This window comes from Polypterus senegalus, chromosome 2 (assembly GCF_016835505.1).
Source record: "Polypterus senegalus isolate Bchr_013 chromosome 2, ASM1683550v1, whole genome shotgun sequence".
Classification (NCBI taxonomy): domain Eukaryota; kingdom Metazoa; phylum Chordata; class Cladistia; order Polypteriformes; family Polypteridae; genus Polypterus; species Polypterus senegalus.
In genome coordinates this window covers 155,598,328-155,670,416 of record NC_053155.1, presented here as the reverse complement: position 1 = coordinate 155,670,416, position 72,089 = coordinate 155,598,328, and positions in this window count along the sequence as shown.

Here is a 72,089-nt window from a genome sequence, read left to right as displayed (position 1 = left end):
AGATTAAGAATAGAATATATGCAAAACATAACAGTATTAGAAAAAAATAGTAGGAAAACAGTAACAACAGAAAACATTAGCATTTATAGTCTTTCAGTATCTTGTATGACCACTTCTTGTAGCCAAAACTGCATGACACCTGTACAACTTATAGTCAGTGATCCTCTAAATCTGTGGTTGTCGGGTGCAGTACAGCCCTGTAGAAGGACCTGAACATTTTGCTGGTCATTGGTTGGCAGAGTCCATGACTTCACATGTCATGAATCAGGGCATCCCAAAGGTACAATTATATTATTTTTTTTTTGTATGAAGCTGATTGGTGAATACTTTTTCAATTATTTTAGAGGGAAAGGATAAATTTGAAATGGGTCTATAATTATTATATGGGTCTAGGTCTGTGTTTTTTTAAATAATGGATCAATGACTGAAATTTTTAGTGCATCAGGTACTGCACCATGCAATAGTGTGCTCTTGATAATTCTAAGATTAGGTGCTACAAGCACATCAATTTCACATTTTTTACTAGTTTTGTTGGTACTGGATCTAGGAAACAAGCAGTAGGTTAAATTTTAAAAATTAAGGATAAAACTTCCTGTTCTGTTACAGGATTAAAATTTCTAAAGTGTTGAATGAAAGGAGAGAACAGGGTTTGCCAGGCTAATATACAGTTTGCACTGTGATGCTGAGATCTTATATTTTTAATTTTCTCATTGAAGAAGTACATAAAGTCTCAACTGCTAATATCTATTGGTATTTTGCACTGTAGTTGTGAATTCACATTTGTTAAATTGACCACTGTTCTAAACAGTATACAAGGATCATTATTGTTGTTATCTGTTATTTTAGAATAGTAGTCTGAACAAGCTATGGAAGTAAACTCGGGAGAAAGCACAGGCCAAGACAGTAACTGTGCAACAGAACTCTTCAGGACAGTTGTGACCACTGATGGTGTGTGTGGCAAAGCAGTATTCTGCTGTAAAGTCAGATGTCTAAGAGATGTGACCAGAGGGCTTTGATCTTAAACCAGCAGCACAGACCCTGTCCCTCACTGTCCAGTCACTGATGTGGGCACTGGGTCTGCAAGCAGTTTCAGCAGCACTACAAATGTCAAATCAAAAATGATCAAACAAGAATGACCACTCATTCATTCTTTTGTGCTATAGCCTTACCAGCAGACGGGACACAGCTGAGCAGCTTTAATCTATTGTGATTGGCAGTGCTGGCACCTGACATACCTTCTTACTTTCACTCTCCATTCCTGTGGTTTCATTCAATGTATTGTGGAATGCACAGTACACTGATTTAGCATGGCTTTTGTCTTCCTGTGCCGCAAGCTTTAAATAAAGGCTACTTTCAAGGGGGTCTGATCAGGCATTGCTCCCCCTGAACCTTGTGGGGTAAAAAGGAATAGCATACCTTTCTAGAAACAAAAAGAAAAGATGGCAGGGTGTCACAAAAATGGCATTTCTCCAAGGCCTATTAAATAATAAACCAAAGTTATTACTAATTATTATAAACACAACTATTAATACAAAATAAATAAAATAATGTTAAAAAAATAAAACCCAAAATATACAAAAAGTTAAAAGAATAACCATTAACTTTGGGGAAGGTTGAAAACCTGACTTAATCCCTACAGCATCCACCATGCTTCTAGCAGCTTAACAGAGAAACCTGGTGCATGCGGTCTGTGGGGTGTAACATTAATTAGCGCCTGTACTATAACATGCAATCAGTTTGTTAATAACTGTATTTGAGAACTTATTTTGGAGTTCATAAGTTCAAATTCAAAAGACAGATTACACTTTGCTATAAGGACATCCTCAAGACATGCTGGAAACTATAGTCCTATAGAGCAGTCTTGTCGGGTTCCGCTGCATCGATCCATCGTCCTTACTTTGTGGAACTTCCATTTGACTCTGAATCACTTCCAACAGGCTATGTCCTAGCACCAGAAATACCTCTGGGTCTAAGAGAAAAGAAGTCTCTCAATCTCATCCAGGCAAGTCTGAGTCAGGTGGAAGATGGACAAACATTCACTGAAGGATTGGAAGGTAAAGGATAAAAGAGAAGAATAGAGTTGTGCTGTGTTTTAATTAATCTAGTAGTATACTGGTTTTAATATAATTAATTAATTAATTACTTAATTAATTAATTAATTAATATAAAATTATAAAATATAAATATAAAAACTTACCTGAGTAACCTGGCTTCGTTATAAGTAATATGAAGTACTTACGATTATAAAGTTCAACAATAGAGCAGTGAATGTGAAGTTAAGGTAATCATTTTCGCAACTGCGGATTCAGCTACTGGAGAAATAGTTATGGTGTGAGTTCTGCTTACCAAAACTACAAACTGTTAAACAATACGGTATTTAACTGCATCTGAATCTTCATCCAATTTTTGGAAATTACCATAATCTCTGAAGCTGGTATGATCACATCAAGAACATAAGAGCTCTTCAACAAAGGACATCTTACGCAGGGAACTAAAAAGGGTTTAAATGCTGTGAGTCAGAAATGGTGTACTACCTTAAGTGATAATGGATCTTTCTTCCTGGTGGAACTGTATGTAATAGAAAAAATCTCTTTTGTAAAAGAGTAGACAAGAGAGGCATGAAAAGGCCTGGGGTTCCTCCGCGTATACTTGAAATTATGCTTTGCCAAAAGAAAGAAAAATTAGTAACAAAGAATAGTCTCTGAGGATGGTGCCCAATAAGGGACTGTTGGAGAGAGGGATCTGATGGGCTTTTATATGGTGGAGGGAGGAAGAGGCGTGTCTTTGGAGGTTGCCGGAAATGATGTCAGGGGAGGTAATGAAGTATGTGAAGGAAACAGACTAGGGTTAGAGTGGTTTCACTTCTGTGGATCTGTAGGGGAAGGATAAAGAATTTTAGTGCATCCCGTGAACCCCTGTCTCAGCATACAAAATTCAGTTAAGCCCTTTTACTGCCTTCCATGTACACGTGTGTGACACATTCTTAGACAAATTTCATCATTCACACTTACAAGAAGACATTGTACAGGATGTCCCACAATGAATCATATATCTCTGCCAGATTTTACCATATTTGATAATTGCTTGCCAATAGTCTCTACTCACATTTACTATAGTCCTTTCAGTCAATTTGAGCTGCTGTTTGTTTGACATCTGTGATAACTATTAGATATCCTCTGGGAAGTACAGGAGAATAGTGATTGACCTAAAAGAAGTATGATCTCTTATTACATGTCAGTGCAGAAAAATTGTGATGGGCATGTCACAGCTTGTAAAGGAGAATCTGGTAGGAGGAGAGAAGACAGCCAAAAGCCTGTTGACAGCAAAGGTCCAGGGATTTCACAGTAAGATGAAAAATGTTGGATTTTTATGAGCTAAACAGTTTGTAACAGATGTAGGCCTGATGAGGAAGAGCCAACTGCATAGAATAAAGGGAAAGCAGCAAGTTGCTTTTGTGACAAAGGTGGTAAAGATATTCAGATCTAGTGCCATTAGAGAATTAAGTGCCATAGCTCTAAAATCTCAAGGCTTAATCTTTCTTTTAATAAGTGTTAATAAAATACAAGAAGTGTTATTTATTATAAAATACAAGCTAGATAAATATGTGCAGAGTCATATGAATCATGAATCATAGTATGTAGGTAAATGTTTTAAAAGTTAAGAAAAGACTAGGATATATGCGCGGAAGTGTTTGTAAAATCTTCATCAAAGTAAAATAGACTCATTTTAAGAGTAATAATTTACTGATATAAATGGGGCAAAAGCAATACATACACATGAAACACAATCAGTCGCAGTACTAGTGACGGTTTATAAGAATCAATATTTATTACACAGTCAATAATGTGATAGAAATTTTAAAATTAAAATTCCCTTCATTGCCATTAGGATGGATTTATTAAGCTTGCTGTAAATGTAGTATGTTATGGAGCACTAGCACGGTATGAGGTTGAACCACTGACATGCGATGAGAAGCAATGAAGAGGACCCTTCATCGTTACAAAGTTGTCTTGTAAATATTCAGCAAGTTCCACCATGTAAGTCAAATACTGAAATATACCAATTGATGCATTAATAATGGCCTTTTCTCAAACCTGCACCCTGAAGGCCAAAATCTATGCTGTTAGTCTAGTCCTGCAGAGCCAGTTTAAAATGACTTATTAACTTAATAACCATGTCTTAATATTAATCGTAAACCAAAGTAGCTGAGAAAAACTCAAGGAGACACAGAGAGAAAGTGGAAACTCCACACAGACAGATAATGTTAATGATTATGGCTACCCATATGGCAATGCCTTTATTTCTGGTAGGAAAAAATAAGAAATGGAATGACTTGTGAATAACAAATAAGGTAGGGAGACATAGAAATGCACAAAAATCAAAATGAAAATAAAAATACCTCTTGTAGATCAATACGTGTAGTTTATGTAGGATTCATATTTGTCACTTAAATGTATTTCTTCCTTATAAAGTAAAATTGATTTAGAGTTAGGCAATCACACAAGCAAAGATGGAAACACATCATCAGTATGACATTTATGGAAAATCATTAAATATTTGAGTTAAAAAATGTCCAGGGCTTGATCTTTCCTTAAAAAAAGAAAAAATAAATAAATAACACTATTTTAATTTATGGAAGTGACATTTATTTAAAATGTTTATGGTGTTACATACAAAGTAACTTCCTATATGAGAGTATATTTTAAAGAAATGATGAGATGCAGTTTTATTTTTCCCTAATTTTTATAATTCCTAAATTGCAATGGCACACTAAAAAATCCTGGAAATATCATGCGTCACAGGGCACACATTGGTCTCGCCTTGCCCACAATGCTGCCTGCATTGGTTCTGACTCCACCAACCCTGATCAGACAGGAGAAGGGTTTAATAAATTCATTGTATGAATAATATGTGGCAGATGTTAAAGACCTGAACTTATCATTCAGCACTGAAAAGGGTTGGTCACACTTTAGTTTAGGTATCCTTTATAAACAACTATCATATTATGATCAGTCAGTTATTATCTGTCTATAAACATTTTATTAACTATATTTGAAGCAATAGTCATGGGAGTAATTCGATTTATCATTTGTCTGCGCCTTTACAAGCCTAACCAATGTAGAGAAGAGCCAACAAAATGACACCTTTTATTGGCTAACTGAAAAGATTACAATATGCAAGCTTTCGAGGCAACTCAGGCCCCTTCTTCAGGCAAGATGAAAGCTTGCATATTGTAATCTTTTTAGTTAGCCAATAAAAGGTGTCATTTTGCTTGGCTCTTCTCTACATTTATAATGACTAACACGGTACAACACCCTAGTACCACAAGCCTAACCAAGTAAATCTTAAGTAGGTTTAATGACAGGAGAAGACCATTTACATTTATTTGCTTAGCAGATGCTTTTATCCAAAGTGATATAAAAACAGAGGTAAACATAACCTAGTAACATTAGGTTAGGGCCTTTTTGTTCAACAAGTGTGATAGGACAGGTAACAAACGTTGATTGCCTCAAGTGAAAAGATGTAATAACTAATAATTTATAATCATAGATTATAAATAATACTGCAATTAAATTTAAATGACAAATTAACAAACAATATAAAGGATCACAGAGCATAGTTTCCTTTTCTTCAATCAAGTAGACAGATATTCACAGAACAGATGGGTCTTTAATTGCTTAAATATATTGAGAGAGTCAGCAGTACAGATGGAGATGGGTAGCCCATTCCACCAACTGGGAACTGCACAGGAAAAGAGTTTGAATTGAGACTTGATACCACACAGAGGTGACATCACCAGATGCTGATCCTCAGCAGACCTGAGTGGGTGAGAAGGAGCATAGCACCTCATCAGTGTCTCCATATGCACAGGTGCTGACCCACTGACTACTCTGTAGACAAGCATCAGGGATTTGAGTTTAATGTGTGCTGCTACAGGTAACAAATGTAGTGACCTGTAGAAAGGAGTGACATGTGCCCATTTTGGCTGGTTAAAATACAAGATAGGCTGCTGCATTCTGGATCATCTGCAGTGCCTTAATAGCACATGTGGTGGGTACTTCTGCCAGAAGAGAGTTGCAGTACTCAAGTTGTAACAAGACCAGAGCCTGGAGCAGAAATTGTGCTGCATACTGTCAGATAAGGTATATTGTACAGAGTGAATTTGCATGAACAAGAGACAGTAGAAATGTGGTAAGAAAAAAATAGCTACTCGTCAGTCACAACCCCAAGGTTGCGTATGGACTTGGCGGGTGTTAGTGACAGTGAGCCAAGCTGTACAGAGATGAGGGGGTTGAACAAACTGCTGATCGGGATCACAAGAAGCTCATTTTTTGCTAGGTTGAGCTATTGATGGTGGTTCCTCATCCAGGTTGAGATATTACTAAGTCATTCAGAGACTACAGCTGATACCGCATTGTCATCAGCATAGCACTGATAACAGAACCCATGGGATTGGATGATGGAGCCCTGCAAGGTGTACCGAGAGAAAAGTAGAGGACCCAGCACTGATCCTTGGGGTACACCTGTGCATGTCTGGTGTGACTTTGACAACTCCCCTCACCAGGACATGCTGTAGGATCTGCCTGAGATGTAGGACTGAAACCATCTCAGAGCATTACCAGTGATGCCAGTGTCAATGAAGGTGACAAGAAGGATGTCATGTTTGACTGTGTCAAAAGCAGAAGAGAGATTTAGCAGGATTTAGTAGCTCTAGCAATTCATTGTTGGTTGACCAATGTTAGTAGAGCCATCTCAGTTGAGTGGTTCCTCTTGAAGCCAGGCTTGTTTGTATCAAGCAATCCATTCCATAAAAGGAAATGAGACCTGGTTAGAAACAGCACACTCAAATGTTTTGGAAAGAAATGAAAATAGAGAAACAAGCCTGCAATTGTTAACTTGGAATGGATGGAGTGTTTTTTGAGAAGTGGGGTTATAAAAGCATGTTAGAAGGTGGTAGGAAATGTGCCTGAGCTGAGTGCGGTGTTAATGATATGTGTATTTGCAGGAATGAGTGAGGGGGAGATGGCCTGAAGGAGATGTGAGGCTCAAGTGTACAGGGTGATTTTTAGAAGAGGTCAGAAATGTCAGTGGTAGAGAGTGGAGAGAATGTGAAGAATGTTGGGTGATGTTTGGAAGGAATCAGAGTGGGTGGCTGCATGGATGATAAATGATTACTGATGACAGCCACCCAATCCTGAAGAAAGAAACAGGAAACATGCCTTAGCAGTAAGGTGAGGAGTCTAGGCAGAAAAAAATGTTAAATACAGTAGTGGCATGAATGGCTAGCCAGCAGTTTTTGTGGAAAAGAAGAGGCAAAGCTGTAAACAGATATAAAAAAATACAGCCTACCTTATTACAGGTAAAAGTGGAATCCTCTAGGAGTTTTGACCACTTGGAAGAAAACTCATAAGCCTGAGTAAACCCTACCAATAGGATGAGCGTTTTTTCAATTCTTTGTTATCTGAACAAATATTATCCATCCACATAGTCAATTCCTCTATTGCTTTTTTAATAATTTGTTTTATTTGAAGACTTTCTGGGTTTTTTTCTAATCAATTTCCATTATTTCATTAAGGACTGTTTATTTTTTAATTGTGTTTATTTTTGTGGTCTTTATATATGTTTAGTATTGGGGAGGGTATTGTTTGGGGTTCTTTATTATATTGTCTGTTATTTAACTTTCATTCATTCGACTCAAATATATAGATCTAACTTTTGTGGTATGGTCTGTACTGTGTGAGGTCAGTAGGGAAGTAGTGTTGCTTACCTGTTCTCTTTATTATGTTTTTATGTAATATTGTTTTGATATTGGTTATAACAATGATACATTTTCATTAAGAACACAAAGATTCTTTTAATATGTTACTGTCATTTTTGATTGTTTATATCATGTTAAAAAGAGTTCTAGTATGTTTTATAATATGCAGACTGTTAATACCTACTCATAATGGATAGCTAAATGAAAATGCTATTCATCACACTTTTGTTGTGCATTTACATAACCACAATATCCTCTTAGCTCTGTTCAATTTGAATGTTCTGTTGAGATATGGATTAATGAGAAACTGTGTTTAATATACCTTCAGTAAGTTTTTAAGAACTAAAACTCAAATGTCAAGAGCATGATATTCTAAAACAGATTAAGAAAATGCCTCAAGACCCAAAACAAGAGTGAATATTAAATATGTTCCATATGTTCCTTGGTGACATGGCATTATTCTTAATACAACTGGCACTGTACATTTCACTGAAATTCAATGATTAATTTAGAATATGCTAAAGACAATCTTATCATGGGCCTCAGAATGATACAGTGGATTGTTCTGTTACTAGAAGCAAAATGCAATGCTATCAGCAATTGATTCACTTACATATTAGTAAATTTACCAGATGCTAAGGAATCACTTCTTGGTATCTGTAATATTATTGTAAGAGCCTATCTTAGAAAGTTTTAGAATCTTAGAAAGTTTGAGCTGTGCTTGGACATCTTTATAACAGCACGAGTCTCTGACAAAACGTTTCCAGGCAAACCGCTTATTAGTAACATCTACATCACAATCAAGATGCTCCACCAACACAGACAAGTTAGGCTTTCTTAACTCAGGCAAAGCACAAGCAATCATCCATGATGCCTTATATTCTATCACAGTCTCTTAAAGCTTCTCAAATTCAGTTACGGCGACTTTGCTTTCATTTACAAACATGCATAGATAGAACAGAAGAGCACAGTACCTCACAGTAGCTCAGTTCTTTTTCTTTCATTGATGAGTTTTGGAACACAAGTGTCCTCAGATGGTAGTTTCCATTTCTAGTTCAATGCCTTCAGATGACAGCCTCTTTTAAGTGTGCAGAAAGGGGGACAGTATTGCTCAGGTGAAAGGCTACTTTATAATTCAAGAGAGGTGGACACAGCCAAACAATTGGTGAGAGGCATTAAATTTGCAACTTTATTGCTAGTGTGGAGGACTGCCGGCTTCCCATGCCGGTCCGCACCCCCAGGCCGCCAGGAGGAGCTCTCCCGACAGCAAGATCGTGCCCCGAGTTCCATCAGGGCCTTATGGACTATGTAGTGTTTTTACACAGCCCTGCTGGATACCTTGCGGACCACCGGGAGTCGCTGTAGGGGGGCTCATGGGCTCTTGTGTGCCCTATAACCCGGGAGTACGTGACGGTCATGTGACAGGAAGGAACGACGTGCTCCCGGGTTGAAGAAAAGGACTGTTTGCCCTGCCCTGGAAGGAATAAGGAACTGTGGACTGTTGGGACAGGAACACCTCCGGGTCAGGGGCTATAAAAGGACGGTGCCTCAGTCTAGACACTGAGCTGTGCTGGGAGGTGGAGGAGCAAAGTGTCTGGGCGAGGAGGAGAGTTTATTAGTAGTGGATTGTTTAAAAGAGTTTATTGTATGAGTAGTGTGGAGGGTGCTTGGTGCACATTTGTGTTTAAGGAAAATAAAAGGTCTTGGACTTTTACCTGGTGTTTGGAGTCATCCCTGAGGGTTCAAGGGAGCACTAGCGCCCCCTACTGCCACACTAGTGATTTGAAAACAATAGTGTAAAAATATAGTTTGTGGCTTTTACTGAAGTAAAATATAGTAATTTTTTTCTACTCCTACAGAAACAATTAAGGGACAGAAATGTAAGTTAAAGTTAAAGCTTTAAGTTAAATTTATATTAGTGTATGCTTAAGTAGAATAGAATATAATTTTTTTCATGGCAATAGAATATGGCATAGCCTTTACCCCATGTAGTCAGCATGAGACAGAACTTTCTTAGCTGTATCTGTAATACAGTATGTTAATTAAGTCAGTGTGTGTTTTGGAATAGGCTAATAGCTAGCATGGACTGAAAGACCCATTTGCAATTTGTAAATGGGATAGGCATACAGTTTTCTGACCATTTAGAAATGGTTTAACTGTATGAGTAAACTTAAAGAATGAAACAAGATATATCCGGGATTCCCCGGAAGAGCTAGAAGAAGTGGCAGAGGAGAGGGAAGTCTGGGCATCTCTGCTCAAGCTGCTGCCCCTGCGACCCAATCTCGGATAAGCAGAAGAGGATGGATGGATGAAATAGAAATAAAATCTATACTAATAAAAGGCAAAGCCTTCACTCACTCACTCACTCACTGACTCATCACTAATTCTCCAACTTCCCGTGTAGGTAGAAGGCTGAAATTTGGCAGGCTCATTCCTTACAGCTTACTTACAAAAGTTGGGCAGGTTTCATTTCGAAATTCTACGCCTAATGGTCATAACTGGAAGGTATTTTTCTCCATTAACTGTAATGGAGTTGAGCTGCAATGACGTGGGGGAGTTCGTGTGACATCATTTCGCCTCCCACGTAATCACGTTAACTGACTGTCAACGCAGTGCGTAGAAAACCAGGAAGACCTCCAAAAAGCGCTTAAGAAAACATGCATTATATAATTGAGAAGGCAGCGAAACAATAAGAAGCGAGCGAGTGACATATAATACTATATTCATGAGTGCTGCTACCTCGGAAAGAAAGCACGGTGTAAACTTAAAGTTTAAATTAAGTTCATAGACAGGCTACGCTGGCGGTTCACATGCCCACAGGTAATGCGGGATACAAGTTTAATGAGAGGGCGCGGGATATAAGCGAGAGTTTTGATCACTTTGTAACTAAGTTAAAATTGTAGGTGAAGGGTGGTGCTTATGCAAATTCGAGACTGTGTTTGTGGGGATTGACAGTTAAGGCGGGTGGGGAGTCACGTCATCATCTCCCCGCCCATTCATCCCATTTCACTCTGAGCTGAGCTCTGCAGCTAACGCCGTCTTCCGAAGCAACTTCGTCAGACTGCCACCAAATACTCACAGAAAAATCCACAAGTAAATACACATGCTCTCTCTAGAGTTTCTCCACACTGAATCCTCCAGGCACTACTTACAAAAGGTTACATTGACAATCGTGTTACGTTATTTTTAAAATCTTTCCTTTTCTTAGCACAAGCACAGCTGAGAAGCTTGATGCATGTGCTCCATAAGCGTTAAAAATAATGCATTTAATCACACTTTGCATTACAAGCAAAGGGAGCTTTTGTCAATGCATGATTTCCTGGTACACCGATTACATTGATCAGCGCATCCGATTCATTTTACCCTCGCACCACCTTAGTTTGAGAAGAAGTATGAAAAATATGAGGTTAACACAGAAAAACAGATCACCAATTCAAGCTTTATGAATAATCGATTCGCCATCAATAATTGTTTTGGTAAAGCCATCCTCCTTCCATTTTATAATTTTTCCGCCATTAGCCATGATTAAATGAGCGGTAAATAAAGTAAGAGCAAAGCGAGGGTGACTTATTTAGGCAGGCATATATATGACAGCAACACTCATGACAATGTCAATCATGTTACATTATTATTAAAATGTTTCCTTTTCTTTTCATTACTTCTTTAACACACTACTTCTCCGCTGGTAGCGGGTATTTTGCTATATATATAATATATGAATTACCTCCAAAAGGCTGAGACTTTTGATATCATGAGCGTGTGTACAAAAGGGGTCTCCTGCCCAGCAAAAGTCGAGCAGCCAGTGCGCGTGCATAGCTGTGCCGGCCTTTGAGACGCTGACTGCGCTTCTGCCTTAAGTCAAAGTGAGCACTTTTAATTTTTTTCATCCGCCCCCTTAGCTATAGCCCAGACAAGTGCAAACACAGGACCCCTTTTCTACACCATGGCAAAATAATATTAAGGCGATTCACACTTTCTTTTGCACGTATACGATTATGACGTCCTAAACACGGATTATGAATTCACGCACACGAGTGGAGGACTGACAGTGCCATCACAGCCGATTAATGGCGGGGCGTCTCACCAGTCTACACAAGACCCACGCGACTGTCCCCAAAAGGCGATCATAACGTCAGCGAACACATCTCTCTATACTATATAAAAGAAAAAGGCAACTTTCCTTTCTTTACACCTTTTTTCCTTTTATCCCAAACCAAAGCCTTTCTCTCTTAACACTGCAGAGGACACAAAACTAATTTTCTTTAAATGCGGTAAGGCACATTACCAGAGGCACAAATTTGAGCGTTCACATAGAAAATGTAATTTCTATACCACAGCCGTCGTGTAGCGCCTTTCAAAAGGGATCTACTACCGAGAGATGATCCATATACATTTTAGCTGCTGTTAGTTACTTACCTGTTGTGTTACACAGTCTTTAAAATGTAGTTTACCCACAACCACTCCAGTAGTGCTCAATGTACCTGTACTTCTTAAACGTTAATGTTTTACTGTTTAATAACTTATAGACTATATTTTATTATTTTTCCCTTGCACTCAGTGACCAAAGCTATACACACACATATAGACACATACAAACATACACACAAGTATATGTATGTGTATATATATGTATGTATGTGTATATATATATATATATATATATATATATATACACACACACCCCTATCTACATTATATATATATATATATATATATATATATATATATATATATATATATATATATATATATATATACACACACACACACACACACACACATACATACATACATACATATATATAATTTGTGTGTGTGTATGTATGTATGTGTATATATGATGTAGATAGGTATGTATATATATATATATATATATATGTGTATGTAGATATGTATATAGATATGTAGATATGAAGATATGTATGTGTATATATATATATATGTATGTATGTACAGTATGTATGTATGTATGTATGTATGTATGTGTGTGTGTGTGTGTGTGTGTGTGTGTATATATATATGACAGCAGCAATCCAAGCTGTGAGAAAACAGTAAAAAGGAGGCATGTCAGACGTCGTGGTACATTTTCTGATGCAGCTAGACGAAAATAACTTTGTGACGCTGCCACCAAATACACAAAACAATTACTTTGACAATCATGTTACATTGTATTTAAAACGTTTCCTTTTCTTTTCATAACTTCTTTAACACATGACATCGCTGAAGCTGGTATTTTGCTATATATATATATCACAGCGACACTCATAACAGTGACAAAACAATTACATTAACAATCATGTTACGTTATTTTAAAAATTTTTCCTTTTCTTTTTCATACCTTCTTTAACACACTACTTCTCCGCTGCAAAGCGCGGGTATTCTGCTAAAAAATAATAAATAGAAGTAAGATTACATAATCACAATGAGGAAACCATCAGTATTAATGAAGGTCACAGAAAGCAAGTGAATAGAAATGAGTGTTTAATCTTGTTTTGAACAGTTCAATTGTAGATGACTCCTTTATGTAATGTGGTAAACAGTTCCACAGGCGAGGAGCAGCAGCTGCAAAAGCCCTGTCCCCCTTAGTTTTACACTTGGTACGAGTGACAACAAGAGACAACTGACCAGAAGATCTAAGCACTCTAGATAGCTGGTGTAAAGCACACAATTCAGATAAATAGGCAGGAGCAAGCCCATGTAACATTCAAGCTATAGCGCTTTATGTGGTCCAAATAAATAACATTCAAACTATAGCACATCTTTATGTGATCCAAATAAATAACATGCAAGCTATAGCACGTCTTTATGTGATCCAAATAAATAACATGCAAGCTACAGCGCGTCTTTATGTGATCCAAGTAAATAACATTCAAGCTATAGCGCGTCTTTATATGATCCAAATAAATGACATTCGAGCTATAGTGCGTCTTTATGTGAAAACAGCAGTGTCAGATGGGGGGGGGGGATGGATCATGAACATGACTGAGAGAATGAAACAATAAAATGCTAACCTTTACAATTATCATACATTTACAGACTGACTGAAATCAAATGCATGTTTTTATTCTAAAATAGTAAAAATAAAAGCAGCTCAGTTCTCAAAACGGACTCGCCAGGAATGAAACCTGTGAAGTTTTGATTACCGGTCAACAGCTGACACCGTTGCACCACTGAAGCAGTCATAATAAATGGATGTCAATGTTGCACTCTGACGTGTGTTTTTTTTTCTGCAGTTATATTTTTGAATAGAAGCGCACTTGTTCTGTTATATTTGTACCTTTTGTGAAAGTGTATATTTGATATTTGGAAATCAAGCTTAACGCATTATACGCTTCATGTCTACATTTTGTCAGTTATTACTAAAACATGAAAAACATTTCTGTTTTAATGATGTGTTTCCTGTACATAGGTTGTTGTAGACACGGAAAACACATGAAATGCATGTGTTCCAAATAACAATGTAGTATTTATAAAAGGTGTCATTTTGCTTGACTTCTCACTCTATACAACTCCAAGCAACTGACACGCAGGTAAACAGACTTGAGCTGAGAAAACTGTGCACCAGTGGGGGATGTGAGAGCAGACTGCTTCTTGTTTGCTGCTTATCAACACATTTAAAGGACAAAAGACGCTGACGGAAAGGTGAGAAGTGATTTAAGGTGGGATGGATCTACGAGTTTTTTCGTAGGCTCTGATAATTTTAGTGTTAAATATCGGCACCAGTACACTTCTTCTCCACTCCTTAGGCACCCTCTCACTTTCCAAGATTCCATTAAAGAATCTGGTTAAAAACGCCACTGCCATCTCTCCTAAACACATGCTTCCAAAGGTATGGCATCTTTCCATTTTTCATCCTCTTCATAGCTGTCCTTACTTCCTCCTTTCTAATCCGTTTCACTTCCTGATTCACTATTTCCACATCATCTAACCACTTTTCTCTCTCGTTCTCTTCATTCATCAGCCTCTCAAAGTACTCTGTCCATCTGCTCAACACACTCTTCTCACCTTGTGAGTATGTTTCCATCTTTATCCTTTATCACACTAACCTGCTGCACATCTTTCCCAGCTCAGTCCCTCTGTCAGAGGCGTAACCATGGGGAGGCTGGGGTGGGCACTGCCCCCAGAGACAAGCCGTGCCCCCCCAGAGACAAGCTGCTCTACCCTGCAAAATGCTCTGTCTGTCCAATGAAAACTCTGGAGAAAAATAACATTTGATTTTCAAAACTGAGTTGCTTTCCAATTAGACAGGCACCGTGCTGCTTACAGTTCACTTCACCGTACATTTTGCAGCATGCTTTGAAACTGATGACCGCATTCTTTAATTAAAATAGCGTATACGTACCATTCTTCTTTTATTTTCTGGTTGGTAACACCAAAGGCTATGCATAGGTGGCTTATTAAAAAGCAGACATCTTCAACCTCTGTCCCTCCGCAAGCTGCTGGCTCCACGGAGCCCAGCACCGCTGCTACCAACACGGAGTACAGCGCACCCACATCAGGAAATGACACTCCAAAAGATGTAGATAAGCCTATACAATCCTCCAGCTCTGCGCCCGTGTCGGGTACTCCAAACCTCTGCCTTCAACAAAATATACTGTCCGGTCTGCCTGACTTAAATATAGATAGCCCATCCCAGCCCATTTTAATTAATTATTCCAAGCGTGCATTCGGAAAGACACTCAGATGTTTTAGTGCAAGCTGGTATCAGTATCGACCATGGCTTGAATATTTTGTTGTCCGTGATGCTTTGCCTGCCACAAATTTAGTGTTTCCAGTTCGGACCACTAGGACATATTCACTAAACACGGCTACACTAAATGGAAAAAAGCTCTAGAAAAAGATGGTGGCGGCATCCACAAATACGTGTCTAGTATCCCGCACGTCAGAGCCATGTCTGCATGTGTGGCTGAGTTAGTTTATTATGTGTTATATTTTTGTGAACATTCTCAAAACTATTTTTTTCTATACTGAAATTCTTCTGTTTTATACAGTATATTGTGAATTTTGTTTAATGTGAATGCAATCATTGTATCTTTTATATATAGTTCCTGTTTGCCTGTTGTAGCCGGGGTTTGGGGGTTTAATTAATGTAATACCCATAGGACGCACATGCAGTGTAAAGCAGACTCCTGGCAAAAGTTTGATGACACTTTTGCAGGTAAGGTAAGGCGCTTCTCAATACTCTCCGTCTCTTGTGTAAGCTGACAAGTTTTGAATTAGTGTTTTCTGTCTGAAACTTCATGGAAACATCACGTAATATGGTTATTAATGTATTTTGATGTTCTGTCGTCACTTTTGGTCGGCAGAAATGGATTTTAAAAGTGTTTGGTTTAACGGAGATCCAGTCTCATTAGCATATTGTTTGGCTTGCTATAGGAGACTGAGAAAGCTCCTGGCGCTGCGTTTGCTGACTGTGCCCCTTACTGCTTGTTTTGTAGAATAAATGGCAGAATCCGAATATTGGTGTGTCTGTCTTCCCATAAAGCAAGCAAGTTCAACTACTGGGTCCAGCCCAGATAGAAAAGAATAGATATTATGTGAAAAACATTGGGGAGGCCGTCCAGTTCCTTGCAGTCAATGTCAAGTACTCTTGTCTACTTTCTGCATCTCTCTGATTATCCCACTTCTTCTTTGCCATTCTCTTCCTCTGTATACTCTCCTGTATTTCCTCATTCCACCACCAGGTTTCCTTTTCCTCCTTCCTCTTTCCAGATGTCACGCTAAGCACCCTTCTTGCTGTCACCCTTACTACATCTGCTGTAGTTTCCCAGCTGTCTGATAACTCTTCACTGCCACCCAGAGCCTGTCTCACCTACTGCCTAAACTCAACCTTTCAGTCTTCCTTTTTCAACTTCCACCATTTGATCCTTGGCTCTGCCCTGACTCTCTTCCTCTTCTTTATCTCCAACGTCATCCTACAGACCACCATCCTGTGCTGCTTAACTATACTTTCCCCTGCCACCACTTTGCAGTCTTCAATCTCCTTCAGATCAACTCTTCTGCATAGGATGTAATCTACCTGTGTGCATCTTCCTCCACTCTTGTACATAACCCTATGTTCTTCCCTCTTCTTAAAATACGTATTCACCACAGCCATGTTCATCCTTTTGGCAAAATCCACTATCCTCTGACCTTCTTCATTCCTCTCCTTGACGCCATACCTACCCATCACCTCCTCGTCTCCACTGTCCCCTTCACCAACTTGCCCATTCAAATCCGCTCCAATCACCACTTTCTGTTCATTGGGTACACTATTCATCACATTATGTAACTCACTCCAAAAATCTTCATTCTCACCCATTGCACACCCAACTTGCAGTACATATGCACTAACAACATTCATCATCACACTTTCAGTTTCCAGCTTCATAATCATTACTCTGTCAGACACTCTTTTCACCTTGAAAACACTCTTGACATACTGTTCCTTCAGAATAACCCCAACTCCATTTCTCATCCTATCCACACCATGATAGAACAATTTGAATCCACCTCCGATCCACCTGGCCTTACTCCCCTTCCATTTAGTCTCTTGCATGCACAATATATCAACCTTCCTTCTCTCCATCATATCTGCTATAACTCTCTCCTCTTACCAGTCATACTGCCAACATTCAAAGTTAATACCCTCAGTTCCACTCTCTTTACTTTCCTCCTCTTGATTGATATAATCTTGATTATATGTCTTTGGTAAGCAGTACATATCCCGATTTTATTAAAGTCACTAAACAGTAATGTTTTAGATGAACAGACTTCTTTTTTATACTGTAAGTAAATGACAGCTACAAGGTACTGACCCTGAACTGAATGGATGGAAGGTTATGTTAATTATACTTGTACCTTTACACAAACATGTAAACGACATGTATACACACACTGTGAAAGCAAAATTCCAAATAAATGACATTACTTTCCTCAAAATCACAGTAGCATGATTGCATGGCTTTTGGTTATCTACTGTATGTACTGTAGGTACAGGTTGCCCATTTTTACAGCACCTAGTGAATGCAGCATTGCCCACCTGATGTTGGCAGGATAGGCACTGGTCTTCTCAGATCACAAAGAATAGTAATAAAGATTACTTAGAGATGCCACAGTTTTATTAAACACAATGCTTCTTAAGATATCCTTACAAAATTTTGAATTTTCTTTCCATCATTTGTTTTTGTGCACTATCCATTGAAATTTAAGAATTGTGATTAACCAATACAAGACCTCTCTAGTAAAATTCTGATAAATGTTTTCTAATGTTATTATTCTTACATTCAAAGGAATGTTACATACTGTACAATTTCATGTTTTGAATCATTTGTAAACACAGTTCTGTATTTTAAAATATGCAAGTAAACAAGTAGCTTATCTTTTTAAGCCAAATATGATAATTAGTGTAAGATACAATATAGTCTTGACATATTGTAAAAGAACCATGTGAAATATAAAGTAAAACTGTAACTTTCTAAACTTTGAAACTATAAATTGCTGAGAAGTGGTTTAATTTTTATAAACTAGTAGTGAGCAGATTCATTCCTGAAGATTTGCTGTGGCTATATGTTTTGTTTTAGCCAATCAAACATTTACTATAAAAAGTATCCTCATTTTACTTATTCAGCTGCTTTCTTTAAGGCATAGTAATTATTTTGTTTGTCTTCAAACAAATATTTATGCACAGTACTTCAGTTTTACTGTTGAGATTGCTGCTCTGCTTTTGGCGATCTTACTTTATATCTGACCATGTCTTTTTAAATGGTTCCTAAATAGCAGCCTACACTGGTGTGAATAATTAAGTTTTATTTGGCACCTGTCAATCCTACAGCAGGTGTTACCTCATCACAAAAAGCCCTCATAGCAAATAAATCACAATACTAAAAGTGAGAAGCATAGACAGATTCAGTCTAACTGAAGACCAATGCAAAATAAACTTTATAACCTAAGCAAAAAACCTATCACAATCTCTTAAATGCATAAAGACATCAACAATGAGGCCAATTAGGCCTTTCTTATTTCTCAAACTCAAATAACCTTGAGGACCGCAATTGTCCACAATTAGTGTAGAAAAAGGCAAAAAGCCAGGATACAGTAATTTGTTACTGGATCATTAAGCATTAAAATATACTAACAGATTCTCATATTAATATATTTTTCATGCTGTCTAATGTGAGGACTGTAGTGAAAAATGTTGCCTTCTGACTTCTGATGATTTGTACCATTGCATTTTAAATAAGCTGACCTTTAAGTTTTGTCTTTTTACAGATAATTTCCAAGCACAGTGCTGAATGGCAGGGATTCAACACTATCACAGAATAAGACACATAGATCCTTCTAAAGTGGTCTGGCTACCTCTATTAACAGTTATTAATATGCACGGTAATACATAAAAGATAAATGAAAGTGGCTACCATATGTTCCGATTTTGCGTTGTTAGAAACAGAAAACACCAGGGGCCTCATGTATAAACGGTGCGTACGCACAGAAATGTTGTGTAAGAACGTTTCCACGTTCAAATCGCAATGTATAAAACCTACACTTGACTTAAAGCCACGCACTTTTCCACGGTACCTCATACCTTGTCATACGCAAGTTCTCCACTCGGTTTTGCAGACTGCCAGCACCCAGCGTCAAAGCAATGCTACTGTTCCTATGTGGTTACACCTTATTTTCCTGGCGCGGCTTTATAAATGCACTGAAACTAACCGCATATTGTTTATTAGTGTAACGCATCTGATTGTAATTAACTTGTAACAATATAATGGTCCAGGGAATAGCCATAGTATTCCAAATACCATAACTGCTTTAGCGTTGTTACTCTCACTGCACCTTCTTCTTCTTCTTCTTCTTCTTCTTTTAGCTCCTCCCGTTAGGAGTTGCCACAGCGGATCATCTTTTTCCATATTATTCTCACTGCACAACTCGGAGTATTTATATCACTGTATCTGAGTGTGAATCACAGCAGCAGCTGATCGGAAAGAGAATTATCAGTATACAGCTTCAAGGTCACGCTGCCTCAACCACGGCAAAACGTTTTTAAAGCCTTTCCTGACCTCGCGGTTCAGAAACAGTTTCATCCCAAGAACTATAAACGCACTCAATCAATTGCTCCTTGTAGAACTGTTTATACTTATAAGTACAATCACCTCACTGTAAACTTACACTACAGTTATAATATCGCACAACCTGAGCCACTTTATAAAGCGCGTATTTACATATGATGACAATATCATTTTTAAGGTGAAATGCAGCAAAATATGTTTATTATATTATGCAGATAAAACTTTAACTTCATTTAAATAATCTATATTCTTCACTGGGAGTGTCGTGAAGGATAGAATAATTAAACATGTACTACGAAGATATTTCAATGTTCCTTAAACGTTTTGAAGAATCGGAGCTAAGCTTACAGATGGCTTAACTTCTATTACAGAGCTGATTGTGTGGTGATTGGGTATTTGGGGAAAGAAAAGCAAGGACTGCAGTGGCGGCTACGCCAATATGTATTGAATATAAAACAGAAAGAGAAAATAACAACACAGCTAAAAACGCAGCGACAAATATCGGCAAAAGTTAAATGCTTGCGTCATGAGCACAAGGCGGCTATGCAGTGTCTGCAACAGACGTGGCCATCCACCGTGCATAAGCTACCTTACTGACATTGGTGGGCGAAGGAGCCAGCGATTCTTCCTCTGCCCAATGCCACCACAAGCCTAGAGCTGCCCCTGAGTATTGCTGCAATAAATTATTTCATCGAAGGTCGCACACAATCACTGCGCCGTGAAACTCATGTTTAATAACGTGCTTTAACTCCTATCATCATAAAAATGATATCACGTATACATTTCAGTATTTTAGTTATTCAGAGAGCTGTAATATCATGAATGTAATGGATTCTTTGTCCAGTTGGAGGAAGAGAGCCGGTTTAAGAAGCAAGTAGTGATTCACACACATAGGCACATAGAAGATCAAATACAAAACAAAGCATTTACCGTGCTACTTTAATTACGATGTGATTTGAGAAACTGGTTAATTCAATGATTTTAAGATGAAGTTTATGATGTTCTACTTTAATGACAAAATAAACTACGTGATTAAAGTGGAAATGTCGAGATTGAAGTTGACATTTCGTGCTTTTTCCCCACTGTGTGCCTTTTTTTCTCTGTACCCTAATAAGCTTTCATATGACACTCAGACAGTGGACTACAACTCGCCTTTTCACAGCAACTTTGATATGTGACTTCTTTTTTATTTCCGGCGCTGTGCGATTTTGTGAATGTGAGCTTTCAAGATTCTCCAACACGCTATGTCACTTGATCAACTTCCTTTTGTTGATTATACCACTGTTTATTTGAACAAATAGTATGTTTTTCCTTTGCCTCCACTTGGTATTCGCTGAAGCTCTTATATTTTCCCCCGTGCTTTTCCCATTGTCTTTTCACAGAAGGCTGAGCTTAAGGGCGATTTATATTCATTTGCATATTCAAAGAGATGTAGTTCTGGGAGGAGTTGGGGCGTTACATAAAGCGCGTGATTGGGATTTATGTAGCAGAAGAACGTGGAAGTTGGAGTACGCACAGATTCCTGCATCTGGATTTTTCTGTGCGTAAGCACATTTCGGCTTTTGTGCTTACGCTATGTTATAGTGCGAGTTCGACACACAGCGTTATACATGAGGCCCCAGATCCATTGTAACTCCATATTCTTCTCACAGAAAGCAAACAAATAATCAGATAGTGAAAGGATGAAATTATAGAGTAATTAATAACAATAATTAGTAAGTGTACGGGCAATTTTATACTTCACGCGCAAAAAGTGTACGTGAATTGCCAATTGTTATGTGCTTTCGGGGCTTCCTCCTGCATTGACAGCAGCAACAAGCAGCAATTGCCACACAGAACACATTAAATGTATGATATTCCAGCTCTCTGCACATTTTGAATCCTTAGACATATACTTGATTTCATTTTCAAAATGAAATGCATTACAGTATGTATATTGCATTTTACAGATAAATAGTTAACTTCATTTAAATAATGAATATTGTTAATAATGACACATGTGGGGTGACATGGTGGTGGAGCGGTAGTGCTGCTTTCTCACAGGGAGTCACGTCCTCTCTGGAGTTTGCATGTTTTCCTGGTGGGTTTCCACAGTGTGCTCTGGTTTCCTTCCAAAGATATGCAGGTTTGGTGATGCTAAAATGATGCTAGGGTATGAGAGTGCTTGTATTCACCTTGCGATGAGCTGATGCCCCATCCAGGGATTTTTCCTGCCTTGTGCCCAATGGTAGCTGGTACCTTGGATTGATGGATGTAATTATTAAACAATCAATCCTTTTCAGAGATATTGTGGCCAGGTGTCCTCAGAATTTAATGGGTGTTTCAGGCAATTTACAGGACAGCAAAGCCAAACATTTTCTCACCATGATGAGTGCGTATCTCGCACTGCCACCTGGTGGAATCTTCTAGATTTATGTAAAGTATGAGCGCAAGTATAAACAGTACAATGCCTGCATAGCAGTAGCATTCGCTGGAGCACATGTTGCCTCGCGTGAAATATAAACCTGGCCTAAAGCACTGCGCCTTCCAGTTTAAGGGCATTGCTTGGACTTACCTGTATGTCTCTGGGATGAGACAGATAACCAGAATATCAGAAGAAAAGTAACCAGGACATTGGGACAACAAAGAAACGTAATACAGATTTGTGCCTGGTTGGGATTTGAATTCAAGGATCTAAACATGAGACAGTAGTGTCAACCACATGTTGCACATTGATTATCTGCTCATATGTTCATTTTGAATGGGCTAACTTTGGAACTCTAAATCTTAATATAAATCGGGTTTATGATTGAATGCTTTATCAATGTTTAGGTGTTCCTGCCACTAAGTAAATCAAATCATATTGCAAAAACTGTTGATGGTTTGTTAGCTTAACAGAACATAAGGATCAATCAACCATAATTTTTTGCTCTTTTGCATGGTTACAGTATGTCACTTGCTATTCATGCAGATGTATTTTCAGAAAGTGGCTTCTCCTCACAGGCACAGATCACAGTGTCCTCACGCAATTTAATTTATTGCAATAAGCAATGTTAAGCAGTTGTCATAAAAGCAAAACTACACACCTTTTAATACTGTATTCCTGCAGACAACCTGCAATTATTAGTATTACTGTCTATTAACTGGACACTTTTACTCATAAAACTAAAGATAAATCAAGATAGTCACAATAGGATTGCTTTGAAAGCCTTGAATGTAGCAACATGACTAAAGTGCAGCCTTCAAACAATCACAATATGTCAAAGCTACATTTAATGTTTTCCAGCTATATCTAATTCTAAAAAGAGTACAGTAGTGCAAAGGTTATGATCTGCACTTTTCAGAGGTGGTCATTCACTCACAGTGCTTTAACGTAAGCTATATTAAGGTCGGCATAGTCCTCCAAAGGATTTATTTTCAAAATGAAGCTTGTTATAATCATTTTCTAACAAGTGTAATGAATTAGTCACATATATCCAAAGAAGACTGGAAACAGATCCTTCCCTACCGATGAAGTGCAATGTAAACAATCCTTATTAGTGCATCATTTAAAATTTAGCTCTTGTCAGTGTAACATTGTGCTTATTCCCAGCAGCATTTTTATGTGTTTGTCTTTGCAAGCAAATAATGAGAAGCATAATGATGTGACTAGTCAGTCATTGATTTCATTTGTTTCAATTGCCTTCTTTAGCAGAAAAGCCATAGATTCAGCAATTATCAAGTCACTTAGTAGAGAAATCCTTTTTTCAAGTAAATATCAGCCAGAATATTTTGAAACTTCCTACTAGAAAGAAACTGTAGCATAATTAGTATTGTTGTATTTTTCGACCTTTTTTTCTGTCATTTCTGCATTTAGTTGCGATGTAGCACACTGAAGCATTTATACTGTATCCTGACTTTATACCAGAGACTGGTACAGTATGGCACTAACTGTCTCCTGGAGGTATTTTGTATTGCTTAAGCATTTGCTTGTAATGATGTTTTACTGCTATAGCACTGAATTATATACCATTATAAATTATATTCTTGTGCTGTGAGATCAAAATACATGTTGTATTTGCTCTGCTTCTCCTTATTAATAATTGTCATTGAACTGCAGTGTATATCCAATTTAAAAGGTGTCATTTTGCTTAACTTCTCACTACATCCATAATGGCTAACACAGTACAACACCCTAGTGCTACAATTTAAACAAACAAAAAATTACAATAAATGTGGGGTTTTATGATTAATCAAGCAATGGCACACTGCTGGATCATGGGTTCTCTGCTTGCTTACTGACTGGGTGCCGTTGAACTCTTTCCCAGTGTTTGCATGGGATTTTACTGAGTACACTGAATTTATCCCCTCATTCTGGTTATGTGTGTTATGTTAGTTATAAGTGTGAATGTGGGTGTGTATTTGAGTAGGCTCCATACAAGGTAGGTTTCTGTCTTGCACACTCTGTCAGGAGGGATTAGCCATGTTTTAAAATATTATCTTGCAGTGAATAACACAGAAATGTCACGAGAAGAAACACTGAACTCATTATATACCATAGAATAAAAATAACGAGAAGGGCCTATACAACCTTTCTTTCCACAATTACTAACATATACCAGTTGCCTTACTTTACCTTGGAATCAAAGATAATAATAATAATAATAATAATAATAATAATAATAATAATAATAATAATCAATTATATTACTAAAGCACTTTTCAGAGCATAAGGAAGTGGTACAAACAATAATGAAAAGAGCTAATAATACCAGTAAAAGAAAAAAACATAATTATACAAAGGAATTAGTAAACAGATAAGCTTTAAGTCTGTTTTTAAAAACTAGTAGTGACTTGACTTCTCTGAGTTTCTGTGGACATGCATGGGGCTGAGACACAGAAGGCTCTGTCATTCATTGTACTCTTCGTAGTCCTGGGAATGGTAAACAGAGAACGGATCTGAGATAATTGAAGTTAGCAAGCAGGAACATACATGTGTAGAGGTAAGAGAGATAAGGTGATGCTTAATCAGTTAAGGCTTTGTATATTAACAGAAGTATTTTGTAATGAATATGAGATTTAATTCTCTCAAAGCTGGTGTAATATGGTCCCAGTGCTCAGTGTAAATGGGAATCCCAGCAGCAGAGTTCTGAATGTACTGCACTTTGTTAAGAACAGACTTTAGAAGACCATGCAATCTGGCATTACAGAAGTATATCCTAGATTGCTGCTTAAAATTGATCTTTGCCATTGAATAGAACTGCTTTACTCTTTGTCCTGTTACTAGAATGCTTGCCTTTCTTAACCTAGTTGGTTACCTCTGTGCATAGTCTGTGGGTTAGAAAGACAGGTTATGCAGTAGGTTTGATGTATAAACATTCAAACTAACCAAATCCCATAACACCTTTTTATTTGCTCACCCATACAGGAAAGGTGAATGTTCATACCAATACCCAGAGGTGGCACCAACTTTCATTCTTGCTGTTTGTGATATTATTTGGCTATTACAAAAACCATTTTCATGATCTTTTATTTTTCTTCTAAGTGTGAATGTTGATGGAGCAACCCTCCAAATTCTTACTTTCACTCCCCACCTCACTTTTAAGACATTAAACTTGGTTACATTGGTTAGAAAAAAGTAAGTGGACTGAGACACAGTTTGAACCTTATGTACTATTAGAAACAATCAATTACTTTCTTATCACCAGTGCTTATTTAGCGTTATATTTATATTAAAAAAAAAACAAGTTATTCTTAAATGCTAATTTCATACACAAATTATTTATTTTAAATTCCACTTAACCTTCAAGTTATTACCTCTTCTCAGCATTTTTTCACAACATTCAACTTTTACATAATAAGCTAAGAATAAGCGTGCTTACAATTAAATTATTTACTATAATGATAAAGATCATACACAACAGGAAGCAAATTTCAATTAATTTAAAGAAACTTTTAAAATTTTTCAGTTATTTCTTCCCAATCATTGTATATATCAATATATTAATTGTATATCAATATATTAATTGTATTCTATAGTTAAGCATTTTTATAAAATTTAAAAATACTGTAAGTTGTCTGTTTTTGCAGTTTACAATGGGTCTGTAGAGTATAGAGGGCCAAATGTGAATTAAAACTGCATTAAAACCTACCAGATTCGTCCACTTTGAAGTAATAAAGATTTCAATTAAAGAAAACATGCCTCATGAGTTTATAAGACATCCTTGTGATAACGAAAGGAAACTAGAAATTGTATTTTTATCACAGATTCTCTGTCCTATTTTCTTAAGGTAAGGAATATGTTTCTTGATTGCCTTCTTTCAGTGGCTGTCATGGGTGGGGTTATGACAACTCAACAGTGAAGTGATTCTATTTTTGAATTTTACACAACCTATAGAGCAAGATGCATACTGAATAGGAGCAGAGTGAATTTAGCACATATCAGTTTCATTGCACTTTGTGCAAATAACAATAAATATGAACAGAATTAATTACACTACATTGTATTTGTGTTCCAATTGTATTTTTCAGAAAACCTTAGATTTTTGAAAGAGCTAGGCCAGCTTTTCCATGTCATGCCTTGCAGACACATGATTAAAAAAATTTGAGAATGGAAAAGGAAGAATGTGGTGCAGATGCAATGCCACAAACCGATTATCCATTTTTTAAAGCATGATGAGTCGCTATTTTTGACAATATTGTAATTAAAGAACTGAACGCATAGTTTTTAAGTGAGTAAATACACTGGCATAATCCAAAATTACATGGGGAGAACATACAGACTTCATGAACATCTTGGCAATGTTAGGCAGGAATGACAGCTTTGTGCTTCGCCTCTGCCTATGTTAAAACAACTGTACTGAATTTACTAAACCTCTCCCTGATTAAACTTCAATGAATTGCATTGCAAAAGTGTCCCTTTGTATTTGTATGTGCGTGTGTGTGTGTTTTTGCCCTGCGATGGACTGGAGCTCTGTCCAGGGGCTTGTTCTTGCCTTATGTCCAATGCCTGCTAGTATAAGCTTCCTGCTGCTCCAACACACTGTCCTAGATAAGTGGGAAGATGAATGGATTATTATTATTATTATTATTATTGTGCCTATAGTGGAGAAAAATATACAAATAGATTCATTGATGGAAGATATTGAGGACAGCAATAATATTATTACTATTGTGTGGCACAGTGGTACCACTGCTGTCTCACAGTGAAGGAGAACGGGATTTGTATCCCGGGTGTTCAGAGTATGGACTGCATGTTCTCCCCTGGTTCTACAGTTTCCTCCCGTGGTTGATAGACACATGCGGTTAGGTGAATTGGCATTGTTGAAGTGGCCCTATAGAGTGAAAATGTTCATCCTGTGATGGACTGGTGCCCTGTCCATTAATTGTTCCTGCTTTGTGTCTGATGCTTGCCTGGATACTAGGGTTCAGGAAGATAGATGGATGAATGGGAGCTTGCTTATAAAGTCTGTTGTGTTTTTGTCGCTTGATTACATGCTATGAGAGAGCTTAATATTCTGTCTTTATGAAACACATACATGCTTTATGAAACAATGAAAACAGTTTCCATATAGTGAAAGAATGCCGGTGTTCCTAGAAGGAGGTGTTTCATCTTGCAGGGCACCCTGGATATCATTGAGAAGAGTCGCAGTACACCGTGCTGTGAGGGCTCTGAGGGCAGATAAGGAGGTGTTTGTTAGAGAAATCTGTGAGCAAGTGACACACTATCTATGGAGTACTGACCCACGTCCTGCTTATAGAGGAATCAAAGAATTACGTACATCCAAATCTGTTCCTCTGACAATCGCAGTCAGGGCAAGTAATGGAATGATCCTTACGGATGACACTGCAGTTGTGACCTGCTGGGCTGTCTACTTTAAACAGCTGTTTAAAGCAGATGCTCCAACTATGACATTGGATATCTCTGGGTCCACGGTTCTTAAGACTGATCCTCCAATTAGCTGTGAACCACTCAATCTCACTGAGACTGCAACAGGTGGTGAACCAGCTGAATGTAGGGAAGGCTCCAGGGATATGTGGTATCCGGGGTGAACTTCTCCAGGCTGGTAGTAAGACTTTCCTACTGGCACTGCAAGCAATGTTTATTTCACTTGGGAGATGGGCGTCATCCCAAGGTAAGGGAGATTGCCTGGATTGTGGCAAATGTAGGGGGATAACACTGCTCTTGGTGTAGAGTAAAGTCCTTGCTAGGGTCATCCTCAATAGGATCCGTGATCACTTGCTCACTTACCAGCGACCAGAACAGTCTGGTTTTACGCCTAAGAAGTTTACCAGTAACTTCAACCTAGCATTAAGGGTTCTCATCGAGCACAAATATTAATATAGGCAGAATTTCTTTGTAGCCTTTGTCGATTTTTGTAAAGTGTTTGACTCATTTGATTAAGTTACGCTATGGGATATCCAGAGACTCTGTGGAATACCCCCAAAGTTTCTGGATATCATGGCTGGTCTCTACACTGGAGTGCTGAACAGAGTGGAGGCAGAACCTCTGTGTTTTTCCCAGTTTATTCTGGGGTTCGTCAGGCATGTGTTCTTGTTCCTACTCTCTTAAATGCTTGCATGGACTTGGTGCTAGTCAGGGTTTTGGGGTAGAGACGCTGTGGGGCATCTTTTGGTGAAGAAAGATTCACTGATTTTGACTTTGCCAATGATCTTTGTGGAGTCAATGGAGGCTCTGATTGGGGCTCCCAAGAACCTAAGCTAGGAATCTGAGTGTTGCAAAATCAAGATCCAGGCCTTCAATGACCTCTAGGGTGTAGCAATTAGTAGTGTAGTGTCTGTAGAGAGAGTGTCGACTTTGTTGAGAGGTTTATTTACCACAGCAACGACATTCATGTCGCTGGTGACTCTTCCTATGAAGTCATTAGATGAATTGGGAGAGCATGGGGGGTCATGTAGTTGCTGGAAAGGGGTTTGTGGTGCTCCCGATTTCTGTCCAATTAGATGGCACTTCAGGTCTTTAGAGTTCTGGTGCTTCCTATTTTGCTATATGGCTAGGAAACATGGATACTCCCTATTGACCTCAGAGAAAGACTGGATTCCTTCGGTACTGTCTCTCTTCAAAGGATCCTTGGTTACTGGTTATAGGACACTTTGTGTTTAATGAGCAATTGCTCACGGAGTTCCAAATGAGACACATTACCTACATTGTATAGGAGCATCAGTTACGGCACACGCAATGATTTGCTTTTTGCTTTTTTCCTTCTTAAAATGACATGGATATGATGTTTTGCAATATACGTGTAATCTCAATTCTTGATAACATTTTTGGCTTGACAAATAGATGTATTTGGTAAGTTTTATGGCTTTTCTGTATAATATGCTGGTACCCTTCACCTCCATTATAAAATGCAAAAGAGGGATAATTATTTTTCAAAATGTATAAAATATGTTTCATATTTTTGAATGCAATTTCATGTGGCAAAAGTATGTATTATGATTGTGAAGAAATAGCTTTGACTTGAAAAATACTAAGTTTATCCTTTAATCCCATTGCATGAGTGCATTTTCCATGCTTGAATGGAGTATTAGCTTTGTCTTGGCAGAGCACTCGGCACAATTTACTTCATATAGGAGGTCAGGCAATCATAGCTGCAAAATACCATTCAAATAAAAGGATGACTGGAAACTGATACTCGAGTCTTGTGAAACTGTGAGTGGCTAGCAGGAATCTTGCCCACTTGAAGTTTTCCAAAAATAACTGTGATTTTGCTATAGCATCAAACCAAGTCTACACTGTAAATAATAAAGGTGGAACCTCTTCCTTCTATTTTTTTTCAATTCTCTTTTTCATACTTGCCTTTTATCTTCCACACCAGGAGATCTCCAATTCCAGTGTAAATATGAGTTTGTGGATACCGTGTTCCTTACATCCTCATTCAAGGTCATGCATTTTTTCAATAAAATTTAAATTGAGTTTGACTGACCCAATTAAAATAAAAAAATCAAACAAAAACATTTTTTTTTCTTTTTGAAGAACCAATGAAAGAAAATGCTAATTAATTATTCATTTTAGAAAATGTTGAAGCATTTTAAAGTGAGGATAGTGGTCTATTATGAAAGTGGCTAAAAGAAGAGTGTATTCATTTTCCTAAGTTATCATAAATCGTATTTGGAACTATTACTCATATGCAGAGTTCAGAGAATATTTGCTATTTGCATGCCACTATCACAGTTTCTCAAAAATGTATTTCTTCCATGAAAACATAAAATACAAAATTATGTGAAATTTTAAGTAGTTTGTGTCTGTTTTATAATTAATTTTGTATTTATCAATGCATACTATGCAACAATTGAAGTAGCTATAAACATATTTAATTACTTTATAATTGCAAAAAAATTCAGATGTAAAAAATAATATTCAGTTTTGTAAAACAGAGCTAGTGAATGACAGTGAGTTATCAACAGATCTAGCTAGCACTTTGCCAGATGTCAAGGTAATTGCTGACTGTGAATACTTATGGTTCAGGAAAAATGCTGCAGCAATTACTGTGATTTATAGAAGGCTATTTTTACTTAGTTAAAACATTACTACATTGGTGGAGGATGCAATGGCTGTGAAAATGTGGCACTTTGCAAAATGCAATCTAGAATGTGAAAGCTATCAATGATTAAATATAGAAAACACAAAGATAATTTTAATAATGAATTTCCTCATTTTTTTAAAAAAAGAAAGTATATGTTAAAGTAATGCACTACTCAGTTAATGAAAAAGCTTCAGCAACACTTATCTCGTTCTCCCACACTATGATATTATCACTGACAAAATGCAATTAATGATATATCTTTGTTTTAGCCTGACGATTCCAGTTCAATAAACTATAAGCTACAAACACAGATATAGCATCCTGTTAAATTACAGCTTATATTTTTTGGATGTAAATACTAGCACATAATTAAAACAATAAAAATACATGAGTTAGGGAAGCTACTGTTCCCAATTTTACAGTTCATGCATGCATTACTGACACATATGCTAATTCTCTGTAATTATGCCTACTGACATGCTACACTGACCCATCATTGATTCCATTCTGTTCCACAAGTGCACTTCAATGTTTTTTCTAAAATCCCAAACCCTGTTATTAAAAAGAAAAATAAGGAAATGCAAAGTGATCTGGGGGTGGAGATTGCTTATTGCTCTTTTTTAAAATTGCCACTTAACATGTTGTGCTACTTTAAACAAAAGTAACATATTCTTTTTTAAAATTCACAGGACTATGAGTCAACTGTAAACTACTTTAGGTTGTTATTTTATGGTAAGCAATGTTTTAATTGTAATCTACCCGTTCATTTTTCATGCCTACTTTAAGAAAAAAGACCATAAATGTTATTTTGTTAATCGTTCACCAACTTGCAGGGATAAAAGTAGAGTCCATTCTTCACTTGTAACTCCTTGGTGTTATTAAAAATCCACTCTTCCTTGCCTTTACTGCACTATGTGAATAATAAATATAAATAATTTAAGAAATAGTAAAAAATATTTTATACACACAGGGATTTCCAACCATAACACTGTAGCTTTTTATTCCTAATGGCCTAATCTTAATTTAAAGTACTATCGAGACATACTGTAAAATCTTGCAAAGTATTACTGTGAGTGTTACATGTACAAAAGTATTTCTGTGCTTGGAAAGAGCTATTCATTGTTCAAATGAGGGATTTATTTAGGCAAACACACATATCCATGTGTGTGATATACAGTATATCCATGCTATGTATGAGGTTTTTACAGTACATACTTACATACATATCCAGTCCTAGTCACTGTGAGAAATTTGCCTTTTGTTTCTTATTTCTGTGTGGGTTTTCCTCATGTCTTTTCCCATGTCCCAAAGAAACTTAGTTTAGATGGTTTATTAACTCTGAAATAAAAACCTATATGAGTGAGTGTGTCCTGCAATGGATGGGCACGTCACCTGGGTTGGTTCTGTCTTTGCTCCTGATACCTCTGAGAATGCCTGTAGTACATTGTAACCTTTAAATGGAATGAACTGGTTTAATAAATTCAAGAACAATGGAGGGTTACCTGACTGGCATTGTAGTGTGAGGTGCGTAAATGGCAACCAGGTAGTACAGGACGCGATGGCCTTGGCAAAGTGAGAAAGGCCCACAATGGCATTTTAATACATATCTGGATGTAGGTGTAGAAAAATGACAAACGCCAGAAGTATTTTGGGTACCTCAAAAGTAATACTTAGAGTGTAACTAAAGCAAGAGAGAAGTCCTTAGAAGTCAGCAGGTGATTGATGCAACTCCTGACAGGCACTAAAAAGCAGCACACACAGCAGCAGACAGTTGTTAAAGGATAAGTTTGGTATTTTCTACATTAAAATTAGTTCTTTACAATCATTGTATATATTGATTGGACACCTAAAATTGTGCTCTAAAAATGAAGCATGTTTTATGTATTTAAAAGAAAGATTAGCCTTCTCTTGTGTTTTATAATGCTGGGTCCAAATATGAAAGAAAAGCTTTAACACTTACCAAATATGTTAATTTTATAAGCCAACAAGTAATAATCTGCGTTTTCAGGCTAAACAAGCTCCATGTCATATTAAGAAGGAAGAAAGTAAAATATTATAATGAGATTCAGACATTCTTTTACTATACAGAAGCTTATTTCATCACTTTGCAAAGTTTTTGCCTGCTGATGCCTGTGTAATTATGCATACATGTGCTTTATGGTGCTTTTCCACTGCATAATATGGCACGACATGGTTCAGTTCAGCTCACTTTTGGGGGGTTTTCCACTGGGAACAGTACCTGGTACCTGGTCCTTTTTTTAGTACCACCTCAGCCGAGGTTCCAAGCGCCGAACCGTTACCAAAACGTGACGTGTAAACTCTGCTGGTCACTGATTGGAAGGAGAAAATCGTCATTACTGCGTCACTGAACTTGCGACACGAGACACAACAGACCCGCTAGAGTCTGTTGCAGCGACTTTTTTGCAAAATGTGGAAGATCTTTAATATACAGAATCAGCATTTTAATGTTACACTGGCAGTTAAGTTCATTTTATGCTTTGCCACAGTGATAAAAGTTAGCTAGTGATGTGCTTTTTTTAGATGCTTACCCTTGCGCGTCGTCGAGCTAAAGTGTTGTCGTTGTCTGCGTGTTGTTGTAAAAGTTCCAAAACTCTCTTGTTTTTTTAGCTGTGTTTTTTTTGGCAGCCATCAGCCTCTTTTGAAACAAACTCCTTCATCTTGCTGTTAAAAACATCCACATGCCGAGAATGAAGAACACCATTCCGTCAATATGCTCCATTGTTGTGTGTTTGTTTGTGGCGCGTTTACGATGATGTCACGGCAGTAGAGGCGGCGCAACTATAACGACACGTGAATAATCCCGCCCACTCTAAAGCGGTACTAAACTGCAGTCGAAATGCAAACCGAGCCGAACTGAGCCGAACCAAGGTGAGCTGTACTGAACCGTGTTGTGCCGTACTATGCAGTGGAAAAGCGCCATTAGTGATCTGCCAAGACAAATATTGAGCACTCGGGTAGTATGAAATCAAATGACAAGAACGGAAAAGACATTATAGGCATACGTTTAGTTTTAATTAAGTTGAATTTTTGTAGGTTTAGTACAGATGTTTTTAGCACAGGCAATTGGTAGCGCAAAGCTGTCATTCCTGCTTCTCAGTGCCAGGTTCTTCATGGAGTGTGTTTGTTTTACTCATGTATTTACAGATTGATTGGTATCAGTTAGGTTAGGTTAGATTGTCCTCAGTCTTGTTATTACTGTATTCTCAACAAGAGTAAACATTTGATAATTGGTTTGTGGTGCTTCAATCTGTTTCCTCATGGTATTGCACATCTTTCATTTTCTTAGTACTTTTGTTGGGGACATTTTAGTTTTAGGTACTGGAAAAATTAATCTATTAAGCATTTACCCTTATGTAGCAAGACCTTTCTTTTGGTCTTCATATCAGTTTAAAACATCAGTAGATGGGTTATTAATCTCCGTGCATTGTTATGTGTTGACATGATAGTAAAATGGGGACAGAGTGGTGGTTCTGAGGCTAAGGATCTGCGCTGGTATCCTGAAGCTTGCCGGCTCAAATCCCCTTCACTGCAAAAAGAGATCCTACTCTGCTGGGCCCTTGAGCAATGCCCTTAACCTTCAATTGCTCCAGGGGCGCTGTACAATGGCTGATCCTGTGCTCTGACTCCAAGGGGTATGCGAAAACTAACATTCCTAATACAAGAAATTGTATAAGGCGAAGTAAAGAACACAAAAAATGACTTGTTAATATGAAGGTTTCACAGGTCTTATACTAAATATGTAACATAAAGAGAAATGTGTATCTGCTAAACACCTTAGACCACTCAAAAGTGAGGGTTTTTAGTAGGTCACATTGCAGAGTTGAATAAACACTTTACTAATGCTTTGTAAATGTTATTAAGACCCAAAGAGTAAAATATTGTAAGTGAGTAATGCATGCATTTTTGCAGTACCTAAACTAAAGCGTTACCATTTTTTTATAGTGTGTGTAAAGCTCGAAGTGCAGATGGCCTGGCTCTTTCAAAAATCTATGATTTTAATTTCAGTTCAGATGTATTATTATTTGTACAAAGTAACTCTTGTGTATGCTTTTCACTTTTGCCACTTCACATAAATCTGACTGTATAAGCCATGTAAAATAATGCAAAATGTAATAGACGAATAATATTATTATTTGAGAGTTCAAGTCATAATAGAACATAACCACTGAAGAAACAGAATTGCAGGTTGTGTGGTCAGCATGATAAGCAGAAGGTGTGATGGTTGAGTGGTCAGAACTCCACTCATGACACAGAGACAAAAGAGCAAGAAACGTATCATCCTTACCTCAAGAAAAGAGTACCAAGAATCTGTAATAAAATGTATTATTTCCAGATTGCTTTTCTTGTCACAAGCATGCCTCAGAAATGCAGAAAGCACATTTTCTTAAATCTAAATCTTTGCTACTTCAAGGTGGAAGTTTTAAGGCTTTTCTTCACAATGGGACACTGGTACCCATTAGCTTCATTATAATACACAACAGTGGGCTTGCTATTTTTAAAGATGTATAGACTATACTTCACTTTAAAACACAATGTCTTCTTGCAAATTAATAAATACCATGTTTTATGAAGAAATAACTTTAACTTGAAAATCCTTTGAAGAACAAAAGGCCATTTTAAGGTAGAAAGAACACAGTCTGAAGTGCAGTCTTTTCAGGAGCCACCAGAATGAGGTTTACCTTATTGGCCAGGAGGCCTTACTGTTAAAACATGCCATTTTTTTGTATTAGTATACTGCTGCTGGATTATGTGAATTTACCCTTGGGATTAATAAAGTATCTATCTATCTATCTATCTATCTATCTATCTATCTATCTATCTATCTATCTATCTATCTATCTATCTATCTATCTATCTATCTATCTATCTATCTATCAGAAGTAGTTGTTCATTTAGCCTGAGTCAGGAAATGAAGCTGGAGTTATACAAGGGCAATTATTTGTTGTAAATGTTAATCCAGTATAAGCATAAGAACTAATTAAATTTTTCAATGTATTCATGATTTGAAAAATAATTCATATTACAGAACACCATAATATTGCATATTTCCATCCATTATCCAACCCGCTATATCCTAACTACAGGGTCACGGGGGTCTGCTGGAGCCAATCCCAGGAAACACAGGGCGCAAGGCAGGTAAACAAACCCAGGGCAGAGTGCCAGCCCACCACAGAACATTGCATATTTGCAAAACTAAAAAAATTTGCCCATAACGTATATTTTCAAAACTGTAATACCAGTGTTAAAGAAAGATATTAATTCAACTGTGAGGTTGTTCCAGGACATGATTACAGTATACAGCAGTTACAATAATGAATTTGGCATTCAGATATTATAATCAAGATTCAACATGTGGTGCAGAGTTTTAGATTTGCAAAACAGCTTCCCATTTAGGAAAATTTATTTTTAGAATTTGTACAGACTGGTAAGCTTTGCATTTAACTATTACTGAGTGCAAGATATGATTTATGATTTTACAAATGAAAATAAACATAAATAATAAATCATAATAAATTAATGAATTTGAGACCTTTTATACAGAGTTTAACAGTGCTTGATCAATAAATGGCAGAAGCATTTATAAGAATGCATTCATCTTTCACATTACCATATATTCAGAGTTTATCACCCACAAACTTGCTGTTTTAAATACATACTGTTTTAAATTGCTTTTTTCCAATGTCTTGATGCTTACTGTAAAATAAAACACAAACAGAAATTGCTTAACACCAGTGTTTTATATGATAAGAGTCAGCAGACTTTGGAAAAGGCAGAACGCATACTAAAAATCTAATAAGGAATATAAACATTGTTTTTTTTGATGCTTTTTTAACATAGTTAAAATAAGTCAAGGACCATAAAATTAAAAAAAAGAAAAATATTTATTATGTGCTTTCAGGGCAAGAAATTGTATTCAATATTATTTTGCCAGTGGAATGCTTTCACACTTTTTCTTGAAAAACCTCAGGAAAGACTTCAAGTTAATACAGTATATCATAGAAACTTTATGTCCAGTGAACCAAAAGAAGTGGGACATTAACGTTTAAAAAGAAATTAAGAGCTGATGTCCTTCTTCTAGGTCACTGACTTTTTGGCAATAGGGTAAAAAGACAAAAATATGAGTTGTGGTGTAACCTTTAAATACTTCCTCCACATGACAGTAGATTTTCAATGACATCAACAACCAAGAATAGACAGACAGTACTGTGATGTTGCAGTAGTGAGCATTGTTACCTCACAGTGCAAGAATGCTGGTTGTATATACTGAGCATTTACTTTTTGAAGTCTTCAATTCTTTCTCTGTGCTTTCCTTAATTTTTTCAAACATCCAAAATACATTCATTGAATTGATCTGTATATTGACCCTTTGTGATTGTGCATGACTGTGCACCATGTTGAAATGGAGCTCTGTCTAGGGTTCTTCTTACCATATGTCTGATGCTGCAAGTATAGGTGTCAACCCACCATTACTCAGACTTTAAATAGGTGGGTTCATAAAATAAGGGAATAATAGCAGCTATCTGAATGTTTCCTACAGACATATACATCTGCATTTACTTTACCATCAAGAAATATGACAAAGAATGATTATAAGAATTGCAGTCAATTAAAATCTATGGTACTGATTTAGTTTTGTAAAAGATTAAAGTTGGATGGTTGCTAACAGGATTGGGTTATGGATAGGGGATGTGGATGGATTTGACTCTGACTTTTTATACTTTATTAAACTGAAATTCACATGTTGGGTTTAATTTTCTAAAGAAAACATTCAAATCATTTCCAAACCTTTGTGTGAATGTGACATTGTTATTAATGTGACCTTAGACATTTTTTATGAATAATGATTTAAAAGGGATATAAAAAGGTGAGAGGCCATGGAACCAGATCCTAGTACTTGTTTCACTCTCTCTCAATGGTAAAAATCATTACCTTATGGGTTTTCTAGATGCATCTGTTTTGTTGTCATCAACAGCAGTCTGTAAGTTTTTTATGAATACAGTTAGTTAACACTGTGCTTGGCTCAGTATGATTCATTTCAGTGCTCTGCTTTAGAAACATGGTGTCAGGAGTGATTGCCCTTATACAAAAGCCAGCATTCATTCCACTGAAGGTTGGTAATAACCTTTTAGGAGGTTCTGCGTAAGTACTGTGTGAAACGCCAGGCTTAGGAGTGCAAGAGAGAGAGAAGTAAGCCGCTTAAATTCTTGAACATGGCAACCAGACACGATTAAACTGGGAGGAGATGTAAATACAAACTGGGAAATTTGTACAGCTGGATTTGAGGATTGCATACTTGCAAACAGCAGGGCTTCACAAAAAGCATAGTGAAATTAAATCCACCACATTGAGGAGATGATGGGCAAGGAATGCTGTTGAGATGAATGGGTGTGTGAATAAGCTCAACCACAATTTGTTTGCAGAGCAGGAAAAAGACATGGCAGCAATATTATTTGCATTAGATACATATTTCAAATCAATGAGAAACCCAATCTTCAAAAGATGTTTGTTTGGAAGTTGTAAGCAGGAGTGAGGAGGGAGAAAAAATTGACACATTCATTACTAAGCTAAGGGAAAAGACAGCAACATGTGAATATGGACAGCTAAAAGATGAAATGATCAGAGATAGGATAGTGCTAGCTGTTGCGGAGGAAAGCTTGTGCCGCTGCTTCCTAAGCGAGCAGACGCTTGCAGTAACCTCTGTATTGGAATACGTTAAGCTGTGGAGATGACACATTAGAATAAAAACTATTGTCCAAGATAGATTTCCAGATACTAGTAACACTGCAGGACTGAAATATTAAAGACATAACAAATCCCCTAGACATAATAAGAAGACAGCTTCATTTTATAATGCTGTAAATGTGGCAGTCGGCTGAGAGCATTGCCCTGCACAGGAAAAGCCTGTCAGCTTTGTGAAACTGCGAACCACTTCGCAAAATTATGCTTAAAGAACTCAGGAAAACTAGACCCCTAGTCACACACAGTGGAAACCCCTTTTTAAAATGAAGAGGAGGAGATGGTACACAGAGCTCAGATATATTGAACATAATGCATAAGAGCTCAAAAGTACCATCAGTAAAAAAATGCTTTGTCAATCTTCAGATACATAAGAGTCAAGAGAAATAGCATCTTGACTATACAGCAACACGTGGTGTAATGAGTTGGAATGATAAAGTAAGACTTGCACTGGATTTGAGCCTTTTACCAAGTGAAACAAAATTACAGCCATACTAAGATTATCTCATGAGTTCCTGGGACTCTATAGAACACAATATAATTTATAATGCAAGGTCAAAGGCACCCACTCGAATTTGAAATTGTGGGCACCAAGCAGAGACTACCCTTGTCTTGTTCAACATGTGAATGCTTGAGACTGATTTGCTTTACCATAACAGCTGAACTGAAGTGTGAAATACCTAAAAGCGGGTACTCTGACTAAGCAGTATTTTCTTTAAAAGTACTGAGATGTTTTCTACAAAACTATTGAAAAACTTCCAGGTGATGTTCACTTTAAGCCATATGACAGTATTTCCAGTGTGCCCCCAGAATTTACCTGTGCCACTGACATCAGCGGTCAAAGAACTTTTGAAAAAACATGAAAAAGATGCACACATAGCTCCAGTCACTGAGGCCTCAGAGTGGATTTGTAATATGATTATAGCTAAGAGGCCTGAAATCTCAGAATCGGCATAGACTCTAATTTACTTAACCAGGCATTATGCAGGTCTCACTACATGATGCCAACACTTGAAGACATCTTATACAAACTGCCCAAAGTGCATATTTTCACCCATGTAGTTGTGTGAGATGCATTCTTTCAATGCAAATTAGATGAAGAAAGCAGCCTCATGACAAGATTGCAGACCTCTTATGGTAGAACACATGGGCTGAAGCTGTCATTTAGCATTTCAGTTGAACCAGAAACATCAAAAACTCCTCTCCATTTTAGATGGCTTGGAACCCATCAAAGTTTACATCCTAGTTGTAGGTTGTAGAGACATGTATACAGATGCTAACTAAAACCATGACACAAACTCTTGGCATTAATGGATTGGTGCAAACTCGTGAGATTTTGGCCTGGCATAAGGAAACTAATTGCACTTTCATGGATATGTACTATTGGGGCTTAAGGGCATTAATGCAGACCCTGATAAGTTAGGGCAATTCAAGATATACCAAACCCAACAAATGCCAAAGCAGTACAGTGCCTCATAAGCTTTGTGGAATACCTGTCTAAGCTGGGTACAGTGCAAAAAGGATCTTTCAATTAATATTTCGGAAAAGGAGTAGAAGGCAGCCATGCATAGAATACACTCTATCAGTCATTCAACTTAAAATCTTTCATTGATCACATTAATATCAATTAAAATTGTCCAAATTGTATCCAGGGAAGTGCCCCAAATTAACATCTTTTGGACAAAAATCTTTGAATGCCTATCAGTGTTGGTGTCATAATCACTCCTAACCCATTAACGGCTGTGTTTGGTGTACTCCCAGATGAGCTTAAACTGGAGAAGGACAAATAGATTGTAATTGCCTATATCACACTACTAGCATGTAGACATACAATATCTTGCTCAAGTGGAAGAATCCCAACCCACCTTTAATAAGTCATTAGGTAACTGATGTTCTATACTACTGTATAAGAAATTGGAAAAAAATCTAATTCTCGCTTAGAGGATATCTTTAAAACCTTTTAAAAATATGGTAAGATCTAATTAAAGTAATGTTAGGGTAAGTAGTTATATTGGGGAAAAGGATTTCTTTCTAATTCTAGTCCATGCTGTTTGCTCTCTTCTCTTTCTCTCAGGTGTGGGTTGAATTTCTGTATTCTTAAGTTTGACTTGATTGCATGGAATATTATTTTCTTCAAATTAAATAAAAAAGAAGCAAAGAGCAAAGCTCATATATGATTGCTCAGCCAAGGATCTTGAAGAGCTTCAGGTGGGAGACTGCATTTGCATGAGGCCTCTAACAGGAATGAAAACAGATCAGTGGAAAATATGCACCTGTTTATACTAGGTAGTAACAGGCTCTTTTCTCATCAAGGTGTTTGAGAACACAAACTGCTGCAATATGGATGACCTGAGGCCTGAGTCCACTTCTGTCATGCTTAGCCCTGCAGTGACAGAAAGGCCAGAATAAGGCCCCTGGTACCCAGAAAAAAATCCAACCTACTAGCTTCAATAAAGATATGGCTGCAGTCACTACCAATGAAAGAATGAAAGCAATGAGGACTTGAAGCTGCACTTAAGTTTTACACCAACCAGACTGACTCTGTAATGTAATGTCATTTACTAACGCACTTAATCCAGACCATAGTCGCAAGCAGAGCTGGAGCCAATCCCATCTAGTAGATGGCACAAGGCAGGAATAAGCCCTGGGCAATGCTCTAGTCCACTGCAGGGCAAACACACACACAATGACAAACCAAACACTTGGTAGTAGTATACAAACACAGTTATATATTCTGTACATCTGGACATTGTCATATAGTGAGCATTTGGTAGAACACTTTTTTTTTATTAATCAAGAGGGTTTGTTATGGGAATACGGTAAAAAGCACCACCTTCAGTGTCTGCTAGATGCATCTGCATTTTTTTTCATCATCAGAGTGGTCTGTAGATTGTTGATGTGTACAGTTAGTTAATATGCTGTATGGCTCCGTGTGATTCATTTCATTTCAATGCCCTGCTTTAGATGTCCACAGCCTTAATTATCATTGACTACACTGGGCCAGCTACTTGCCCTATTATAAAATTCAGGACATGGCAAAGAAACGTTGCATGAAGACATACTGCAGATTTACGTAAAAGTAAAAAATGTGTTTAATTTTACAGGTTATTTGTTGGAAAACACCATAGCCATCATTAAATGTAACATTCTGTGTTAAACTATTGATACTTCATTTGTTTGAGATAAAATCAAAAGGTTCAGATCATAAAACATACAATGTACTGTTAATTTATTAACTTTCTAGATCTTGAGGATCATATTATTTATTTTTTAACTACCTTGTTTTTTTATTATTTAAACAGATAGAACTTTATTTGTTCCCTAGGGGAAAATATACAGTAGTATGATAAAATAGTTTCATTGGGTAATTTTGATATGCACACAGGTAAGTAGGGACATTTGTAGCACAGAAAATGTTTTTTTTTTTTGTTAATGTATGCTTAATTCTATAAGGTTTCCCTAAATTGCAACCACTCACATATCCATATGATATGCTTTATTTACCTTTAACACAATTTGTGAAAAAGTGTTTATTTATCTTGATAATAAAAATGTTTCATTACATCAAACTGTAGTCCAAAGATGTGCTTGAAGATATCTCTAAATGATCATTTGGTTCTAAGTTTCTTAATTCAATACATAATCATTGGTTAGACTTTATACCAATTATCATTTGGCACTATATAGAAAAGAATGTTAACAGATGGCAGGCGACAATAGGGAATAGTGGCACACACAGGGCCAGTTTACAATCACCAGTTTCCTGCATCTCCTTCAAGGTCTAGTCAAACTCTTTAATCAACCACATGAATTGCAAGACACAACTATTTACAACACACACTGCACAGAGTCTTAACAGCTCTTTATCATTTGCATCCTTAGGAGCCTTTATTTATAATCCCCCAGGATATGGTGCCTACATGTTCATCATTATATATGGTTTGACTACACCCCTGCAAAAACCAGCCTCCAGCCTACACCAGTCTTTACATTATACAACGTGATTCTGATGAAACACTTAGATAAACACTTTCAAGGTCTGAAAATAATGACTTGTCTCCTTGCTTTGAAAACTACAGGATTCCATTGACATTAACAGTCATTAAGCTTGAGCTATTAACAAATATGAGATAAGTTGAAGAAAAAGAAAAAGAAAAACCACAGACAGTGTCCACTCAGGTTCATGAAGTAAAAATATGCTTCCTAACCATTTTTTTTACAAGATCGACATCGTTATAATATTCCAACATTAAATGATATTGCTGCTGTGTTCACTACAAACAAAGGGCAACCACCAACAGAAAGAGAATTAGTCATTCACTCCAAAGAAGACAAACCTAGATGCCTATCCATTTTAAGTCCACATGATGATCAGGAGGTATATCCTTTATTGTTTCTAATTGGTGTCCACCTCTGATTACGTTTTCTATTCCCTTTTACTTGAGGACCAGAGGTCCATGCGTCAAACTACTTAACAAATGTTTAGAAATGCAATTTGGCCCTGGCTTGAAAGTGCATTTTACATGAGTACATTGAATTAAAGCAATTAAATTGAAATCCCATTGTACTACTAGGTTAATTATTTAAAATGAATGAAAGATGGGGGCATCACTGAGCTCCAAACCTTGGACACAATTAACACAGACACAGTTATGGGCTCAAATACAATGATTTTATTCTTTCCAGTAACTTTACAGGTCCTTCTAGAATCCTCTATACAGCATGCCAAAACAATAAAGACTTTTCCTCCTCTCCATTCTGCTCCTCTTTATCCAAGCAAGTGTTGTCTTCTGCCTTCCAACTCTGACTTGCTTTTATCTATGACCCAGGAGTACTTCCAGTGCTAGAGCATGGCCTACCGGAAGCACTTCCAGGTGAAACAGAAGCCTCTGGAAGTAGTGATTATTAATCCCAGCAGTTCCCCCTGTTGGCCCCCATGGAACCCAAATGAGCTGCTCCATAGGACTATAGGTCCCAGCATGCTCTGTCGGTGTTCATATGGGAATCGTAACCCAGGGGTGCTGCTATCTAGCGTATCAGGTGAATAAAGAATCCAGACATTGTTATCTCCCTGGATCCTTCCATTACATTGGCCTTCCTGAGGGGAAAACCCACCCATTTATTTTCCTTTTACAGTGTCCCGACCAGGCAAGGAATTACCCTCCATCCCCTTCTGAATGCCTGTCCTTCCACTATGGAACTCACAACTGTTAATTTGGAATATAGTTAATTAGCTATAGTCATTTTACCTCAAATGTAAACATCTTCTGCTTCATCTTTCTTTTATAATGGAGCTAAAAAACATAACTACAAAGAAGTAATAAGATCTTGTGTGAAGTTAAGTGTGGTCTAAGAAGTCCTCATGGTGTCTTAAAGGCAGTGATCATTATGAAGAAGAGCTGCACAATAGTGTAATTGTAGTGCTGTATGGATCAGATTTCAGTTTTTGGCCCATTCACTCCACATAAGGCGCATGCATATTCTCCCTATGTCAATTTTTCTCTGGATGATTAAGTTTTATCTCACATCCAAAAGACACATACTGTATGTTGGTTTAACTTGTGACTGAAAACAGTCCTGGCATGAGTAAGTATGATGACATGAGTGCAATTACCCTGTAATGTGCACCTCCAGTTGGCTCTTGTCTAGTGCCCTGTGCTGCTAGGATAGGTTCTATCATCCCTACAAATATCAGAAAATGGATGGCTAGAGTGAGTGTGCAAATAGTAGAAAATATGACCTTCTGTTAGACAATTAGGAATGATGTATTTTAGGTCAGTTACAGACGTTGTGTTTAGTGTTTTAAAATTAAGAGTTACAATAAAAAAGAACTAATAGTCCAATGAATCTTTTAAGGTTTTCAGTTAGCAAAAGGTACTGTGCACTTCGATTAAAATGCTGTTGCTAACAGAAACCAGCAATACCTTCCAATGTAAGATGCAAGCACTATTCTGCAATTATTTTTAATTTAGGCCTTCAACATAAACAAATGTTAAGATAAATGCCAAAACCTTGTAAGAAAAGACCTACACTTGAAGGTTTTCTGAATATAAATGTTAAACCCACACTTTTCGTTACTTGAGACATTAGAAATCTATGTTGTTGCTTTTAAGTACCACTTGTCACAGTGATTTAGTCATCTGAACAGAACATTGAAAATAAAAAAATGCTGAAATAAACTAATTGGCTATCTGAACATTCATTTGACCACCATCTATTAAAAGGTGTAGATTTCAGTTTTATTTCAGGTTTTCAATAAAGGTCACACAGCAGGGTATACATTCATTTGCATAACAGATACAAAGAATTCAATTGTATAAAAGTGTGTCTGTAAATATATAGAAGTATCGGTAGGTGTGGGTGTTCAACATGAATGAGCGCTGTAATTGACATGTGATACTGCTGATGAAGGACAGATTGGCATTACCCACTTTGCTTTGCTTTAGCACTCAATTTTTTTGCTTATGAGGTAGCTACCAGGCTCTGTTTTCTGACCACTGACTTCAGCTCAAGTGTCAGTTTTTCTCAGTGGGCCTCTCCTTGGATGGTGTTTCTGGGTCTCATCTAAAAAGACTGATTAATAACAGGCAAATTATATTCAAGATGCACTGTTTAAACACTTGGTCAGTGATCAAAGAGCCATAACTCAAAAACTGTCAACCTTAATGAACAAAACTTTGCCCCAGCTGTCAACCCAAAGATTGTTCTTATGTGCACCCCAGAAACCAATGGGAAAATGTCCATTCCTTCCTTTATAACGTTTGCTAGCACTAGATCTATGCTCTCTGTTGTCTTGTTATGACCATATCTTTGGATTCATAACAGGACCTCTATTGCCTAAGATGTGGCCATAGCAAAGATTGAAGTGATCCCTTTTACAGCAAAGAGTAGCCTAGAGCTGGACAGTATGAGTAGAAGACCATCTGTAACAGAGTTGAACATGGATGCCACACATAAGTCTAAACCTTGCCATGGCAAAACAAGGGACACAAGCAAGAGAGACCTACATAAAGCAATGCATTATTGCTAAAGCTTTGATAAAGATTTGACTGGTTAACAACTGCCCAGGAGACACAATTTGTATGCTACCAAAAGAGGATCATTGTGTGTGAAACCTCAAAGATAAACAGTACTACTGGTGGCTCTCATTAAGTACTTCCAAATCAAAGAAGTAGTGCTTCTGAAAAAAGAAAGAAAAATCACACTGAACATTTGAGACAAAGCATCACCTACACCAAGTCAAGAAGGATCAAACCATAGATAAATCTTCTTTGATTCTGAAAACTATTGACTATAATTTGGTAGTTAGGATAAAGCCAGCAAATGTACAGTATTTTCTTTATTGATATTACTGTAACTTTAAAGTAATGACCTGTGTGAAGAATATGTTTTTAGCTATCATAGGTTTCTCTTCCTTAAGTTAATAGGAAAATTCAAAGCAGCATCTCCCACACACACAGGTAAACCATTGCAGAATAGCTGTGAAGAAATCAAAGTCACTTGAGTTGCAGGCACTAGAAATTTTAAAATTAACTAAGAATTCTTCCTTCTAACCTGCCAAATAACCAGAATTCTGGCTGAAAATGTTAAAGCTGGTCAGAAACAAATTATGTTTCATGAGTCATTATTTAAATAAGAATTAAAGAAATAGAATTCATAAGTTATGGACCTTTTTCTATAGAAGATAACAAAGACAAACTAAGCTAAACTAGGGTTTATTTTTTGTGATGTTTGTTATTATTTGGTTTATCTTAACAAGCATGTTTGTGGTATTTTTGGAAAAATAGTCTGTCACTATATTCAAATCATAAATGATGATTTCTCTGTGGACTATTGCCTTTTTATAAACTTCTTTCATAAATTTTTCATAATTCTGGTGTCCCTGTTGGAAGGAAAAGTAGCACTCTCATGCACATTACACTTGCATAGGATTTTGATTCAGCTATCCTGATCTAGTCTGAAGAAAAAATATATTTACAGTATATAAAAGTAAGAATAATCTGAGGCTTTCTTTTTAATTGCAATATTTTTCCTTTTTTACCTAGAGTTTTTTACAATCAGACTTTTATGATTAAATAAAAACATTTTTTTCTTTTCTTTATTATTCTTGTTTCTTTCATATTTTCAATGATTCTTTACTCCTTTTTTTTTTTTCTAGTGTCACCACAAATAGCCATTTTATAATAATTAATTATTATTTTTACAATCCTGGATTTGGTTTATTTTATTTTTGGAAACATTTGTATGTTTTATTAATTTTCTGGAGATATCATTTTGTGATACAATGCATGGCCACAACCATATTGTTTTCGATCTCTCTGCCAATTGCCCAGATGTTGGAGATGCCATTTTGTGACTATTTTTGCATGGCCACAGCCATATTGTTATTAATATTTATCCCTGCTACTGGACACAAGACACAGAGAACAAGTAATACACGTCATCTTTCTCTACTTATTTAAGATGAGTTTGTACATGTTTTGTTACCCAAGCCTTTGATGTTATGAAAAACAATTTCCAAATATTAGTGCTAGTTATGTGAAATTAAACAAGTTGTCACATGTGTGCGCATTGGGGACAGTTTAAAGGCTTGGTTAATGGTCATTTTACACTGGAAAACAAGATGGTACTGTTGACTAACACTTTATCTCTTCTTCCCTCTGCAGACCGGAAGACTGACAGCTTTACCGCCCTTGAAATCACTTCTGGTGTCCTTATCAGTGGAAGGTCCACCATCTTGAGCAGTCTGATTTGGAGTCTATATGATGTTTCTTTCCTCTTCAACCTGTTTATAACCCAAATATTGCATATATTATACAGATTTTGCCTTCAGGTGCCACAACACTTCACAGTTGTCTGTGCTTTTTCTTACAAAGTGTAAGGACTTTGTCTGCAATCTGTGTAACTTTTTTGTTTCTTTGACTTCAGAGTCTTTCGAGACAAACATTTGTGCCTGTTATTTTGATTGTCTACCTTGTCTAGATTTACTGTGTGTGTGTATGGGTGTTACATTCAGTGAGTGTGGCCACATGGTCATGTACAGTAGCTATATTTTAAAGAGTAAGCTTTTAGACCCCAAAATCATCACCTTGTTATAAACAAAGGAAAAACTTGTTGAGATAAAGCTAATCACCTATGTTAATGACAGGTGTTAATACTATTCACAACAGTGTTAGCTTATTAAAAATTTTCTAAATTAGACCACCATTTTATCAAGGAGTAGACTACCAAAAAACAAAATACCAGGCCCTTTAATAAACTGTTAGGCACTTAATTGGCTTTAGATAGGATGACAAAGCATAATGCTAGTGCACTCCTAATATTTAGTCCTTATTACGTTACAGAAGTTATTGTGAACAGGCTTTACTCTTTTTCTTCAACTTATGAATTAATATTTTACTTTCTCTGATGCATTTCGAAATTTATAGACTCCCAAAAGTATTCCTCAATAGTTATTTTATATTGGGGACTCTGTTAAACATTTTGAAATTTATTTTCCAACATGCACATTTACCATTTCTTTTGACACCATTTAGTGACTTTGTCATTATGACGTTAAGTTGGTTCTTTTGGGCGTAGTTTTGCAGGCCGTGAACTCTATGTCTATTATAAAGGGAGGTTCAAAGTGTACATTTACTGTATTTGGCCATTTTCTATCAGAGTTTGTGAATATACTCCCGATGATTATTTAGCATTACTAAACTTCTGATCTCCTTTCCGTTAACAATATTCCTTTTTGACTTTGATTTTTGCTTAATGTTTTTGGTTCCTGTGGAAGTGTGGCTTGATTTCCTGATTACTATCATAGCATGTTTTTTGATTTTATCTTATTTCCTGCTCCTCTGCTTAAAAATGGTTTCTTTTTCTTAGTGCTAGAAGAACAGAGGACACCATCCTGTTCAAAGAACTCCAAACTGCATCAAATAAATCCTATGGAAGTATGGCCCCTTCCAGGGAAGATTACAGCCATGTCAAAAACAGTGACTGAAAGAGATCAATAAAGAAAAAAGTTAAGTGAAATAGTCAAACATTGTCTAACCCACTTAGTCCTCAAAAGGGTTGTGGTGGGTGCTGGAGCCTTTCCCAGCTAGCATAGGGTGCAAGGCAGAACCAACAACACATTATTGTGAACCCTGGACAGGGTGCCAGTCCATTGCGGGGGGAGCACACAAACACATACACATCCCACCATAATTTAGTACTGCCAATCCACTTATTCTGCATGTCTTTGGACTGTGGGAGGAAACTGGAGCACCCAGAGGAAACCCACTCAGACATGGAGAGAACATGCAAACTCCACGCAGGGAGAACCCGGGAAGCGAACCTGGGTCTCCTAACTGCGAGGCAGCAGCGCTACCACTGCACCACCGTGCCGCCCAATATTAAATTAAATAGTGATAAATATGCAGGTAAAACAGACAATAACTTTGTATAATGTTAACATTTACCCCACCCGGGTGGAACTGAAGAGTGTGAGGGAGGAACGATCTCCTCAGTCTGTCAGTGGAGCAGGACAGTGACAGCAGTCTGTCGCTGAAGCTGCTCCTCTGTCTGGAGATGATACTGTTCAGTGGATGCAGTGGATTCTCCATGATTGACAGGAACCTGCTCACTGCCCGTCGCTTTGCCACGGATGTCAAACTTTCCAGCTCCATGCCTATAACAGAGCCTGCCTTCCTCACCAGCTTGTCCAGGAGTGAGGAGTCCTTCTTTATGCTGCCTCCCCAGCACCCCACAGTGTAGAAGAGGGCACTCGCCACAACCGTCTGATAGAACATCTACAGCAACTTATTGCAGATGTTAAAGGACTCCAGTCTTCTAAGGAAGTATAGTCAGCTCTGTCCTCTCTTGCACAGAGCATCAGTATTGGCAGTCCAGTCCGATTTATCATACAGCTGCACTCCCAGGTATTTATAGGTCTGTACCCTCTGCACACAGTCACCTCTGATAATCACAGTGTCCAGGAGGGGCCTGGGTCTCCTAAAATCCACAACCAGCTCCTTGGTTTTGCTGGTGTTCACGTGCAAGTGGTTTGAGTCACACCATTTAACAAAGTCCTTGATTAGGTTCCTATACTCCTCCGCCTGCCCACTCCTGATGCAGCCCACGATAGCAGTGTCGTCAGCAAACTTTTTCACGTGGCAGGAATACTAGAGGACTCCCCAGTATTGGAAGTCCGATGTATATAGGCTGAACAGAATCAGAGAAAGTACAGTCCCCTGCGGCGCTCCTGTGTTGCTGACCACAATGTCAGATCTGCAGTTCCCGAGACGCACATACTGAGGTCTGTCTGTAAGATAGTCCACGATCCATGCCACCAGGTGTGAATCTACTCCCATCTCTGTCAGCTTGTCCCTAAGGAGCAGAGGTTGGATGGTGTTCAAGGCGCTAGAGAAGTCCAGAAACATAATTCTTACAGCACCACTGTCTCTGTCCAAGTGGGAGAGGGATCGGTGTAGCATACAGATGATAGCAACCTCCGCTTCCACCTTCTTCGTGTATGCGAACTGCAGAGGGTCGAGGGCGTGGTGGACCTGTGGACTCAGGTGGTGAAGCAGCAGCCAATTCATGGTCTTCATCACATGTGACATCAGGGCGACAGGCCGGAAGTCATTCAGCTCACTAGGATGTGATACCTTTGGGACTGGGGTGATGCAAAATGTTTTCCAAAGCGAGAGTTTGGGACTCTCCCCTGTTCCAGGCTCAGGTTGAAGATGCACTGTAGAGGACTCCCCAGTTCCAGCGCACAGGCCTACAGCAGTCGTGGCGATACTCCATCTGGACCCACTGCTTTGCTGGCATGAAGTCTCCACAGCTCTCTGCTCACCTGGGCTGCTGTAATTGTGGGTGGGGATGTCTCTCCTATGCTGGTATCAACAGAAGGATGGTTGGAGAGTGCAGTACTCCAAGGTGAGAGTGGGTTAGGGTGGTCAAAGGTGTTAAAGAAGTTGTTCATTTGGTTTGCTCTCGCCACATCTCTCTTGATGGTGGCACCCCGCTTCGAGCTGCAGCCAGTGATGATCTTCATCCCATTCCACACTTCCTTCATGCTGTTAATTCGGCAACTTCTGCTCCAGCTTTCTCCTGTACTGCTCCTTCGCCGCTCTGAGCTGGACTCGGAGTTCCTTCTGCACACGCTTGAGCTCATGCTGATCACCACCTTTAAAAGCCCTTTTCTTCTGGTTCAAAAGGCCCTTGATGTCACTTGTAATCCATGGCTTGTTGTTAGCATAGCAGCGTACTGTTCTTACTGGAACTACAATGTCCATACAGAAGTTGATGTAGTCAGTAGTGCAGTCAACAACCTCCTCAATGTTCTCACTATATGATCCCTGCAGGATATGCCAGTCCGTAGTTCCAAAGCAGTCTCTCAGAGCCTGCTCTGCCTCAGGGGACCACTTCCTGAATGAGTGCGTGGTTGAAGGTAGCTCTTCACTCATGGTTTGTAGTGAGGCTGAAGCAGAACCAGGTTATGATCTGCTTTCCCAAGCGCAGGTAGCGGGGTGGCGCTGTATGCGTCTTTAACGTTTGCATACAGTAGGTCAATAGTCCTATTTCCCTGGGTGTTACAATCCACATACTGGGAAAAGGCAGGTAATGTTTTGTCCAGCGTCTCCAGCAATTAGCACAAGCGCCTCAGGGTGCTGTGTTTGTAATTTAGCAACAGCAGAATGGATGATGTCACCTGCTATCTCCACATCCGCCCGAGGAGGGATGTAAACAATAACAACAATGACATGTCCAAACTCTCTGGGTAAGTAATAGGGCTGCAGACTTACGGCCAACAGTTCGATGACCCTGCAGCAAGTGGAGATTAGCATCTGGGATGTTAGTTGTTAGCCATGTTTCACAAAAACACAACAAACTGCATTCTCTGTAGGTCCTGACATTTTTCACCAGCGTGGCCAGTTCGTCGATCTTATTTGGTAGTGAGTTCACATTTCCCAGGATCACAGAAGCAACCAAAGGTTTGAAACACCACTTTCTCGCAAGTTGCTTCGCTTTTAGCTTAGCTCTGGCTCTGGATGGATAGGCTGGTCTAGGCTGATTTTCAGTTCAAGATGCTGCTTTTTATTAGAATACTGAATATGGAAAGCTGTAACATGTAAACACTTATAATAAAGTCATATGCAACCACCAGCACCCAGTTATACAGATGAGACACTCTGCATATGAACCCACCACAGCAAGGTCACGAAAGAACAACAACATTTATTTATATAGCACATTTTCATACAAATAATGTAGCTCAAAGTGCTTTACATGATGAAGAAAGAGAAAAAAGACAAAGTAAGAATTAAAATCAGAGGACACTAATTAACATAGAGTAAAGGTAAGGTCTGATGGCCATGGAGGACAGAAAAAACAAAAAAAACTCCAGACGGCTGGAGAAAAAATAAAATCTGTAGGGGTTCCAGGCCATAAGACCATGGCCTAAAGTGTGATGTGGAGCTCTGCTTATGTTTCCATTAACACCAGTCATCTTTATCTGCACATCTGTAAGATGTGAGAAGAAAAATTAGTGTTCAGAACAAAAAAGGAACAAAAACACCACTGATATCGAGAGAACACACAGATGGCAAATAGATCCAGAAATCATGTGTTAAGTATTTGATTCTAGCCACCCAATCATTGTTTTACTCTTATGTAATTTACATTGCATTTAATCAATAACAATAAACATAATTTTAGGACATATAAAGCAGCCACAGTTTTCTGTCCAAATCCATAAAACTAATTCCTCTTATTTTCAGCCTTTCTTTATTGTTTTACCTGAGTATATCTTACTTCTTAACCACTGGCTGTTGTGGACAATTTAAAATAGTTAATGATATAATGAAATAAACTATTTGAATAATATTTTGAGATTTACCTGGATTATTTAACTACAAAAACAATGACATATTTGAATGAATTGGACATAATCCAAGGAAACATATTTATAGCACCATAGTATATTAATACTGATTGAACATTAGGGTAAAATATTCTATTAGTTTTAATGAACTACTGAGATTGGCATAAATGAACTGATTGTTACTATATTTGCTGAGAACAGTTGAAGTAAATGTGTTTATTATTTTGTGCATTAAGTATTAATAGAAAATATAAATAAATACAAAAAAGGCACATAAAACAATTGGTACAGTCAGGAAATATGAGCAAACCATTCCTCATAAGCCACTATTGCACCTACAGCTTGCAATTCAAGTTTTGAATTTATGGCTTATCAGCATTTTTTAGTGTCACAAGTGGAGGAGGTGTAATAACCACATCTTGAACAGACCAAAGCAAATATGCTGATAAAAAAAAATCTATTCATGGAAGTTGTTATGGTAACAGATTTATATTTCAGAATTAAAAGCCGAGGCAGCCACAGAATGATAGGAAACGTTCCTTTAACTCATCTTTGTAGGAATTTTGACTTTAGTAAGAAAATTTTTCAATGATCACTGACCCTTCTGAAAAGCAGAACCCTTTCTTTAAAGAAAGATATTCTCCATACACTAATTCTTCTTTATTTTAACTGATGCAATGCATTTGGTATGAGAGGCAATGACTATTTTATTTCAGGGTGATGAACTGCTGGGAGCACAGAGGGATTGTGAGTTTAAATAGTCTCATTGGATGATTTCCTGACAAACTGGGGACTAGTTTCAGTCATATGTCAGAGAACATTACCTAACAATGTTTCATTTAAGCATATATAAAAGTTTATTACACAGCTATCAACTCTTGTGATGCTCCATACTCCCCAAAACATGCAATAGTGTGTACTGTAGAGTCTTTGTGTGAAGGACTGAAGATTGTTAGACTTTTTGCTGTCTTACATTTTTGTATGGAATGTTACATCCAATAATATGAATAAAGACAAAGAATATTGAAGGCTCATCTTTAAAATTTTAAAGGACTCAGGATGTCACACCTAAACGGGGTGGAAACTGCACAGAATATTTCAGCTCTTCTGGGAGGGGGGCTTTCCTGGCCTCCTCTAAAATTTAATTGCTCCAGAGTAACCTGTCTGTCTCAAATGGAGAGTGTCCAGCACTATCCCAGATAAATGTCTCCAAACGCCATTGCTGCCAGATGCCTAAACCACCTTGTCTAGCTGAGTTCATTTAAAAAAATATGCATTTCTGTAATGTTTTCCCCAGGTTTATTAAAATCCTAATCTTACAAAGGAAAGTAATCCCAAATACAACATAGACAAGCCTCATCACTGTTATCTTTACCATTTAATGAATCATTTCATCACACTCATTTGCATTAGCACAGGCATAAATTCAATATTTTTGTGAAAAAACACCATCATCATCTTCTGCTATGGTGTCCATAGAACTCAAGAAGTGGTTCCTTATCCAATGATAAACTTTGCCATCTTTTGCTCCACTGTCTGAGGCTCCACTATTGAACAAAATCTCTTCACTGAGAAACTATCTGGGAAATTTCAGTTATCAGCATACTTCCATTTCTAACTGCTGGCACCCTCTAACACCAAGCTTAATAGCCTTTTTGTCTTCTTAAACTCAGGACTGGGCCTTTTCAGCCTCCATGTTTTCACCAGGATAGCCGTGTAGATCAAAAATGACTGTTGAATTATTTATGTACAGTGTCATCTACTAGCACATCATCACTGTCTTTTTTAAAACTCCTCAATTTGTGAAGAACATAGGTCATTTGTTGTGTCCCCATCAATTATTTAATGCTCTGTCCCTCTCTTTGCTGTACCATACAGAATATACTGTATTGTCTCAAATCTAATGACGCAACTTCAGTCATTGACTTTAAGCATAGAGAGATTGTGGTAATGTGTACACTTTTCATCATGATTTTGTTGGGAGTATAAATCACTAAATGTGTTTAGATCTTGGATGATGTTCCACCCTCTTATTATATCTGTAATTCACCATGTGGGTGTTGAAGACAGACATTGCATCAAGAAGTCCAGTTAAGCTGTAAGTGAAGGTGTAACCACCTATATCTAGGTGACACTGGCACAAAGGGCACAAAGGAAAAGCCAGGCAATTATTGTGAGCACAAGGAAAAATAAGGAGATTAAAAACAAAGGTTCAGGCAAAAGAAAGACAAAGTACAACAATGGTTACACCAGGAAGAGTAACAAAACAAAAATGTCTTTGTTTGAAAGGGCAAGAGTAAAATCATTGGTTGAAGACAAAAGGAAGGTAATAACAGTAACAAAACCTGCAGCTAAGCTTTTTAGAATTTTCTTTGAGACACTAAGGACACTAAGAGTTTTTTGACAGAGTATTTCTCCATGGAAGAATACCGAACATGCTGATTGGCACAATTTATATACTGGGCAGTATAGTAACATCACTAATAGTGATAATCGTAAACATGTAGCCCAACTGGAAAGGCAAAAAGTATCTGAAATAATGGTGCAACAACTGCCATTCCATGTAAAAATAAACAAAACAAATCAAAGAAATCAAAATCCCTATGAAAATTCAAAATAAAAGTAAAACTGGAATCTACTGTATGTATACCAAAACCCCATGGAAAATTATAAATCCAACAAAATGAATTTTGACATGCAGGAAAAATAAAATTTTGATGCAGAATTTTAACATATACTTTTTTGAGTAATTGCATGATAATTTGACGTAGAAATTTAGAAAACACATCATGTCAAAGCATCAATCTTTAACATATACAAAATTTATACAGAAAAACTATTTTTTATCAAAATCCAGTTAATGTCATTGCCTCGCAAATTTTCATTCTTTTCATTAATACAGCATTAGTTTCAAGACCAGATAGCAATGCTCAAGGGTGTGAGAATATAATTTTTAATAATTCCTGCACTGTATCTCTAAATCACAAGAGGCAGCGACAGGCAGATTCGTCATCTTCTTGGCAATTTTACATACTACAGGAAGCTTCCAGGACAATGGCAGAGAGCCATTCTATTCTGAATGTTCTTGTTATAATTGCTAGAATCATGAAACTCATAAAGGATTGAAAGTCAAAACTTGGCCTCAGAACTCTAATGAGACCTAGAAATATTAACACAGGCTTTATACTGAACTGAGGGCAATCCCACAGGTGTACTGTCATGGGGACCTACCCCCTTAAGTTTAATATACCAAGACAAGAAATCTAACAATGAAAGAATGAAATAAATTAAACAAACAAAGAAAATTACAAAACAGTTGAAAAATAGAAACAATACTTGACTAAAGGAAAGAAGTTAACAAAAATGTCTATTAAGGAAACACATCTTTCAAAATAAATCACAGAAAACAAAAAAAAATAAGCACGGGTTATGCAGACTAAAACCAGGGGAGGAAACTCTGACTAATCTATTAAAGGTATGAAAGAGCAATAGGTAGGTTGCATAGGTGCAGGAGTGAGAAGGACTTGTCTCCTTCATTTTTAGTATTTTCGCAATATTGCATTAAATTTTCTGGTCGTCAAATCAATTGTTTTAAAGGGTCAAACAATTCACTGAGGTTGCTTTGTGATTTTAAGAAAACATTTGTGTGGTCCTAAATTTGTAACTAAGAAGATTCTAAAACTAGAGCAGTCAATATCAAGGAGGTGTGCTGCCAGTTAGTAGCTGCATGACAGTGGGGTTGTTGCGTTCCTTGTTTTATATCTTTCTCTTCCTAGGAACCACAAAAGCTGTAAAGTAAGTGCAATCAAACCACATGGAACTGTGATGGAGAATTTTACCATTCACTGCAAAATCTCAGTGTGTAACATTAGAGTCTAATTACTGTTGTGTTCAAGTAGACTTAGTTTTATGATTTCTCTAGTAATTCTGATCTAACTTGTTTTGACTCTTGAAGTTCCTTTAAGAAATAAGAAAAATAATTAAAAATGAGCATTTCCTTACATCCTTTCATTCTCATTCTACTTCAAAACCTCTTATATGAGCGTTATAACGGTATTGTATCTTAAAAAATTGAGTCTAACAACTTGACCTTTTTAAATGATAACTCAGGCCCTATCCTCCCATTAAGAGACTAGGCAACCCTTTATTGGTCAGGAGGTCTTTTATTTTTCTTCCTAGGTCTTCCTGACAACAATCTATGTTTTACAGTGGATGCCCGGCCCTTTAGTATTGCCAGACCACATACCACTCTCTTCCAATCTCTTCATAACTGGGTCCTCTGTCTTTAGCCTTTTAGCAGCATTATGTACTTGTACAGGGAGTATCATTACCTTTGTATCCTCACACCTTCTGGTATGACCTAATGACATATGTTCTAAGTGAGAGCATGGGTCTCCCCCAAGGACTTGGCTGGAACCTAACCCATGTCCATCAAACCATCATACTCAATACGGTAGTGAGCTGAACCTAAAAGAAAAAAAAAAAGATTTTTAATGTGTCAGCATTATAAACCATGAGAAGTTACCTCAGTAAGTTTATTTCATACACAAATATTCAGCACTACAGATAGCAATCTTAAACCTGAATAGTACCCTAAATTCACATTGAATAGCTTATAAATCTAATTAAAATTATGCTCTGCAAAATTTTATATATTTGCTTTTCATGTGTAAACAAGTTTAAAGTGACAAATCTGGAACAGATGTATGTTAAAGATATTACTCATTGCTGAATAATCCAAAAACACAATTTATATATGAAGAGTGCATATACAATATATAGGCAAAAGAAAGGCATGAGTCAAAGTGTCTTGCACATCAGTGTGTGGGCTGCAAGAAGCAAATCACAATATGGCTCATTAACCCATCCATCATGAGAAGTAATTAGATTTAAAAAAAGAAAAACGTATCACACTATGCCACATAATATCTTGTGGAAGGAGCTACAAGACTATGGAATTCCAGGGACAATGCTGCATGCCATTTGTTCCTTTCTTTTGTGAAACAAGAGCTAGGTTAACATATTTGGTATTGAGCCTTTTTGTTGAAAGCATTTGGCTCTGCCAAGGGTTTGTCTTGTCTCCGTCCATGATTTTCACATCAACATTTGAAAAATATCCAGGTTGGGAACCTTTCTGCTGCTTGCATGTTGTCCACTTGGCCTCATAATACTGTTGCCCTTGCAATGCTAATGGGCTGAGAATTAGCATTCATGTCCTCCCTGATAAGTCATGGTTCTCTCGGATAAAACAGCTGTGTGTTCTTTTCAAATGTACAGTGGATTCAGAAAGTATTCAAACCCTTTGTCTTTCTACAGACTTTAATGTGTTGGATATTTAATTTTAAACAGATAAACTTGCCTTTTTAATCAATTGATTTACATTCAATAACCTATACAACAATGTCAAAATATGTTTTCAAAAAGGTTCTCAGAATCCACTGTAGGTGATCAACTGCCTTCAAAGTGGAGAAGTTGAAGTATGTATTATTTGCAGATATTTCCACTCCACTATTTTGCTTGTGATTTTACTGCTCTGGTAAGCTAAAAGTATCGTTCTGCTTCTAAGCCAATTCCAGTGCTAATTTGCTTTCACATTGCTTTCTCATATTTATGATTTTCCTTTTATTATTATAATGGATTCAAAATTGGTATTTTGGAATCATGGGGCAGAAAGGTCCTTGTAAGAGCCAATATTAGAATGTTAATGCTTTAAGTTAAACTCATATTAGTGTTTGCTTAATTTGAAAAGAATGTAATTTTCTTTCATAGCTATAGATTATGTATAACCTTTTAGCCCCTGCATGTTAACACGAGAGAACTTTCTTAGCTATATCTGTAATACAGTGTGTTAATGGGATGTTTGTAAATGGGATAGACATTCAGACCTTTTTAGAACTGGTTCAACTGTGTGAGCAAACTTAAAGAATGAAACAAGATATATAAGTGTTACCGGCCTCAAGTCTAGGGGAACCTGGGCCAGATAAAGGCCACTATTGCTACAGGGTGTAGCCACAGTGATATGGTGAAAAGCATAAAAGAAACAGGCAGCAGTCCCGAGTCTCAGACCATACTTCTGAGTTCTTCTTTATTCTCCTTTTACCAGAAATATATAAATGCTTCAGTTTCTGCATAGATCAACATGGCAATCAGTGAAACAATGGTGAAAACCAACTTCCTCCTTTAGAACAAATAGAGTGAACACATTTACTTTGGTTTAACAATGGCATTGTGGACAGCTATCAAAAAGTACTTGATTAGAAACCAATGTCCCCAGAACTTGTTATTTTTCAAAGGAATCAGACAGTTCTGTATCACCACATTGTGTGTGAATGAGATACTTAATTAAAGCAGTCTGACTATTTAGCCAGGCAGGTAAATATTTATGTCCTGTAGATAACCATCAACAATAACCTGTAGCAGAATTTTCCAGAAATTCTGCCTTTTCCTTAAAACACTGGTTTATAGCCCATTACACTAAGCAACACACAGAAATGTAATTTTCTTTAGAATACAGAATTCTAGCCCATTCACTTTCCCTGACTTTTTTTTGAGAGGTCTCCTGACATCTTGCTGTAAAGGCTCGGCCTTTGATTCAGTGTCTATTGTGTCTCAAACAATGGTTTTAGATAATAATCAGATCCTGGATATGCTGGATACACTATTGTGTGGCTTGGTAACAGATACATAGGAATCTGTATAAATCATGGATACCAGGATTCCAAGGCTGGTATGATGGCTGCCCCAGTCTATGTTATGTGAATACTTCTCTGGGTCTGACAGTGCGAGACGATCTTCTTAAAGTGTTCCCTTCTCTGTCACTCTGGTGTTCTGTTGCTAGGTCTTCTTTACCATTTGTGGGTTCCCCTGCTTCATAAATATTCTCCACCTGGGGTTCAGCAACACTGGTCGCCATTTCCAGTCCTTGTTCCCTTGATGTTCCTTGTGAAGGATTTCTGTCAGGTTGTCGTGGTTCTCGTGGTTCTGGGTAGAACTATCGGGCCTTGGCTCTGAGCCTGTAGCGTGACTCAGATTTTATGACCTCAGATCTGACATGTGCAGGAAACCATGGCAAGTGACGGGGGCCATATGAGGTTTCTGCTTCCTCATCGGAGTGATTAGATGCTGAGTCTGGTGCCTCACTATTTGTTCTTGCTGGTCTTTGCATTTTCCTTTTCACTGTGTTCAATTTAGTGTCTTTTTCAAGAGGTAAGTCATTGACAGGCAGCAGGAGGTTGCGGTTTAGTATCCGGGGTGTTCTGCTACCAGCTTCTGGCTATACCATATACACTGGACTGTCTTTAATTCTCTCCACAATACGACATACCTCTTTTTCCCAGTAGTCACAGAGTCTTGCTGAGCCTACTCTCTCAGGTAGGTTTCTGAATAAGACTCTGTCACCTGGTTGAAGAATAGTGCCCCTCACTGGCAAATGTACTGGCAAATATACGGTCATAATACTGCTTACCCTTGGCTGATGCTTTCCGACAGTTATCTGCAGCAATCTAGTAAGCTTCTTTCATCTTGGCTCACACTATTGTTTCACTGATTACCATGATGATCTATGCAGAAACTGAAGCATTTACATATTTCTGGTAAAAGGAGAATAAAGGAGAACAGAGAAGTATGGTCTGACACTCAGGACTGATGCCTGTTTCTTTTATGCTTTTCAACATATCGCTGTGGCTACACCCTGTAGCAAGAGTGGCTTGTATCTGGCCGAGGTTCCCCTAGACTTGTGACCGGTAACAATTGGGGGCCTGTCCAGGGATCAGCACCTTGTCATGGAGACAATCATCACTACACCTGGTAATTCCTGTTGAGAAACTTCAGGAACAACTCCTGTAATTGTGTCATCCAGAGAGCCCAGCTTCATGTACAGAAGGGAGATGGTAACATCCAGACCACGCAAGATGCTGATCTGGGATATCCATAAGAAATTAATATTGCTGGATTACAATCAACTAAGCCTTCTGGCTGCAAGTATAGGAGATGAAGAAGGAGATGAAACTGTAAAACTCGGTGAACAAGAACTTTATTAATTCCTTTTTGATTATGTTAAGAGTGATAAGTTGAGAAATTTGGAGGACGAAGGCATGTCACACCTGTTTCACTTCCAGGATACAATTTCACAACTCCTTACCATAAAGGATTTCAACCCTGCTAGCAGTATGGATTGTACAGGTGTTACCACTGCAGGGCTGGTTCAAGATATTCATTCGAACCAAGCTAAACATTTTGGCAGAAACTTTGAAAATAGGAGAAACTCTTGGGACTTGGAGAAAGGACTTCCTTACATGACTTCAGAGACTTCAAAGTGGTAAGATTCACTGATGTTGCTACTTTTCTGCCTCGTAGGGAGTTCAAAATCCATGGTGGACAAATCTATGATGAGGGCTCTGAAATGTCATACAGTAACCTTTGCAAACAAATAGATGTAGGGCTACATGAGGGATTTACTGTGTTTGAAGTTGTTAAGTCTGTACTAAAAGAAGTTAAACCAGGTATCATTAAAAATTTTCTAATGAGTAGAGATGATCTCACATTAGATGAACTGAAACAATTTCTTAGGTTACACATTAGGGACAAAAGTAGCACAGAACTGTTTCAGGACCTGAGCTATACAAAGCAACAAGATAGGGAAACATTCAAACATTTTGTATATAGGATAATGGATCTTCGACAACGTGTGCTGCTGGCATCAGAGCAGCATGGGGCTGAATTCAGTTATGACAGAAAATTAGTTCAGGGTATATTTCTTCATACCCTTTATCAAGGGTTCAATGGAAAAAATAACAACATCAGACAAGACATAAAACCATTTCTTACTGACTTGAAAGTGACTGATGATATAATTCTAGAGAAGATAACTAAATCTAACAGGGAAGAAGCAGAGAAAATAAAGCGTCTTCACACTCCGAGTGAACATAGGTTAGTCTCTATAAATTCAATACAACAAAAGGGGAGTACACAGGCTGATCAGACTGAACTGAGTCAAGAAAACGATAGAATGCAAGTTGACAGTGCAGCTATAAAGCAGTTAACTGCTTGAGTGTCTGAACTAGCAAACCAATTTGAGAAGATTGTGAATCATAATGATAATGATAATTTGAAAGTTACCTGTGCACATCAAGCTCGTAATACAACCATTGAGCAGCTGAAAGCTCAAGTGTATATGCTAGTAAAAAATTTTGAAAAGTTCATAAAGCATACTGGTAACAGTACTCGGACAGATGTCCGTGCACTGCCACAATTGAACATTCCGATTTCAAGAGGTAGTCCTAAAAGAAGATATCAAGAATGTGCCCAGCAGGGAAAAGAATGGTGTACTCACTGCTTTCGCTGTGGTTAGATGGGACACAGAACTGTTAGTTGTACTAAGAGATGGGAATCGGGAAACTGGAGAAGGTCACTGGAGAGGGGACAACCATAGACCAACAGGAGTAACAGGTCCCCCCAGACTGTGGCTCACACAATGCAAAACATGTATTTACTGCCCCCTAAAAAAAAACGTGCTGCCCAACTAATTGGGAGTCGCTGCATGGTCACGTGTGTAATCAATGGAATTGAAACACAAATGCTGTTAGACACAGGAGCACAGGTTAGCATAGTGGGGAGAGAGTGGGTAAGGAAGACATTGCCTGATGTTAAGATTCAGTCACTTGAGAGTTTATTAACAGGAAGTGCACTCTGTATTACTGCAGCAAATGGCACTGAGATTCCATTTGAAGGGTGGATTGAGGTGTCACTTCAGATACTGAGCTCCAGGCATGGGCAGGCAACCATTGATGTTCCTTTGTTAGTATGTCAAAATCATGTTAACTATCTGCTGTTAGGCTTCAGTGTTATAGAGGAACTGATCTGAGAGAACTGTGACCAGACTGATACCATCATTCTTAGCGCACTGCTGAATGAGGCATTAAACCTGAAAGGTGACACAGCAGATAATATCATCTCTGCAGTAGGAGAAAAACCTGGGGAAGCAATATCACCAGGTATTACAGTAAGGATGGGGAAAAAGGGGCTTGTTATCCCAGCATGTCAGATATGTCAAGTGAAATGTAAAATTAGGGCTTTGCCTAGAGGAGGCACAATGACTTTTGAGCCACTAGCAGAGAATCATTGCCCAGAGGGCATTGAACTACTCCCTGCCATTGTTGACAGCCCAACTGGTACTTCAAAACTAATTACCATACCTCTCCAAAATTACACCTTACATGATATCTACCTTCCTAGTGGAACAATATTAGGCACTCTAGAAGAAATTATTGATACCTGGCCAGTCTTTCCCCCACCATCTGACCCAGTAAAACTCAGCCAGCCAATTGATGGCCAAGTCAATGCTGCACACATGGAGTACAGTAGAGTTAAATGGGAAAGCAACAAATACAAGGTTACTGCTAGAGAGAAATGGAACCCACCAGCAGAATTGCCCCACTTAAAAGAGGAAAAAGAGGAAAAGGTAGTTAAGTGCATGTTATATGAAGAATCAAATGTATTTTCATGTGAAGATGGTGAAATTAGTTGCATTCCAGATTTGAAGCTAAAAATCCACTTAAAGGATGATACTCCTGTGCAGAAAAGGTACAATGCTATTCCAAAGCCCTTATACCAAGAGGTGAAGGAATACATCCAGAACCTTTTGGACCATGGTTGGATAAAGAAGTCCACTTCAGCTTACTCTTCTCCAGTTGTTTGTGTCAGGAAAAGGACCTAAGTTTGCGTCTTTGTGTGGACTTTAGAGAGCTAAACCGTAAAACCATCCCTGAGAGACACCCCCTGCCACGTATTCAAGACCTACTAGATAACCTTGGGGGCTACTCATTGTTTTCAATCCTAGATCAAGGAAGTGCATACCATCAAGGTTTCATGGATGAGGACTCAAGATCTGTCACTACCTTGAGTACCCCATAGCTATATGTGTGGGTACGCATTTCTTTTGGCTTGAGCAATGCTCCCGCAGCATTTCAAAGATGCATGGAAAAGGTACTGGAGCAATTGAGAGATGAATGTCGCACCCCATATTTGGATGATGTAATTTGCTTTTCCAAAACGTTTCATGACCACGTGGAAGACTTGAAATGGATATTAAGTTGAATGAGAGAGCACTGAATAAAATTACAACCAGAGAAATGTGAGTTATTCAGACAACAAATCCGGTGCATAGGTCATCCTGTGTCTAAAGAGGGGGTGAAGATTGACCCTAAGGATTTGGAAGCCATCCAACAGTTAATGGAAAAGGAACCCACAACAGTTGGAGAAGTCAGATCATTGCTGGGCTTCCTTAGTTATTACTGCTCCTTCATACAGGACGTTTTCAGGTTGGCAAAACCTTTGTTTGAACTTCTAAATGGTACTATTGAAAATACTGGAAAGTCCAGCTTGGCAACTATAGCAAGGGGGAGGATAAAATCCAATGTACAGCTACCTTCAAGGACACCAGTTCAATGGACTAATGAAAATCGTACAGTCAATTAAAAATTTTTGGATATACTCACCAATCCACCCATACTTGCTTTTCCAAATTTTGAATTGCCCTTTGTTTTGCACACTGATGCATCAAACGAAGGACTGGGAGCAGTACTTTACCAACAGCAGGATGGTAAACTACGTGTAATTGGCTACGGATCGAGAACACTCACCAGCTGAGAAAAATTACCATCTCCACTCTGGCAATTTAGAAATTTTGGCCCTGAAGTGGGCAATCTGTGAAAAATTTAGAGACTATCTATATTATGCACCCACCTTTACTGTATATACTGACAATTACCCTCTGACATATATTTTGAGTACAGCAAAAATGAATGTAGTGGGTCATCGCTTGGTGGAGAATTAGCAAACTTTAACTTTAACATAAAATACCACCCAGGGAAAGCACATACAGATGCTGATACACTGTCCTGCTTCCCTGTGGAATACAGGCCACTATATAATGAAACAATATCTCCAGAAGTCGTCTCGGCTGTCTGGCAGGGAGACAAAGCAGCTAAAGATAAAGAAGTGCCATGGGTGGCTGCTCTACAGTTCACCTCAATGGATGGCGGTGTGTTGCCAGGAAGTGCTGATACAGTCACGCTAAATTATATTTGGGTCGCACAGCAAGAAGATGCTACTATCAAAGAAGTGATTAACCTCAAAAGCAGAGGATGGGGTTCAAATAAGAAAGACAAGGAACAAATGGGAATTGAAACAAAGAGACTGATACATGAATGGAACAAACTCACCATTTACAAGGGAGTACTATACAGGCAAGTAGGAAAAAGTAAGCAACTTGTTTGCCAAATAAGCTGAAACCAGTTGTCCTTAAAAACCTCCATGATGATATAGGGCATATCGGATCTGACAAGGTGATTCATCTGGCCAGAGAAAGATTTTATTGGCCTTACATGCATTGAGAGATTGAAGATTATGTAATGTGACAATGCGCCTGCATCAAGCAGAAGCACCCTAGTAACCCAGACAGAGCACCAATGGGCTCTATTACTATGAACTAACCTTTTGAACTGCTCTCTGAGGACTTTCTGCATCTTGAGACAAGCATATGCCATCAAAAACAAATCTGGAAAAACTGCAGCTGAGAAGATTTTCCAAGACTTTATCCCCCATTTTGGCTACCCTGCAAAGTTGCACCATGACCAGCGGCGTGAGTTTGAAAATAACTTATTCCAGAGGCTCCGACAACCTTCTGGAATAGCTCACTCTCGCACCCCCCCCCTTATCATCCACAGGGGAATCCAGTAGAACAATTCAATCAAATTCTTCTTCAGATGCTCCGAACCTTGGAAAAAGAGAAAAAGTCAAAGTGGAAAGATTACCTACCACAATCTGTGCATGCATACAGTTGTACAAGACATGAATCAACTGGCTATTTACCATTTTTTCTGTTGTATGGCAGAGGTGCAAGATTACCTATCGATTTGTTTTTTAATCTTACAACTGACAATGAGGAAACAGACAGCCAGGACTTTGTGCTAAAATGGGCAACCAAGATGAAAGAAGCTTACCAGATTGCTGCAGATAACAGTCGGAAAGCATCGGCCAAGGGTAAGCAGTATTATGACTGTACAGTGAGGGGCGCTATTCTTCAACCAGGTGACAGTTGAAATATGACCTTTTAACTCATTGTTTCATTAGCAGGAGGCCATGATCTTTGAAGACACTCCCCCAACACAAAATGGTAACATCTGTAAATGATCAAAATGGTATTAAAATGGTCCGAAAAATGTCAAATAATTAAAAAAATGTATTTTAGAACCATATTTCTAGCATAGAAAAACCTAATTAGTTCTAATAAAACAAACAGGTATTTACTAACACAAACTTACTGGCAGTGTTAATTTTGTTGATAAAAACAAAGACAAAAAGTACTCGTCAATGTCATTTTTTCTGTGCCAAAAATGGAACAAAAACTAAATAAAAATGCGCTGTTAATGAAGAAAACATAAATGAAGAAAATGAATGCTTTTCAAATAATTGTTGACAAAAACTACACAAAAAGCAAATGTTACAAACAGACATCTCTATTACACATAACATGGTCGGCCAACAAATAATAAGTATGAATGCAATGTTGCAATTTTAAAAACTTCTAGATGGCTAACTCCAGTTTGGGTTGCATCAGGAAATCATCACATCAGCAAGAATCCTGCTCCACTTCGCTGTGCTGTGTTGGCCAACGTGATTCTCGGGTGAAAAAAGCAGTCAAGACATATGGACCAACTTTAATTCCAGCACTGACAAAAATAAACTCAGTGTAAACCATGTAGAATAAAGCTCAAAGGAAAGAAAACCACAAACCTGAAGATGGGTCTAGAGGCGCCTCATCCTGAGATTCATGCCAAGGTATGCAACATTATCTAGATAGTGACTTGCCTGACGCCAATACCGTTACCTCTGGCTCTCATTCACCCTGCTAATGCTAATGTGTCATGTGTGTCTGTTTATTTTATGTGTGCTGCTAGTAGGGATGTCACATCGATAATAAGGTTGGTACTGCACTCTTATGTGACCGCAAGAAAAATGTGACTAAAAACATATGAAAAAGTCTGAACGGTGGTGATGATACAGCACCACATCAACATGCCAGAAAGAAAAACAGCAGAGGTCATGTCTGCCAATGCTGTGTGTTCAGGAATTTCAGAGTGCAATTGGGGAATTGCTTATTAAAAAAAGAAAAAAAAACCCAATACACAAGATTTTGTTAGTACCAGTTTTATCCCTTTACAAGTTATTTCAGAAATGGATTTGTGCAGCTTTAAGTGTGCAAGCAGATGTGAGCATTGTTCATGCCTTCAAAACTTTTCAGCTCTTTCAGCATTCTTCACTTCTTTATTATGGAGTTTGTAAGTCTTTTAAAAGGCAACAAAACAAGCCAAAATCTACAATTATTCAAAACAAAACACATATACAAAACTATGGAATAATTATCTCTAAATTCATCTCCTTTAAAATCAAAAGACAAAACCAGCTTCATGTCAGCACTCATCTTGACATGCAAGATGTTACAGCGTTTAAAGATATTATATTGTCCAGCGCCATTTGCTGGCCCCTATGGTAACATTAGAGCTACACTGAATCCTTGACACTTTTGACACTGATTTATTTATCAACATTACACTCGATGAATCCGTTTGCAAGACATAATAAATTTGTTGTATTGAGCATAGCAGTATGCATTTCCTATCATAGCTCTAGAAATGCCGACATCTTTGCAGTTCCAGCCATGAGCAGTTTTGTACTTAATTAACTGCCAGTTCTCAGTACATGACCGTGGCTATGCTGCCTTTTTTGTTTTCACAGTAAAGGTGTTGATGATGATAAGCCCACATCAACTGCATGTGGTATGAGTTTAAAAAAAGTAGTGAGTCCACACAAGCAGATTGTTGAAATGTGTGCACCATGCTGAAATGATAATACAAAAAAAAATAGGCTTTCTATGGTAAAGTTATTTTGTGTTGTTTTTAGTAAGCCATATAATATAATTAAAAAATGTATCTTGAACAATACTGTGTATTTTATTGTAAGCATCATAAACTAAAGCACATCTACAATGTTTTTGTTAATAAAGCTCTTTGAATTTAGAAACTATTACTATGGTAACATGCAGAGCTTAAAATATTTCTTGAGGAGGTTGAAGTCCTTTAGCATAGGCAGGGAATTTCTGCAAATGTCATATCAGTCTTGCAACTAGCATGAGAATAGAGAGACCTAATCAGAAAGACTGACTCCTTGCCTCAAAGCCTCAGACTGACATCCTGGTTGTCATTAGACTTAACATTGTCTGTCAAGAGGATATGTTGGTAACTTTAAATATGTTATTGACATATTTTATTTTAATGTTGCTTATAAGTTGCATCAACTTAGGATGCCATCAACACAAAATCTCCAACAGTATAAGTTGGCATTCCATCATTCAAATGAGCAGCTTCATACGCATCTACAGGAGATTCTGTCCTAAAAGAGTGAAGAAAAGATCAAGAATCCATTTGACTGGTGTAGATTTTACAAGTTTTTGCAAATGTATTGAAAATAAAAAAAAACTGAAATATCACATTAACACAAGCATTTAGACTTTTTACTCTGTACTTAGTTGAAGCACCTTGCATATACTACAGCCTGGAGTTTTGTTGTATCTGAAGTGACAAGATTTGCAAATCTAGATTTAGGAATTTTCTGCCTTTCTCTGCAGATCCTGTTAAGCTCTGTCATGCTAGATGGACACCGTTGGTTCAGTCTCTCCAAAAATATTCATGACCAGGCTCCGGCTGGGTGTCTTGAGGACATTCCCAGAGTTTTCTCTCATTACCCTGCTGGAAGGACCCACACCGGAGAAGGTGATCATTAAAGATGTCTCTGTACTTTGCCCTTTTTCTCAATCCTGTCTAGTCTCCCAGGCCCCTCTGCTGACCCAACAGCATGTTACTGTCACCACCATGCTTCATTACTGTACTGTAATTTTTTACTGTTTTTTTTCCAGAGATAAAACTAATTTTAGTTTCAGCATACCAGATAATGCTGAGAGCCTCTGTTTTATCTTGGTAGAGTAATATATATATATTGCTCTACTGTCCCCTATTGTATTATTAATATGTAGCCTTAGAATACCTAATCTCACACACTTACCACTGTTTATAACTTCTCCCCACCTTCCCTTCTATAGCTATAACCTCAGGCAATTAGATGTAGTAAAAAGACAAGCAGGAGTTAAGTTACACATAAAATATTGTATTACTGATAATATTCATAAATAATAACAAAATGCAAAGTACATTTGAATATTGGCAACCATACAACCTGATAAAATGGTGATGTGTAATTCAGGTGGCACACAGACTTGCAGTTACTTAAAATGTCTCTAGTTAAGGCATCGTTGGTGCTCAGCTTTCAGTCACATGTCTGTTCAATATGGCTGCTGAGCTGTGCTCTTCAATGTAATGTCTTCATCATCATATGTGGGTCAGTCAGAGAGATGCTTCTTCATATGTGGGTCAGTCAGAGAGAGATGCTTCTTCATATGTGAGTCAGTCAGAGAGAGAGAGAATGTGGTTGAGCAAGTACATTTATAGATGTTCTCTCCAATTCCTAGAACCAATAGGACATCATGGTACTTGAAGGCCTCTGAGACAAGCCAATTCCAAACAGCCATACCTCAGACCAATGGGTGAAATAGAACATCTTATCTCCTGCCCAACCCCAAGACCATATATTACACTAACCTGGCTTTGTGTGGGAGATCAAACTGGTTTAAGACACATCCCCCCAAATCCTGTCATAAAATTACAAAGAGACAGTCATAAAAGGGGGATGGGGGAAGGCAAACATGAATACCTCTCACCACTTGGTTTGCCTAAATTATAAATAAAGACATACAAAACATTTATCAAGTTATATGCAAAATCCTACATCACAACAGCCTCCAAGCAGGCTTTCATGTGCCGTTAACTGAGGAGAGGCTTCTGTCTGGCCACTCTATCATAAAGGCTAGATCAGGTTACTTTTGTAGTGGTTGTCCTTCTGAAAGCTTATCCTATCTCCACACAGCCAGAGTAACCATTGGGTTTTTTGGGCACCACTCTTACCATGGCCCTTCTCCCAAAATTGCTCAGTTTGGCTGTGTTGTTACAAGTTTCTACCATTTAAAAATTATGAAAACAACTATGTTTTTGGGAACCTTCAAAGTGGTAAGAATTTTTTGTAGCATTCTTTAGATCTGTGCCTTGACACAATCTTGCCTTTAAGCTTTGGAGGAAATTTCTTCGACCTAATGACTTGACTTTTATACTAGTCATCTGTGAGACCTTCTATAAAAGGGAGTGTTCTTTTCTTATTCATGCTCAATAAATTGCATCGGTGGACTCCAAACAAGGTGTAGAAACAATGATCAATAGCAAGTGTCATAGCAAAAGGGTCCGAATATGTTTGTCAATGTGATATTTCTGTTTTATATCTCTCTATTATAATAAAAAAAATCCTGGGACAAGACGAGATGTTTTAACTTGAGACGAGACGTGACATTTTCAGAGAGATACTTTCACATCCCATGAAATGTGAGACATCCCAGATTTAACCACATCCGTGGCTGGAAATAAAAGGCAAAGAGTAGGTGACAAAGTAGAACGTCGTAAAGAATTCAAAAATGTTGGTACGATACACAAGCAGAGCAGGTTAGAGATAATGAAAGTACTAAAATTTGAAAGTCTCAAAAAAATGGTAGTAAAGATCGCATTAGCGCAGACAAATAGAATTTATTACTCGGTCAAATAGAGGAACAACGAAAAGGATCGAAGATATTGTTCGAATTTAAACATTAATTCGAAGACTTGTAGATCATCTAGTTCATGTTGCCATCAGGGAAAAGTAGTGTTTCTTCCCAATGAAGAGGCATATCCACGAGAATGAAAAGATTTGTTCTTTGGTGAAAGTGAAATCCACATACGCTAGCGGCAGAAACGTGAATGGCAAAGCCCCCTAGTTTAATAAATTTGAAAAAAATTTCTAAAATTCTGATTTTGCTTTGCCATTCTGGGATATTGAGTATTGATCAATGAGGGAAAATGATTTACCACAAGGTTGTAACAACAAAATTTGGAAAAAGTGAAGGGATCTGAATACTTTCTGTATTCACTGTGTATGCTTCTGCCTACTGGTAAAATGTAGAAAATGGTGTAACGCTCCATTTTACCCCAGGGATCAATGAAGAATCAATCAATCTTTTAATGTAATAGTTCATTCAACAGCCACAACGTAAAAGAAACATTGGGCAGGATTCATTAAAAAACTTCCAAAGTATTAAGATATCAGTCCAGAAAAGTAGCTAAAAACCTGTTTAAATATTTATCCAATCATTTTGTCAGCAGCAAAGAATTAGCAACAGCATTGAAAATGACAAGAGAGCCAGGAAAAGTAAATACAGTAGGTTGAATTAAGATTAATTGTTAATTGTTCTGGAATTGCCTCAGTGGCCAAACCATGAGTGCTGGAAGAACTTGAAAATGTTACAGGGAGTGCTTAGTAAAAGAATGTTGGAACTTTTGGTTCCTCGCAGAAAGCAATTTAAATGTGACCACCTTTAGGGAGCCCTACCATTGATATCTACTATATGAAGTAGTCAGGAAAGATTTTGTAATTGACTGAGTCTTGCAGTAGATGAAAGTTCGTGCCTGTAAACACCACTCAAGTGCAGAGCTATCATCTCATGTCTGTCTATGGAGAAGATAAAAGGTCCTGACAGAAGTACAGCTTTAATTTTGCCATCATTATATTGGTTCCCAGAGTGAGAAGTAAAGGTTTTCATGAATGGACGGTGTGCTGATGAACAATCAATGCAGCTACTAGTACCTTTGGAAGTGCAGGAGCTGGAAGCTTTTAAGATCTCAGATATCAGCAGCTACTTTAGAATTGCACATGGCTGAGAATGGACAGTAAATGAACTGTAACACCAGTGAAATGAGTATGGCAGCCCTGCGACAGACAAGCCTGGGGGTCTTTGAAGCATACATGAAGTTTGGAAAAGCCAAACCCACATTTTACATAAGGCACAAGCAAAACTGGTAATGGAAACCTTTATTAGAGGCCTTGCACTGCTTAGCAAGTGACAAAAGTTTCCCTTCTTCAAATATTCGCTAGGACAAGCCTTGGCTGAAGTGTATGAAATGAAGGAGATACTCACAAATCTGAACTGTGCTACTGCCACTTTAAACCCTTTGCTGGGGTTACTTTAAGCCCGGTTTAGCAGCCACCTGAATGCATTTTCCTGCTGGTCTTGCATGTTATATTATCCTGTTTTTCTTTTTTAAACATTATCTCAATTTGGCAGTGTCATGCCTTTGAATTTCTCAAAACAACCACAACTTTTATGAAATTTTTCCATTAGCAATTCTTACCTTTTTGCTTTTTTTTGCATGCTCCTGTTTCTTTATTGTTATGCGTAATTCCATTTTTACATGTATTTTTAGCAATGTGATGTGATCTTCTTCTTTTCAGGCTCTAAAGTAACATATCTTAGGTTGGCTCTCACATCTGCAGATATAGAGTTAGGTGAATGAAAAAACAGAACTCACAGAGGATTTTCCTATTTAGAACTAGGGTCTGCGAAGATTACCTCTATGCGTGTTTTGGAAGTCTCTCTGCTACAGCTATAAGCAAAGGCACACTACAACACTTTTTTTCTGCATGTCTTAAAAATAAATTTACCTTTCATGCCATCTGAGTCATGACAAAAGCAAGTCATAGGAACACTAGACTAGAACTCCCTTTACTAGCCACTGGTTTCTTGGTCCCCTGGGCTTTTAGTTGCCTTTAAAAGACCAGATCTCTTTAGCAGGCTATAGACTTTCCACATAGTTAAAGAGACAGAAGGGCCCTTTATATTCCTATCTCTGACAGGTTTACCTCTAGTGACCAGTCGGCCTTCTAACCTCCTGCACACAAACCCTGGACTCTTTCAGTCTCTCTAGTTAGAGTCAGTCACCTTAGCAGCTGCTTTATCCCTCGTGCCGCCTCGGCTTTCCTACACTTGTATGTGCAGTTGCTCTGACCTTGCCAGTGAGAGTTGCTCTCTCTTTTGCAGGTTTATCTGGGGACTTCAGTCTTTCTTATGCCAGCTTCTTGTCACCCGCTTCTCTCTTCCACATTTTGCATTCAATGTACATAAATGCAGCAAATTA